The sequence below is a fragment of the Diospyros lotus genome, chromosome 1, assembly GCF_014633365.1.
Source record: "Diospyros lotus cultivar Yz01 chromosome 1, ASM1463336v1, whole genome shotgun sequence".
NCBI classification, from domain to species: Eukaryota; Viridiplantae; Streptophyta; class Magnoliopsida; order Ericales; family Ebenaceae; genus Diospyros; species Diospyros lotus.
The window spans coordinates 10,518,094-10,590,182 of NC_068338.1; the positions used below are offsets into that span (position 1 = coordinate 10,518,094).

The 72,089-nt window shown below is 35.4% G+C and overlaps 2 protein-coding genes across 2 annotated transcripts; both read right to left on the reverse strand.

Moving 5' to 3' along the window:
• Positions 1-14,443: 14,443 nt before the first annotated feature.
• On the reverse strand, positions 14,444-15,265 carry LOC127801065 (uncharacterized). The gene has a single exon (XM_052335926.1). The coding sequence runs from the start codon at positions 15,263-15,265 to the stop codon at positions 14,444-14,446; it is 822 nt and encodes a 273-aa protein (XP_052191886.1).
• A 7,152-nt stretch (positions 15,266-22,417) lies between these two features.
• LOC127792491 (uncharacterized) lies at positions 22,418-24,031 on the reverse strand. The gene is made up of 6 exons (XM_052322991.1): positions 23,842-24,031; positions 23,531-23,740; positions 23,313-23,405; positions 23,057-23,200; positions 22,620-22,959; positions 22,418-22,529 (listed from the first exon to the last, which is right to left on the reverse strand). Exons 1-6 carry the CDS (start codon positions 24,025-24,027, stop codon positions 22,525-22,527), a joined length of 978 nt encoding a protein of 325 aa, XP_052178951.1. The 5' UTR covers positions 24,028-24,031; the 3' UTR covers positions 22,418-22,524.
• Between the last annotated feature and the right edge of the window lie 48,058 nt (positions 24,032-72,089).

The window sequence follows — 72,089 nt, forward strand, 5'->3', positions numbered from 1 at the left end:
TATCAAGCTGATCCAAGTGAGAAACACTGGATTGTTGTGAAAAACATTCTCAAGTACTTGTGAAGCACTAAAAAGATATTTTTTCCATATGGAGAATGAGAGCATACCATGAAGGGGTTCATGGATACTAGTTTCCAATTCGACCATGATGATTTTAAATCACGTATAGTCGAAATTCATATTCTGCCTATATGGCTAGGCTATGAGTTAGAAGAGTTCCAACAACAGATAGTGGCAGATTCAACAACTGAAGTCGAATACATAACAACCTTCGAAGCAGCTTAGGAGGTTGTATGGATCTATAAATTCATTGATGAATTTAAAGTGATGTTCAGCATTATTGATCCAATAATAGTTATTGGGGCAACAATGGAGCCATCGCGTAAGCGAAGGAACCACGGTCTCATCAACGGACCAAACTTGTATTGCGGCATCACCATATGATAATAGAGATTATTAGTTGAGGTGACATGTAGAGAAAGTATCGACGGATGACAACGTCGTAAATCTCTTAACTAAAGCTTTGTCCCAGGAGAAACATGAAAGTCATGTTCGATCATCAGGTATAAGATACATGAATGATTGGCTCTAGTGTAAGTGAGAGATTGTTAGTGTAGGTGCTCTAGACCCAATCAGATTGGGCATGTTGTACACTGACAATTGTAATCATGTTTATTATTTGAATAAGGAGTTGTTCAAATTCACAAGAAGTCATTATATTAGTTTCTTGTTATTATTGTAATAACCGAATTAAACTAGATAGAAGTCCATATGATGTATACTGTGATTAATCTATAAAGATGTGAGATGATGCATCACAGTTTCTAAACATCATTAAACGTCCCAAGTTTTAGCAATTTCAAGAATGGACATTAACAATTGCAGTAAGACTTGTATGTGCTATGTTTTTGTTATATGATAGCAACGATGGTCTCACACCCATAGGCATGGGGATGTTTAGACAAGTACATAGGTGATCAATGTTGGAGAACGTGTCACTGGACATGACTCGCCATGAGAATCCATTTTAGTTATATGTTGATGGTATTCTCATACGAGGTGGGTGTAACTAATCCTTAGACCTGAGGTTGTCACGGTCATCTCATAAGAAGACCAGTATGCTTTGACATTGTTTCGATGGGCCTAGACAAAGGCTACACGTGAGCGATCATTGGGTATATCGTGAGGCTTATGGAGATGTGTGCATAGCCAAGATGGGACTCGTCTATCCCTTGATAGAGGATGATATATCTAAGGCGTCTTCGGTGGATATTCACTCTAAATCCATAGCCATGGTGAAAGAGATCAATAAGGAGTTATTAATTCACTTTCTATTAAGTGAAGATATCCGGAACTCCGAAGAAAACTCATGTGATCGTTATCAAGCAACACATCGCCATACTTGAGATCACATAAGATACATTGACGAGAGGATTGTATTACACGGTAACCATGCTCGTGAAAGGTTATTTGCGGATTTTTAATTCTTCTGAATAATTGGGTAGGCATGATGCCTTGCTATAGGCCAATCTTGTCTTATGTGTTTGTACCGACACATTGCCAATATATTCGGAAGCCTAATGAGTTATACGCAATAGGTACGGTCCCTAGTTTAAACCAGGAGAGTGAACGTATGGTTAAGTGGGACATTTTGGCAAGAAGTTGTGCCGTCGTAGGTTCTCACGGAAAGAGAATAAATAGACGTAATGACGTCGATAAGACGATGAGTCGTCATAATGGAAAGAGTTTCCTAAAATGGCAATTGATTAAATTAGGAAGGAGTTTCTAATTTAATAATTTTCTATTTGTTAGAGTGGCAAATAAGAAATAAAATATATTTGGGCTTAAGTTAATATTTGAACTAAATTAGATTGGGCCAAATATTAAATTAAATATTATATTTGGACTAAATTAGATTTGGGTCAAATATTAAATACTATATTTGGACCAAATTAGATTTGGGCCACAATATTTTATTAAACCTATAATTGGATTTGGGCCACTTAATTATATTTCTAGTTGGACTAGGATAAATCCACTTAAGATTCTAATTGAATTAGAATTAATGGGTTAGTCCAATTCATTAGGATTTGAGAAACTCTAGGATATTTCTATATAAATATCCCCTTATAGGTTGCCAAAAATTGAGAGAGAGTTTTTGGTATAGTTTTTCAAAAGTTGAAAAACATATTGCCGTTCACTCTACCCCGTTTCTTTTGGCATCAATTTGAAAAGTGGGGGTTCTTTTTACGTCCATACACAAGCCGCGAAAAGAAGAAGGAGCTAGCACTCCTATTCCGCTCTCCTTGCTAAGGGACGAGTGTCGCGTATCACAAGTTAGAAGCCGAACGCTTGGACGGCTCGAATCTGCGAATGACTCGAAAATCTAAAGGTTAGATTTATTTTATTTGTACGTGAATGATTTGATTTCGACGTTGATCTAATCAGTGGGATCGGGGTAAGGTTCAAAACTTTTGACCTACGCTGATTGCCCCGTAGCGATCTTGCTTTACTTTCAAAGATAAGGTTAGGTACGGGGAATTAAATCTAATGGGTGTGGTTTGATGATATCCAATAAATGATTGTGATGCATGTTCGCAAAACGGGGTGAGACTTTGGGATAAGATAAGGTTAGGTACGGGGAATTAAATCTAATGGGTCTGCTTTGATGATATCCAATAAATGGTTGTGATGCATGTTCGATAAACGGGGTGAGACTTGGGGATAAGATCAGGTTAGGTGCGGGAAATTAAATCCAATGGGTGAGATTTGATGATATCCAATAAATGGTTGTGATGCATGTTCGATAAATGGGGTGAGACTTGGGGATAAGATTAGGTTAGGTGCGGGAAATTAAATCCAATGGGTGAGATTTGATGATATCCAATAAATTGTTGTGATGCATGTTCGCAAAATGATGTGACACTTGGGGATAAGATCAGGTTAGGTACGGGAAATTAAATCCAATGGGTGAGATTTGATGATATCCAATAAATAGTTGTGATGCATGTTTGCAAAATGATGTGAGACTTGGGGATAAGATAAGGTTAGGTACAGGGAATTATATCCAATGGGTGAGATTTGATGATATCCAATCAATGGTTGTGATGTATGTTCGCAAAATGAGGTGAGACTTGGGGATAAGATAAGGTTAGGTACGGGGAATTAAATCCAATGGATGAAGTTTGATGATATCCAATAAATGGTTGTGATGCATGTTCGCAAAAGGAGGTGAGATTTGGGGATAAGATAATGTTAGGTACGGGGAATTAAATCCAATGGGTGAGGTTTGATGATATCCAACAAATGATTGTGATGCATATTCCGAAAACGATGTGAGACTTGGGGATAAGATAAGTTAGGTACGGGGAATTAAATCCAATGGCTAAGGTTTGATGATATCAACTCAATGGTTGTGATGCATGTTTGCAAAACGAGGTGAGACTTGGGGATAAGATAAGGTTAGGTGCGGGGAATTAAATTCAATGGGTGATGTTTGATGATATCTAATCAATGGTTGTGACACATGTTCGCAAAATAAGGTGAGACTTGGGGATAAGATAAGGTTAGGTACGGGGAATTATATCTAATGGGTGAGATTTGATGATATCCAATCAATGGTTGTGATGTATGTTCACAAAATGAGGTGAGACTTGGGGATAAGATAATGTTAGGTACGGGGAATTAAATCCAATGAGTGAGGTTTGATGATATACAATAAAAGGTTAAGATACATGTTCGCAAAATGAGGTGAGACTTGGGGATAAGATAAGGTTAGGTACCGGGAATTAAATCCAATGGGTGAGGTTTGATAATAACCAATAAATGGTTGTGATACATGTTCGCAAACTGAGGTGAGACTTGGGGATAAGATAAGTTTAGGTACCGGGAATTAAATCCAATGGGTGAGGTTTGATGATAACCAATAAATGGTTGTGATGCATGTTCGCAAAATGAGGTTAGACTTGGGGATAAGATACGATTAGGTGTGGGGAATTAAATCCAATGGGTGATGTTTGATGATATTCAATCAATGGTTGTGATACATGTTCGCAAAACAACGTGAGACTTGGGGATAAGATAAGGTTAGGTACGGGGAATTAAATCCAATGGTTGAGGTTTGATGATATCCAATAAATGGTTGTGATGCATATTCGCAAAACGAGGTGAGACTTGGGAATAAGATAAGGTTAGGTGTGGGGAATTAAATCCAATGGGTGAGGTTTGATGATAACCAATAAATGGTTGTGATGTATGTTCGCAGAATAAGGGGAGACTAGGGGATAAGATAAGGTTAGGTACGGGGAATTAAATCGAATGGGTGAGGTTTGATGATATCCAATTAATGGTTGTGATGCATGTTTGCAAAACGAGGTGAGACTTGGGGATAAGATACGGTTAGGTGTGGGGAATTAAATCCAATCGGTGATGTTTGATGATATTCAATCAATGGTTGTGATACATGTTCGCAAAACAACGTGAGACTTGGGGATAAGATAAGGTTAGGTACGGGGAATTAAATCCAATGGGTGAGGTTTGATGATATCCAATAAATGGCTGTGATGCATGTTCGCAAAACGAGGTGAGACTTGGGGATAAGATAAGGTTAGGTATGAGGAATTAAATCCAATGGGTGAGGTTTGATGATATCCAATCAATGGTTGTGATGTATGTTAACAAAATGAGGTGAGACTAGGGGTTAATATAAGGGTAGGTACGGGGAATTAAATGCAATGGGTGAGGTTTGATGTTATATAATATAAGGTTGTGATGCATGTTCGCAAAATGAGGTGAGACTTGGGGATAAAATAAGGTTAGGTACCGAGAATTAAATCCAATGGGTGAGGTTTGATGATAACCAATAAATGGTTGTGATGTATGTTCGCAAAATGAGGTGAGATTTGGAGATAAGATAAGGTTAGGTAGGGGGAATTAAATCGAATGGGTGAGATTTGATGGTATCCATTAAATGATTGTGATGCATTTTCGCAAAACGAGGTGAGCCTTGGGGATAAGATAAGTTAGGTAGGGGAAATTAAATCCAATAGATGAGGTTTGATGATATCCAACAAATGGTTGTGATTCTTGTTCGCAAAACGAGGTGAGATTTGGGGATAAGATAAGGTTAGGTACGGGAAATTAAATCTAATGGGTGAGGTTTGATGATATCCAATAAATGGTTGTGATACATGTTCGCAAAACCAGGTGAGAATTGGGGATAAGATAAGGTTAGGTACGGGGAATTAAATCCAATGGGTGAAGTTTGATGATATCCAATAAATGGTTGTGATGCATGTTCGCAAAAGGAGGTGAGATTTGGGGATAAGATAAGGTTAGGTACGGGGAATTAAATCCAATGGGTGAGGTTTGATGATATCCAACAAATGATTGTGATGCATATTTCGAAAATGAGGTGAGACTTGGGGATAAGATAAGTTAGGTACGGGGAATTAAATCTAATGGGTGAGGTTTGATGATATCCAATAAATGGTTGTGATACATGTTCGCAAAACCAGGTGAGAATTGGGGATAAGATAAGGTTAGGTATGGGGAATTAAATCTAATTGGTGAGGTTTGATGATATCAATTCAATGGTTGTGATGCATGTTTGCAAAACGAGGTGAGACTTGGGGATAAGATAAGTTAGGTAGGGGGAATTAAATCCAATAGGTGAGGTTTGATGATATCCAACAAATGGTTGTGATTCATGTTCGCAAAACGAGGTGAGATTTGGGGATAAGATAAGGTTAGGTACGAGAAATTAAATCTAATGGGTGAGGTTTGATGATATCCAATAAATGGTTGTGATACATGTTCGCAAAACCAGGTGAGAATTGGGGATAAGATAAGGTTAGGTACGGGGAATTAAATCTAATGGGTGAGGTTTGATGATATCCAATAAATGGTTATAATGCATGTTGGCAAAATGAGGTGAGACTTGGGGATAAGATAAGGTTAGGTACTTGGAATTAAATCTAATGGGTGAGGTTTGATGATATCCAATAAATGATTGTGATGCATGTTTGCAAAACGAGGTGAGACTTGGGGATAAGATAAGGTTAGGTGCAGGATATTAAATCGAATGGGTGATTTTTGATGACATCCAATCAATGGTTGTGATGCATGTTCGCAAAACGATGTGAGAGACTTGGGGATAAGATATGGTTAGGTGCGGGAAATTAAATCCAATGGGTGAGGTTTGATGATATCCAATAAATGGTTGTAATGCATGTTCGTAAAACGATGTGAGAGGCTTGGGGATAAGATAAGGTTAGGTGTGGGGAATTAAATCCAATGGGTGAGGTTTGATAATAACCAGTAAATGGTTGTGATGCATGTTCGCAAAACGAGGTGAGGCTTGAGGATAAGATAAGGTTAGGTATGGGGAATTAAATCCAATGGGTTAGTTTTGATGATATCCAATAAATGGTTGTAATGCATGTTTGCAAAACGAGGTGAGACTTGGCAATAAAATAAGGTTAGGTACCGGGAATTAAATCCAATGGGTGAGTTTTGATGATATCTAATAAATGGTTGTGATGCATGTTCGCAAAAGGAGGTGAGACTTAGGGATAAGATAAGGTTAGGTACGGGAAATTAAATTCAATTGATTAGATTTGATGATATTTAATCAATTGTTGTGATGCTATTCACAAAACGAGGTGAGACTTGGGGATAAGACATGGTTAGGTACAGGGAATTAATTTAAATGGGTGAGGTTTGATGATATCCAATCAATGGTTGTGATGCATATTCGCAAAACAAGGTGAGACTTGGGGATAAGATAAGGTTAGGTACGGGGACTTAAATCTAATGGGTGAGGTTTGATGATATCCAATCAATGGTTGTGATGCATGTTTGCAAAACGAGATGAGACTTTGGGATAAAATAAGGTTAGGTGCGGAGAGTTAAATCCAATGGGTGATGTTTGATGATATCCAATGGATTCCATAGGTTTGGAGCCATCATAAACAGACCATGGTTGCACACTGCATGCTCTAAACTAAAGCTTTTACCTGCTTCACTCTCTTCCACTTGCATCTCTATTCTTACAGTTGCCCTCATCCTCCTCCATTATATATCATAAAAGTTTTTCTCAGTCGTGAGGGAGTGAATTTTGTTGCTGCTTCCTCATCCTCCTCCTTCTTCTTCTTCTTCTTCTACATCTACAAGTAAATAGAAGTGACGTACGTATATATATGTGTTTATGTGTGTTGCTGCAAATTAAATTAAGCCCATAATTCTTCTTATTTAATAGAGAAAAGGAATAACGATGGTCCCATTTCTGTTGCGTCGACATCATCTTCCCCAAGTAATAATAAATAATAGTAATAATAATATAGATAGAGATGTAATAATTAAGGATAATGCTACTTGCAAAATGAATTAGACGATTGATTTGACAATTTACTTCAATTACAAAATTATCCTCTGTTTCAATTACAAATCTACCCCCTAATTGCTACCTACTTCCTCTTGCTTCTTCCTCGTACTCTCCCACTTTTCTTTCTCTCTCTCTCTCCCTCCTTCCCTCTCTTTCTCCTCATAATTTCAGGTTATGTATATTTTTTAACAAGCCAACTCTTGAAAGTTTTAATATGTTACGAGCTATAATTTTTAAAAATTATCAAATAAGTTTAATTTAATTTAGATACTTCTTATTTAATATGTTTGTAGTTTATAATTATATTTAAAAATATATTTTTGTGTATTTATGTATAAATCTTTTGTATAATTTATTCTGTCTAAATATATTTATAGTATATATATTACACAAACTAAAATTTACAGAATATACAATTTCAATAAACGGCGGCGTGAACGGAGAGAACTTGCTAGCGCCAGCGAGAATGAAAATATCCAGAGAGAAAAAAAAAGAAAAAAAGAAGAGAGACTGAGAGTATGAGAAAGAAGGAAGAGGAAGTAGATAGCAAATTGGGGGTAAATTTGTAATTGAAACAGAAGATGTAATTAAAGAAAATTGTCAAATCAATTGTCTAATTAATTGTCCAAGTAGCATTATTAATTCTGAACTTTTAATATAATAAGATATAAATTATTATTAGTTAAAAGAATATACATACATATATCTCTACATATAACATAAATAATAATAATAATTATACATGTACATATATTAATAAATTATTATATAAATAGAATATCTTAATATATATTAAAATAGTAGAGTTGCTGCAAAAAACTTTTCTGCCTAAAATCAGCCTTTATTTTTTTTATCTTTTTCAATAAATAATATTCCTTCTTGTTTCAACAATTAATATAAAAAAATTTCTAATATTATTAACTTCTATTATCATTTAAATATAGATAGATAATCAAAAAATTAATTTCTACTGTCATTTAAAGATAGACAGATAATTAGATAAACGAGGCACCTCTCACAATTTTTTATACTCATCTTTAATTTTTTATTAATTTAATTTTTAATGTGACCTTCATACCTCACACGTTTAGAAATAATCTAGAGACAACTTCTATGCACTTATATTAATTATTCACCACTATTAATTTTGTTTTTTTATTAATTTAATTTTTAATATAACCTTCACACTTTCTAGTATTGGAATAATCTGCTAGGACAACTTTCTATGCAATTACATTAATTAAAATAAGCAACTTCTATGCAATTAAATTAATTTTTTGCAAACATCTGGCCACCACTTTCAAAACACGAGAAGATGGGCAATTAACTGGTATAAAAACCCACACATTCTGAGATAAGCACCCTATTCGATCCTATTTCATATCACCTAATTTGATATTGTATCCGGTCTTGAAATGCCTCATTTGTTTCAAATGTTGAAGTCTGTGGATTCTACTCGAGCTAATTAGGCAATCAAAGTATGCATAGTGCGCAAGTAGGATCTGCCAAGGTTCGAAGATAAGTCTCATATTAACTATGTGGAAATGGTCTTAATAGACCATGAGGTAAGTTTTTTACTTACTGTTATGTGTGTAAAAATGCAGAAACAAGTAGGTTCTTTTAATTACTTACCTCATATGATTGAAGTAGATTGGAGATTTGCACACTTCTCCCCGTGAGTGCTATTTTTTTCAGCAGATGAAGATGTCCTCATTTTCAAATTAAGGCAACAGTTAGTATGGCACAATGAATATTCTATATATATGTATTAAAATAACCGTATAGACAAAAGGGCTTAAATATAGGCAGATTTAGAATGAATTTGTGAGATATCGATAACAGTGATCCATATCCCTATTGATGCTTACCTCTGTTATCCTTGAATGACGTCGTCCTCATTGTCTAATTTGTGAGAGACCGATAACAGTGAGACCCTGATAATACTACTTCTTACCCCTGTTGATCCTTATTTTCACACATAAATGAAGCATACAATATTTTTGTATACATTTTATTTACAACTTTAATCTGTTCATATAGAGAAAAAAAAAATCCCTTACAAACAATGAGTAAGGCAGGGTCGTATTGTCAGGGCCCGCTTCCGGATATACCTGCTAGCATAGGACATCCGAAAGAGAGTCCTTTTAAAATGGAATACAGAAGCATACATAACCAAAACTTCATATAATAAACAAGCTCACTTCTAACATAAGCGTTAACCATTCTTACAACATTTCTTTAGGCTTACAACCCATACAATTCTCAAAATGTACAAGGGTCCATAAACATGCAAAAGGAAATAATTTTCAACACCGGCCCTCCTCGCAAGCCCCAAAAATCTTTAGGTCGGGGGAGATTTCTGTACATGACTAAAATCCACTTCAAGCCCCACTAGACTCCCCTTCTGCTATAGATTTTCCATTATCTGGAATGAAAATAAGCAAACAAGTGAGCCATAAGGCTCAGCAAGCATAATATAGCAAAAGGAGATGATGATACAGTCACTGCCTGAAGGCATGCATAGGATAGGAATTAATGGAAGACCATTACCCAACATTTAGAACAAAACATTTAATCATGCCTTCTACATCATTAATACCTCAATAATTGGTATCTCCTTACTTAGGAACAAGGCACACATACAACTCATAGAGTGACATTAGCCCAATTTGAATAATGGCATAAAAACCCATTTCTTTCCATATGTGACTCATAGTATAAAAAGTCACCAATCATGCTCATGCAATTTGGTATAATAATAATAGAAAATACATGTGCCACATTGGCCCTCTAGGCCTCCTCACCCATGACAAGAATGCATACATATATATCAAATCCATTAGCCACCACAGTGGCAGGAGCATCACCTAATGGGTTTATGGCCACCTCACTCGCGCTAGGCGCTCATTGGGATATCCTGTCTCACACTTACGAAACTTAGCCGCCGTGCCAAAAAAATAATAAGAGGTGCTAAGATAATGATATCAATGCATCACACAAGATAAGGGAGTTCCACGGACATGCCAACCAAAAGCATAACGTAACAACTTCCCAAAACATGACCGTTATGGGTAATATAGATTTAGGAAAGCCCTAAACCACTCAAATAATAACCAAAATATATCATATTATATATAAATTAAATCCCTCGAAGTATAGTTTATGACGCTTTAAACGGATTGCAATTCGGAGTTCTACATCAAAAGTTATGGTCGAAAAAGCGAAATATGCGCAAAGCAGTCAAAGTTGCGGCCGAGTTAACTCGGCGGAAATCCGAGTCAACTTGGCTCGAGTCGACTCACCCAAAATTGTGTCGACTTGGCCCGAGTCGACTTGACCTCCTAAACGAGTCGACTTGGCCGAGAACGAATGAAAAGAGCCAAAAAACCACTAAAAACACTCAATGACCACTAAACACCCCAAAACAATCCCAAAACCACTCATGGCTAATCTCCTAACCCCCAAGTTGCCATTCCATGAAATAAAGATGGGGAAAACAAGCCCCAAAGAGACTAAGAACAAGACTCAATGAAGCCATTGAAAGAAACCCATATTTCTTTTGGAAAAAGTTGGAAACAACCCACACAACTCAAGCTTCAAAACACCACTTGAAGATATGAACATAGCCACTTGACTGAACATAAAGATATAATGTTTACATCAAAAGATAGGAGAAGTGTAGAGTAATGCTTGCCTTTAATATGAAGAAAACCAAAGAGAAGATGAAGACCCTCCACTTGCTTGCTTCCAAACCAACAATGGAAGAAGAAGGAATGAAGAAGATGAAAAAAAGGAAACAAGAGGCTGCCGAGAGAATGAGAGAAGAGAGAGAGAGAGAGAGAGAGAGAGAAATTGGAGAAAAAGCAATAAGGCATGGCTTGCCTTATCGCCAGCCACCAAACCCACCAAATCTTGCTTCATTTTTCACATTTTCCCCACATATATATCACACACATAACACTTTATTAAGCCCCATTTTGGACTTTTAGCTTTTATATCCATTTTCTTATTCATTTTCTTTAATCTCCCATTTACACACACAATACAATACAACACACACACATATATATATACAAGACCCACTTATATTAATGGCCCAAGCCCACACAAAAGCCCATCCATGCTAGGCCCATGAAACCACTTAACCCATCACTTCCTTTGGGCTACAAACCCTTGGTCCAAGCCCACTTCATATCCCATTTATACTCTAGTTTTTCACACTCAAATAATTTACTTTCAAGAAAATTTTTACCAAAATACTATTATTATTAATTTAATTACAACTAACAATTAAGGCCCACAAAACATGCTCTACACCACAATGCAAATATAATATCATCTAAGACTCATTAAATGGGTCGTTACAGTTTTTCCCTCCTTAAAAGAATTTGGTCCTCCAAATTCATACCTGGTTAAGCAAATAGCTGGGGAAAAAGACGCTGCATCTCATCCTTATGCTCCCAAGTGGCCTCGTCTATGGAATGACACTGCCACTGCACCTTCACAAAAGGAATCGATTGGTTCCTCAACACTTTCTCTTTTCACTCCAAAATGCTAACTGGCATCTCCTCATATGCAACATCCTCCCCAATCTCAATGGTCTGGTAGTCGATGATGTGCTGGGGATCCGGCACGTACTTCCTCAACATGGATACATGGAAGACGTTATGAACGCCGGCTAACTATGGTGGCAAGGCTAACCTGTATGCCAAAGAACCAACCCGCTCCAGAATCTCAAAAAGCCCAACATACTTGGGACTGAGTTTCCCTGAAATCCCAAATCCGCACACGCCTTTCATGGGCATCACTCTCAGCCATACATGGTCTCCTACAGAAAACTCCAAGTCACGCCTTCTCCTATCTGCATAACTCTTTTGTCGATCTTGGACCGCTTTCATTCGTGCTCTAATAGTCTTAATTTTCTTTGAAGTTTGCTCAATTATCTCCGAATAATGCTCTATCCCCAGACTCTTCCCAACAAATAAGCGACCTACACGGTCGACCATACAGTGCCTCATAGGGTGGCATACCAATACTGGAGTGATAGCTATTGTTGTAGGCAAACTCTACCAATGGCAAGTGGTCATCCCAACTGCCATGAAAATCCAATGCACACGCCCTCAGCATATCCTCCATCGTCTGGATCGTCCTTTCTGTCTGGCCATCAGTCTGCAGATGAAATGCAGTACTGAACTGCAATTTTGTTCCCAAAGCTTCATGCAATGCCTCCCAAAAATGAGATGTAAATCGAGGATCTCTATTTGACACGATACTTGCTGGAATCCCATGCAACCTTACAATTTCTTCAATGTACATCTTCGCCAATTTACCCAAGGGATGTGTCTTTTTAATTGGTAAAAAGTGGGTTGACTTCATCAATCTGTCCACTATTACCCAAATGGCATCATTTCCCTTTTTCGTTCTAGGCAAACCCGTCACGAAGTCCATAGAAATGTTGTCCCACTTCCACTCTGGAATGGGCAATGATTGCAATAGACCTGCTGGTTTCTGATGTTCAGCCTTAACTTGCTAACATACCAAGCAAGAAGATACAAATTTCGCCACATCTCTTTTCATTCCATCCCACCAAAACTGTCGACGCAAGTCTTGATACATTTTTGTCACACCGGGGTGAATGGTATAATGGGTTTTATGGGCTTCGAACAAAATCTCTCGCCTTATTCCTTCATCGTCGGGCACACAAACACGACCTCGAAATGTCAATAAACCATCACCTCTCAAATTGAATCCCATGGAAGAAAATCTCTCCACGTCGGATAGAATCCGAGTCAGCTTCTCATCATTAGGCTGTTGCGATCGAATATGCTCAATCAAATCTAGCTGCACCTTCATATATGCACAATATACCACATGGCTCTCCTCAGAGGAAGAGATAGACATCTCATCCATTTGTCTCAACAAAATCCACTCCTGAACCATCAAAGCTGCCATAGATGCTCCACGACGGCTTAGAGTATCGGCCACTACATTAGCCTTCCCTAGGTGGTATAAAATCTCGCAGTCAAAATCCTTAAATAACTCAATCCACTGTCTCTGCCTCATATTCAACTCTCTCTGGGAGAAGAGGTACTTTAAACTCTTATGATCTGTATAAATCTCCACCTTCTCCCCATATAGGTAATGCCTCCAAATCTTAAGTGCAAACACTACCGCTGCCAACTCCAAGTCGTGTGTGGGGTAATTCATTTCATGTTTCTTTAGCTATCTCGAGGCATAGGCATTAACTCGCCCATCCTGCATTAACACGTACCCCAACCCTGAATGCGAAGCATCACTATAAATAATAAACTTCTCCCCACTTCTTGGAATTGCTAACACTGGAGTCATTGTCAACCTCTTCTTCAACTCTTGGAAGCACTCCTCACAAGCTTCATTCCACTCAAACTTGACTCATTTCTGAGTCAATCTAGTCATGGGCGATGATAGGCGAGCAAAACCTTCAATGAATCTTCGGTAGTAGCCTGGCAATCCCAATAAACTCCTAATGCTAGTCACTGATGTTGGCCTCGGCCAATCCACTGCAATCCCTTTTTCGGACACCACATGTCCAAGAAAACCGACTTGCTTCCCCCAAAAATCACACTTGCTTAGCTTTGCATATAATTGCTTCTCTATAAGCTTTTGCAGTGCTATTCAAAGATGAGCTTCATGCTCCTCCAAACTTGGCAAGTATATCAGTATGTCATCGATAAACACAATGATGAAACTGTCTAAGTATTCCCTGAAAACACTGTTCATCAAATCCATAAAAACTGTAGCGGCATTCGTCAACCCGAATGGTATCACTACAAACTCGTAATGTCCATACCGGGTGTGAAAAGCTGTCTTCTGCACATCCTCTTCCCTGACCCTCAGTTGGTGATACTCTGACTTCAAATCTATCTTTGAAAATACTGAAGCTCCTCGAAGTTGATCTGATAAATCATCAACATGAGGTAGAGGGTACTTATTCTTCAATGTCGCCTAATTCAACTGCCTATAATAGATACATAATCTCATGGAGCCGTCCTTCTTTCTCATAAACAACACTAGAGCACCCTAAGGGGAGGCATTCGGGCGAATGAATCCCTTCTCAATTAACTCTTGCAATTGCACTTTCAGCTCATTCAGTTCATTCGGGGCCATCCTGTAAGGTGCCTTAGAAATAGGCTGCATCCTCGGTACTAACTCAATGGTGAAGTCAACCTCCCTTGGAGGTGGCAATCCCGACAACTCATCCGGAAACACATTGGGAAAATCCCGAACCATTGGAATTTTTGATAATTCCATCCTATTCTCCTTGCCTGTCGTCACAAAGGCCAAGTACGCCTCATAACTATGATGCACTAGCTTCTCCGCCTTCATTACCGAAATCATGGGAGTTGAGCTCATTGGTTTGATGCCCCTATACACAATGGTCGCCTGCTGAGGTAATTCAAAATGAATCACCTTCCCATAACAATCAACCTTAGCATGATGTCTGGATAACCAATCCATGCCCAATATAAGGTCAAAATCCTTTATATCTAACACCACTAGATCACCTGGCAGCTCCCTATCATGCACCTTAATCTTGCAATCTCTACAAATCTCACTACCCACCAACTCTGTATTCCTGGGCGTGGTCACAATCAAATAGTACGATAGTGATACTTTCAGGACTGGTATATGGCATGCAACTCGAGGTGTAATAAAAGAATTTGTAGACCCTGTATCGAATAAGGCATGCACATCAATCTCATACAGAGTGAGAATACCTTGGATATTGTCGTTTCCCTTCTTGGCCTCAACTTGAGTTAAAGTAAACACTCGCCCCTGAACATGAGGCTTATCAATAGCTGTTGGGTGTTGTGCTTGCGGTAACACCAAAAGTGGAGCCATCCCCTGAATCTAGGGCGCTGTTGGCCTCTGTCCTGTCTTCTGAGGTCGCTGACCTCCATACTGTTGCTATTGCTAGGAGGTACAAGTGTTGGCTATATGGCCCTTCCGACCGCATCGATAACACACCACATCTCTGGAAACTGTCGCACCTTGACTCTGGGGACAATTCCTTTGAATATGCCCTAGTTGTCCACAAAGGTAACATACAACTTTGGTAAAATGACACGGCTCTTTGTGCCTCTTCCCATAAGTTTTACAAGGTGAAGCTTCTGCTGCAGTCTTTGTTGAGTTTGCCCCCCATTTTCTCTTCTTATCATTCTTATGCCCCTGAGATGAACCTGTCCCTTGGGAAGCTGATCGCGCTGCTCTTAACTCGCTTCTTTCCCTTTCAAAGGTATAAGCTCTCTGAACCACCGTGGCATAATCTGAAAATATGGCACCACCTATCACATATCTGATTTCCACATTCAACACTCTGTGAAATTTTGCCGCTTTCTTCTCTTCAGTAGACATTAAGTCAGGAGCAAATCTGGCTAAGGAAAGGAACTCCGCCTCGTACTGCGCTATAGACTTGTTCCCTTGCATCATCTCCATGAACTCGTAGGTTTTCTGCTCACGGACCCACACTGGGAAAAAGTTCCCATTAAATAGCTCCTGAAATTCCACCCATGTTGGCTGTTTGGCAACAAATCTCTGACGAGATGTCGCCCACCATCTCGTAGCATCTCCCCTCAGGAGGAATGTAGCCAATCTGACTTTCTGGGTATCACTACACTCCATAGCCAATAAGTGCTTCTCAATAGACTCTATCCAATTTTCTGCCGCCAATGGATCAGGTCCTCCATGGAATTCTGGGGGTCTAAGAGCCATGAAATTCTTCAACAACTGAGTCCCCGCACCACCCTCAACCTCTTGAACATCCACTCCCTGAGTCACCGGGTTTGAAGTCTGCCCTGCATTGCCTTCATTGTGGGCTGGTTCACCTTCAGCCTCTGGTGGAGCCTGCCCTAGCCCTCTTTGGTTAGCCATAAAGGCCTCGAATTGCCTCATCATACTTGTTACTACACCTCTCAACTCAGTTATCTCCTGACGCCATTCAGGGGTGGGCTCCCCCGAAGTAACATGTGCTGGTGGCGGAGCAGGAGTAGGGTCAGGAATAGGCCTATTACCTCGGGCTCGGGTGGGTGGTCTACCTCGACGTCCACTCATTCCCGCATAAACAAATCATCTTATCTTAGAACACCATCTCGATATTTATCTCTCTTGGACTATTAACTAAGTCCTAACTCTACCTAACTTGCCTATGTGTACAGAGACTCCATTCTTATCCCAACCTCTGCTCTGATACCAAACTGTCAGGGCTCGCTTTTGATATACCTGCTAGCACAGGACATTTGAAAGAGAGTCCTTTCAAAATGGAATACAGAAGCATACATAACCAAAACTTCATATAATAAACAAGCTCACTTCTAACATGAGCGTTAACCATTCTTACAACATTTCTTTAGGCTTACAAGCCATACAATTCTCAAAATATATAAGGGTTCATAAACATGCAAAAGGAAATAATTTTCAACACCGATCCTCCTCGCAAGCCCCAAAAAGTTTTAGGTCGGGGGAGATCTCTGTACACGACTAAAATCCACTTCAAGCCCCACTAGACTCCCCTTCTGCTATAGATTTTCCCTTACCTAGAATGACAACAAGCAAACAAGTGAACCACAAGGCTCAGCAAGCATAATATAGCAAAAGGAGATGATGATACAATCACTGCCTGAAGGCATGCATAGGATAGGAATCAATGGAAGACCACTACCCAACATTTAGAACAAAACGTTTAATCATGCCTTCTACATCATTAATACCTCAATAATTGGTATCTCCTTACTTAGCAACAAGGCACACATGCAACTCATAGAGTGACATTAGCCCAATTTGAATAATGGCATAAAAACCCATTTCTTTCCATATGTGACTTATAGCATAAAAAGTCACCAACTCATGCTCATGCAATTTGTTATAATAATAATAGAAAATACATGCGCCACAATGGCCCTCTAGGCCTCCTCATCCATGACAAGAATGCATACATATATATCAAATCCATCAACCACCACAGTGGCAGGAGCATCACCTGTCGGGTTTATGGCCACCTCACCCGCGCTAGGCGCTCATTCGGATATCCCGTCTCACACTTGCGGAACTTAGCCGCCGCGCCAAAATAATAATAAGAGGCACTAAGATAATGATATCAATGCATCACACAAGATAAGGGAGTTCCACGGACATGCCAACCAAAAGCATAATGTAACAACTTCCCAAAACCTGACCGTTATGGGTAATATAGACTTAGGAAAGCCTTAAACCACTCAAACCATAACCAAAATATATCATATTATATATCAAATTAAATCCCTCGAAGTCTATTTTATGACTCTTTAAACGGATAGCAATTCCGAGTTCTACGTCAAAATTTATGGTCGAAAAAGCGAAGCATGTGTAGAGTAGTCAAAGTTGCGGTCGAGTCGACTCGGTAAAAATCCGAGTCGACTTGCCCAAAATTGAGTCAACTTCGTTCGAGTCGACTTGACCTCCTGGATGAGTCAACTTGGCCGAGAACGAACGAAAAGAGCCAAAAAACCACCAAAAACACTCAAAATGACCACTAAACACCCTAAAACAATCCCAAAACCACTAATACATGAACAAATGGTACTAAACATTAATTTGTTTATATAGAGAAAAAATAAAATAAAAATCTCTTACAAACGGTGAAGAAAGGCAGGGCCGTATGACAGTGAGTAAGCATACAATATTTTTGTAAGGCAGTGAGTAAGTAACAAACTAAGCTAGGGATTATTCACTGCCAGTGAGTAAAAACAAAAAAAATATCCCTTATAAACAGTGAGTAATGTAGTGAGGATGAGCAAAAAAATAAACAAATTAGAAGCAAAATGTAGAGGATGAGCAAAAATGTATAATCTGCCAATGATTGATAAAATATATAGGATGAGCAAAAATGTATAATCTGCAAGACATAATTTAAAAAAACAAATCAGAAGCAATAAATATAAAAAACTTACACTGTAGGCAATTTGGTAAAGTATTAGTGTCAAACCATATATATATATCAGACAACCCTGATATCTGCAATTTTCTTAGTGTCGTGCATACATGAAAACTATATACGAGTTGCAATTATTATTATTACAATGATATATATATATATATTTGCTCTTATTGGCAGAATGTGAGCCTATTATATCTTTGTTAGTTTAAGTAGTTCTTTTGAATCACTCCTTACGCAGTTTTTTATCTACTATTTAAATTGATATTATTATTCATTTTCCCCTACAATTTACACATCTGAATTAGACAAATGTCGTGTATATCAATTATGATTTTTAAGACTGTTGTTGTTCAAACATTTATCATAGAAATAACGATTATTTGTGTTCACAGGGCACAAGGATGCATGCGAGTATAAGAAATTATCTTATAAGTTCTTTCACAGATAAGATTCGTGAAAATGTAGTCTATGTCATGCGGAACTTTGTTGTTGTTCAAAACACCATGAAATTCAAGACTACGTTGCACTCATACAAGTTGAATTTTACAAAAACAACACAAGTAATTGAGGTGCACGATATAACCTTTCTTGCTACTATATTCACTTTCAGAGCATTTAATGATATATTGAGTGAGGAAAACGTGGATGAAACACGGCTCTTTGGTACGTTTTAATTTTAACGTTTTTTTTTTCTTTTTTACCTTTACATTGTTTAACCTTGTGGTTCATTGATTTATTATTGTTATTTTTTTGTAAAAAAATAGATTTGATAGGGGAAATTGTAGCTAAGGATAGTGCTCGACTCCACGCATCATCTGCGTATGTTACCAATTCAATTGATGTCATGATAGATGATTTGGAGTACGAAAATTCTTACATTTCATCTATATTTAGCGTTTATTTATGTATTTTTGTAAACAAATTTTCCTTAATTAGGAAAAATCGTCTTCCATATACCCTCTGGGGTGATCACACTGATTTGGTAAACTCTCACCTTAAATCTAATAAGGATGAACCTATTATTCTTTTACTTCAGATGTGTCGCACAAAGGTTTTTAAGGGTATATCTGCTAATTCCTTATTTCTAAATTTTGACTGTTTAGACTATTAAATGCATGGCACGGTAGAGTGATGACTTAATTTAAAATATTAGGAGAAGTTAGGATTACAAGTACATATTACATAACGAAGGTGTTTGCCAACGCTCCAGTTTTTGAGGTTGAGGATTTCCGTGACAAGTATGGGCTTTTCAAAGCTATTGTTATAATTCATTCATTTATCGTGCTTCATTATCATATATAACCAATGTTGTTATAAAACTTTAGGTTGTTGAACAGTGTAGAGTGTTTCTCACAGAGGATTAGTCAAATTTCTTCTTCGATTACATACTCTATAACTGATGATTTAGAGAGTGGAATGTGTGAAGTCAAAACAATTGAATAATTGCTTGAGTCTACTGAGGTAATTTCACTATGTTAGGCATGTATATTTAACACTACACAAATTATAACTATCTAACAACGCATCGAACCGCAGGCTGGTAGCTATTGGGTAGTTTGTACAATTATTGATGTTGAATTGGATTGAGGTTGGTGGTATCTAAGTTGTAAGAAATGTGTAAAAAAAGTTAAAGAAAATGGAAACCGCTTTTATTGCGAGAAGTGTGAAAGGTTCGACACGTTAGGCAATCTTAGGTTTAAGATACGGGTTAGGGTTGTTGATGGAATGAAAAGTGCAAGTTTTCTTTTGTGGGATCGTGAGTGCCTACAACTGATTGGGAAATCTACCAGCGAGCTAAGGGATTGTTTGGCATGGGTGAGAGATATATTTTATCTTCAAAATATTTTCCTTTATCGAATTATAATTAATGTTTACATTAATTTGCCTGAATTTGATTCTCATAGGATGGTGCTGAGGATTACTGTCCAGGGTAAGGTAGAGACTTTGGTGAATAGGAGGCTATTGTTCAAGTTTCAGATAAGAGATCAGAATTTATCCCGAACTGATGATTTGTACACCGTGATAAGACTTACTGATGACAATGACCTAATCACGAAATATCAGATAAATGATTATACTAAGAATCAGGTTACCTATAGTTCACATAATTTATTATGTTTCTTAAAATGCACATGATCACCCCTAAATGATTGTTTGATTGTGTGTAACGTTAACAGGAACCCGACTTGCCACCTACAAGAAATTAGGGTTCTTGTGATAAAATATTTTGTCACAATAACTATGAAATTTGTCATAACATACTTATTGTGATGAAAATGTTTGTCATCATGTTAATAACAACAAGCTTGTCTTAATAAGTATATCGTGACAAAATTGCATTTTGTCACAATATCAACAGTTCTATTATGACAAAAAATATTTTGTCACTTAAACCAACTTATTATGACAAATTATTTTGTTGTAAAAGAAATTTTTTTGTCACAATAGGTACTATTTAGTCACAATAAATCCAAATTTTAGATAAAAATCATATGTTTTATCGTAACAAAATGTATCTTGTGACAAAAAGTACTTTGTCACAATTTAAATAGTGACAAAATTTTTAATGTGATAAAATTAATTTTGTCAATTATTTAATATTGTGATAAATATTTTTTTGATAAAATGGAAATAGTGACAAAATAATTTTCTCAAAATTATTCAATAGTGATAAAATATTTTTGTTAATGTCCTAATAGTGACAAAAATATTTGTGTCAGTAATTAGTATAGGTGACAATTTTTTTTTTTTGTAAGAAAATATTAATATTGACGAAATTGTTTTCCATAAAATTAAAAATGTGACAATTTTTTTTCCCAAAATTATGAAAGGGTGATAAATATTTTTTTCATATTCTCAATGTCCCAATAGTGACAAAAATACTTTTGTCAATAATTCACACAAGTGACAAATTTCTTTAATAAGAAAATATTAATACTAATGAAATTATTTTGTCATAAAATTGAAAACTATTTTGTCACAATTTAAATAGTGACAAAACTTATTTGACATAATTTTTAATGTGATAAGATTAATTTTGTCAGTTATCTAGTATTGTGACAAATATTTTTTTGATATAATAGAAATAGTGAAAAAATATATTTCTCAAAATTATTCAATAGTGAAAAAATATTTTTTTTCAATGTCCCAATAGTGACAAAAATATATTTGTTAGTAATTACTTGAGGTGACAAATTGTTTTAGTAAGAAAATATTAATATTAGTGAAATTGTATTTCATAAAATCAAAAAATGTGACAAAAATATTTTTGTCAAAATTATAAAAGGGTGACAAATATTTTTGTCATATTCTCAATGTCCCAATAATGACAAAAATATTTGTGTCAATAATTCACATAAATGACGAATTTCTTTAGTAAGAAAACAATAATGCTAATGAAATTATTTTGTCACAAAATCAAAAATTGTGACAAAAATATTTTTGTCAGAATTATCAAAGGGTGAAAAATATTTTCATCATATTCTCAATGTCCAAATAGTGAGAAAAATATTTATGTCAATAATTCATAAAAGTGATAAATTATTTTTGTAAGAAAATATTAACATTGATGAAATTATTTTTTTCCAAAATCATAAATAGCAAGAAAAATATTTTCATCAACATTATTAAAGGGTGACAAATATTGTTTTGTCATATTCTCAATGGTGACAAAATTATTTATATCAATAATTATAAAAAGTGATTTTTTTGGGTCAAAAAATGGTAAAAGTTGCGAACTTTTTGAAAAATGTGATTTTTTGTCGAAATTTGAAAATATAAAATTATGTTTCAATAATCTAATTGTGACAAAAAAAATTCCATTTGTCGTAACTATAATAATAACAAGCAGTGACAATTTTTTTTTATTTAAATTATTTTTTGTAATAAAAGTCATATTGATGGAATTATTTTTAAGACAGATATTATTCATCTTTATATTAAATAAAAAATTTAAAAAAGCTTGAAATATAATAAAGTCAACAATGCTAAATATAATAAATAAAATCAACAATACAAATAAAAAAAACTTCATATATGGAAAGTTATTGTTTCTAAAATAAAAACAATACTTCAAAAAAATACTACTTTCACTCTTGAAATATAAAAATTAAATAAAGTTACTTGACACCGAGCATCATTGATCTTCATCTACTTGTTGCTCCATAATTCATCTTGTTGTTCCATAATTTCAATCTACCAAAAAGAAAATCATTAGAATAAATGAAAATTAAATGAATTTGAATTGAATAAAGTACTTAATTAATAATTAAATTATATATTTACCTTCATGAAAAGAAGCAGATGTATTCATTTCACCACTTCGTTCACGCCTTAACTCATCAATCAAAAATTTCAGTTGATCATAAGATTCTTGTAAGCTGCTTATTTTGATTTGTTGGCTTTGTATTTGCTCTTTTAATTCAGTATTTCGCTTTTCAGATTCAATCTTTTCAGTTTCTAAAAGAGCTTCTAGCTCCAATTCTCTAGATTTACTTGGTTTCACCCCATAACCAAGTCTACGAATATATCTAGATTTTGGCTTCAAAACCTTTTCGAGAATCTGGCGCCCAGTCATTTCAGTACCATCCTCCATTGCTTTGACCCAAAGAGCATTCATTTGCTCCTATAAAAATAAAAATAGAAGTTAATTCAAGCCTAAAAATTTATATAAATTAATAGTTAAAATAATATATCATTAAAAATCAATAAAATAAACTTACATAGTTTTCTTGAGCTTGTGGATGAGTCCAAGTACCATCACTTTTACGATGTGTCTCAAAATAAAGCTTTACTTCAATAGGTTGATCAACTTTGTCTTCTTGATTTTCTTCTAAAATCTCTTCTAAATTTTCCTCAATAGGTTCCTATATTTAAAATTGGTAAAAAAAAAATTATACATATCAAAATATTTTAAAAAATATGAAGTATAAAATAGTTTAAAGAACTATACTTCAACTTATAACTAATTAAACATACCATTTCATACATGCATTGGCAGTAAGACTTTGAGCCTGACGTGTGTGAAACTTGCATCTTCGCTCGATTATTTGTATTTGATGCACTTTGAGCCTACAAATTTATACAATATAAAATAATAAGAGGGAAAAAAAGTATTATGAACAATTAAATCACAAATGAAAAAAATTGAGAAAATTTATTTATTGTATCTAAATTTATTAGAAATAAAAGATTACCTTGAATTTTTCCTCTTCAAAATGAGTACATAAAGCTTTCCAATCATCCAATTCCATGTGATTGACATGATTTGAACGCGCTTCTTCCGGGGTAGCAAATTTCTTATAATGCATGTGGCATTGGTATCTGTAAATTGTAAAACGCCTAGCCATAATCTTATCCACTACGTTTTTTGTATGTGGATCACTCAAGTCAATATCAAACTCACTCTACAAATATTTAGCTCAAAATAAGTAATTTGTATATTATAAAATTTAATTAACACATAAAAGTTCTTCTAAGAAAATAAAAAATTATAAATATATCTCACCTCAATTTTTGAGAAGAGGGGCTTCTTAAGAGCGTCTGTCATTTTTTTCCAATAAAACACTCTTAATGGTGCCAACAATCGAGTGACAACTCCTATCTCCATTTTAAATATCTTTTCAGCAGGTCCAATTGGTAGATGCATTGATTTTTTAATAATAACTCCTCCAATCTTTTTACCCTCCTTCATCCGCTTTTTAACCTCAAATCCCCTAGTTATTCCCTAGCCTCTTTTCTTTGTATTACCAGCTGTAATTTAACCACATCATACAAATCAGCTAAGTTTATCAAACTAAACTAAAATTATAATTAATAAAATGGAAATACAATCAATAGATAAATAATTAATTGGAAAGCAAAAAAAAATATAAATAAATAACTAACCTCCATCAATTGTTGACTCAATTCTCGCCGTGTCATTTGGAGAAATTGATGAGCTCCCAATTTTATTCAAAGTGCATGGTGAAATATCATCATTTATTCTTGGTGGTGTTGAATCTTTTTCTCCAAGTTGTGCAGTATGAACCATGGTTGGCAAAGCGACGCTCTTCTTGGAATTAGGTGGCAAAATAGTGGATTGTATTTGTGTACTAGAAATCTTTGATGGTAAAGTATTGGATTTGGATTGCACACGTGTAACAGGAACATTTAACGATACAGTAGTGGACTTTGATTTCAAAATAACTGTTTTTTTCTGACCAGGTGCCATAACAATTAAATCTATTATATGATAAAACAAAAATATGTAAGTCATCCATAATAAAATTATTTATCGACTATCAAGGTGAAATTTCTAATGTATCGATCTATTAAATTAAACTATATTACAAGGTATAAATAAGAAAAAAAAATAAAAGAAAAACTATGAGGTATTTTATTTATCCACCCACCCTCCCTCCCTTTATTTATTAATTGAATCCATTGACATAAACAAAACTTTAATTTGACAGGGGCATATCATAATTTTGCTCTTTATTATTTTTCATTGTTGCTAACAATTATTAGTATCATTAGCATCAAAATTGCCAACTATTTTCTTGAGATAAAAAGAAATAAAGAATAATTTAATATTAAAAATACTAGTATTTATATCTTTTAAAAATTGATCTGTTGCTCAATAGATTAATTTTAAATAACTCAATTAGCTAAAAATAATAATTAGGAATTTGGCAGCTTGACATGTGCCAGGGATGCAGCTAGGAATGCAATTCATCAAAAATTGAGGAGGTGAAGAAAAAGTAAGAAGAGAGAAAGAAAAATATATGAATTATATATATAGAGATTACAAAGATAGAGAAAGTGGGCGAGGTGGGAGGGGCAGGGGAGGAAAACAGAGAGAGAGATATACATAAATTATATGGGGTGGAGGTAATATTAAAAATACTAGTATATGTCTTTTTTAAAAATTAATTTGTAGCTCAATGTATCAATTTTGAACAACTCAATTACTTAAGCAACTGCATGTATATAGATTACAAAGTTGGGTAATAGGCCCTTATCAGGAATTTAGACAGACGCCCACGTGGGGGGAGGGGATGAATGGAGTGGGGGAGGGGGACGGTGTCGACAAAGGAACTCCCCCACCAATTTGGCTTGTTGTCTCAGGATTCTCTCTCAATAACCCCTTTGTAAACAACCAATTTTTGCAAAATCCAACTATCCGATCGTCGATCCGACCACGTTCTCACCGTGAAAGTAGCCCCGATCTACAAGTAGGTAAGTCTTTCAGTTTCATCTGCATACTTTATTTCAGTATATATCCATGATATATATATACACGTATATGCGAGGGTTTAAACATAGATCTACAAATATCCGACCATTGGATTTTGCTGGTTTTCGGGTATGTTGGTCGATGGGGTAAGGGTGTCGTTTGGTTGCCTTTGATCATCGAAAAACGATCGGCAGTGGTGGCAGCGCCAATTGGCAGTGTTTACCTCATATTAACACCAATAATCTCCATCTTTATGTTGTGCAAGGTTTAGGATGCAAAACTGTTTGATTTAGCTACTGATCCCATGCTAACTACCCGTTTCATTTAATAACTCAATACTTCTTTCCAAGCTTCCTTTTCAATTTCCTGATCTATCATTTCCCGTTTTATTCATCAACGACAACAATATTGAAAGGACTAATACGAATAATGATAATATTAATATCCATACAAACATTAAAAGTTAAATTTATGTGGGCAAATTAAGGGATTGAGCTTCTTATGGGCAATGCTCTGACTCCTCACACATTCTTCAACAGCCAACACATCCTTAACTTCAAGTAAAGACACCAAATGACAATAAGAAAACAATCATTATAGTAACACATGCCAATACTTGTTGATTATGCAAAACATCTTGGAAAAGGAACAGCCCAAGAACTTTCTGATTATACCTATTACCTATGCAACATCAATCCGAATAATGCATAAACCTATAATTGAGGCTGTGATTACTGAATGAAAATGAAAATTAAAAAGAAATAGCAACATCAATCTGAATAATGCATAAACCTATAATTGAGGTTGCAATTACCCAATGAAAATGAAAATCAAATAGCAACTCTCATCTCAAGTCACAGGCAATTAAGAAGAACTTGGTTTATAAATTCCCTGCCCTTCTCAAATAAGTTGATCCCCACATATTCTTTAAAGCAAAAGCCTAAACTCATCACATAAGACACTTAAATGATCAACTGGAGATCATCCAACAAATAGGTGTAATACCGTTTGTCCCTCTACTCAATCATAGGCAAACTAGCAATCACCTTTAATATAAGAATTGACCTTGCCTCCTGCTTGCTCCCTCTCTAAATTAATATGAGCAAAGCAACAAAATAGAGAAAATTTGAAAAGTATTCTCAATATATGAAGCAGATGTATGGACATGCAATCTAGAAGATACTATGTATCATGTATGTATATATACAAATTTTACTGTAGGTTAAGAACTCCATTGCAAAATGACCTTTGTCGCTTCAAAACAAGGATGATAGACGTGGAAAAAGTAACCTTTTACAACCTATAAAACAACTAATGAAATAGCACAAGAGGAAAAAGTAAAAACTAAATATCCAGCAATTATATTAGAAGAAACTAAAAAGATAAGAAAGCATAAACATAAGCCACAAAACTATACTAACAGCAACTATATCAATAGAAACATAAATTATGACTTTTTTTTGCTACATAAACACTTTTTTTGGACCAAAAAACCAAATCTTTCTCAACTGTTATGGAACTGTTTAGATATCCAAAGTGCATTTATGATTGTTCCCAAATTCAGAGGAGTTAATCAGCTAATAAGAAAAGTCTAAGCCATAATCTAGATGGAGAAAAGCATTTAGTTTCAAACACAAGGATATGTTGTTCATAGGCTATAATATATTTGTCTTTATTTGTGGAGTTGGGCCTTTTAATTTATTCCTTTCTCCTTCTCAGTGACTATAAAGTATTAAATTTATTTATTGGAATTAATATTGTTATGTTTGCATTTTATTACAGAGGAATCTGAGGCAAACCAGTTTTGTCTTGGTAGTTGAGTGTACTATATATCTGTAATATTTTTATGAGTTATTGAATTTCTTAGTTTTCACTCTTTTTTTTTTCTTTAATATTAGGGTAACTTGATGGACAAAAGTTGGATAAAACTGAAGAATAAATTTTGCCCTGCATACATTCAAGGGGTTCGACATTTCTTAGATGTTGCAAAATATCATGTTGACTCCATTGGTAGGATCCGATGCCCATGCCAAAATTGTAACAATTGTATCCTGAAAAGTTTAACATAAGTCAAACAAGATATTTTTCTTTATGGGATGTTGGAAACTATACTCAATGGATACATCATGGTGAGCCTTTTCAATTAGATAATGTTAATCAATGTGGTGATTGATATGATGGAAGTCATTTTGATGATCAAGTTCATGATCAGGATAATGATGTTCAAAGAATGTTGAATGACATGCATAGAGGAAACCTTATGGAAGGTGATGTAGAGGAAATTTCTAATACCCATGGCACATGTATGTTTAAAAGAGAAGTTGAGAAATTTACTAGACTATTGAATGATGTTGAATGTGAACTTTATCCTGGTTGCAAGAAGTACTCGAAGTTATCTTTTCTTATCAAGATGTTGTATAATAAGGCAATAACTAATTGCAATAACAAGTCTTTTAGTCTAAATCTAGAGTTGTTCAAGGATGCTCTTCCAGAAGGTGAAACACTTCCAAACTCTTATTATGAGATCAAGAAATTAATGCGTGATCTTGGCCTTAGCTATATGAAAATAGATGCATGTGTGAATAATTGCATATTATATTGGAAGGAGTATGAACATCTTGATCAATGTCCTAATCCAGCTTGTAAAGCTTCTAGATGGAAGTTTGGTAAGGGTAAACGTAAGAAGATTGCTCAAAAGGTGGTTAGATATTTTCCTTTGAAACCTAGACTCCAAAGATTATTCATGTCCAAAGAAATTGCATAAGAAATGAGATGGCATAGAGAAAAATGTGTTGATGATGATACAATTAGGCACCCAGTTGATGCTAAGGAATGGAAAGATTTTGATAAGTTATATAGTTGGTTTGCTCAAGATCCTCGCAATGTGCGGCTAGGCCTTTCTAGTGATGGATTTAACCCATTTGGCAATATGAGCACTAATTACTCCATGTGGCCAGTTATTTTATTTCCCTATAATTTGCCACCTTGGAAATGTATGAAAGAGCCGTTTATATTTTTATCCATACTTATCCCTGGTAAGGATTCTCCTGGAAATGATATTGATGTATATTTGCAGCCATTAATAGAGGAGTTGAAAGAATTATGGGAAGAGGGAGTTGAAACATATGACGCATATTCCGGTGATAAGTTTCAATTGCATGCTGCATTGTTATGGACCATAAATGATTTTTCTGCATACTGAATGTTATCTGGGTGGAGTACAAAGGGAAAGTTAGCTTGTCCTATTTGCAATGAGTGGACATGCTCGCTTACTTTAAAGAATGGGAAAAAACAATGTTACATGGGTCATCGTAGATACTTGGATAAACAACATCCATGGAGAAAAAGTAAAAAAGATTTAATGGTAAGGCAGAGTATCAGTCAGAACCAGAAGAATTATCTGGAAATGATATATTAAGACAATTTGCTCATGTTCTAGATGTGAGATTTGGAAAGCAATCTAATACAGGAAAACGTAAATGTGCTAAACAAGAGCTAAATTGGACAAAAAAAAGTATATTTTTTGAATTGCCTTATTGGAAAACATTAAACTTACGACATAATTTGGATGTAATGCATATAGAAAAAAATATATATGAAAATATTTTGGGAACATTGATGAATACTAATGGGAAGACTAAGGACAATTTTAAGACTCGGTATGGATTTGGAAGCAATGGGTATAAGAAAAGAGTTGCATTTGCAACGAGATGGTGACAAGTTTCTTATGCCGTCTGCATGTTACACTTTGTCAGTGATAGAAAGGAAAAAGTTTTGTGAATGGTTACATTCAATTAAATTACCAGATAGATATGCATCAAATCTAGCTCGATGCATAAATGTTAATGATGGAAAAATTTCGGGTATGAAAAGTCATGATTATCATGTATTCTTATAGCGGTTACTTGCAGCTACAACACTTGGTTATTTAAAAAAGGATTTATATATTGTATTGTCAGAGTTGAGTTCTTTCTTTAAGGATCTGTGTTCAAAAACTTTGGATAGAGCTATGTTGAAAAAGTTACAAACCGACATCATTTTAATATTATGCAAGCTTGAGATGACAAATCCTCCATCATTTTTTGTGATTATGGTACATTTACCAATTCATCTACCACGTGAAGTTGAATTAGGTGGACCGGTTCATTATCGATGGATGTACTTTATTGAAAGGTATTGGAACATCATTTCAATTTATTATTGTTAGATGCACTTCATGAACAACAATAAACATGTATATGTGTATTGTTGTCTATGTTATATTATTCGTTATTTTTATTACATTATGGTTGTAAATAGGTATCTCTGTACTTTGAAAGAATTTGTACGAAACAAAGCTCATCCAGAAGGTTCCATTGCTGAAGCATATATTAACAAAGAATGTCTTCATTTTTGTTCAATGTACTTTCGTGGAGTTGAAACTAAGCACAATCGGCTGGAAAGGAATTATGATGGACCTCAACTGGAGATAGGTAACGGACTTTCAATTTTCACACAAAAGGCAAGAGCTTTAGGAGCCCCTGTGTATCATGTGTTATCCTCATCTGATTTCAAGAAAATTCAGTGGTATATACTTAATACTTGCAAAGAGATAGAATTTTATTTAAAGTAAGTCTATTTTTTTTGTTATAAGATTAATATTAATAGATCATTTATATAAATATTATTGTTTCATAATAGTATTTTATTTGTTGCTATACATACAGTTTACATAAGGAAGAAGTTCAAAGGCAAAGCTTGATTGATGTGCAAGAAAGACATGAAAATGAATTTCCATCTTGGTTTAAGCAACATGTACGTATGTTATGCTTTTTTTATTAAGCATATATTATTAATATTAAAAAAAACTTTACATTGGATAATTTGTTTGATTTGTTTTACAGGTGGCACACTTAAATATAAATGGCTCAGTTGGATCACAAGATCAATTATATGCATTAGGACTGGGTCCTGATATTCGTGTTGCAAAATATAGTGGTATAATAGTTAATGGAATTAGATTTCACACGATTGAGCGTGATAAGTATCGTCGTACACAAAATAGTGGTATTATGGTAAAAGGAGAACATAATTCAGAAGAAATTGATTTTTATAGTGTCTTGGTGGATATCATTGAGCTTGAGTATTGTTATGGGAATCGTGTTTTTTTGTTTAAATGTGATTGGTGGAATGTAGGAGATAAAAGAAACGGAATGAAGACATATGGTCAACTAGTGAGTGTTAATATGAGTCAAAAATGGTATGTCAATGATCCCTATGTGCTAGCCACACAAGCAGAACAAGTGTTTTATATTGGTGACACGAAAAATGAAAGCAGTTGGAAAATTGTGCAGAAAGTATGTCCTAGAAATGTATATGATGTTCCAGAAAATGTAGAACCAGGTGAAAGGTTAATTTTGAATGATGAACCATATCAACAATATGAGGTAAATGATGTTATTGAGGTTGAACAAATAGATGCAGAAAATATAGGATCATTGCTTCGAGAAGATGTGTTTCCAGATGAAATTGATGCTAGCATTGTTGTTCCAAATAAGAAATTGGTCCAAACAAGAAATGAAACTGATGATAGTTGTAGTGACGAAGAAGATTACAATGAAGAAGATGATACTATTATTGACTGTTGTGATGATGATGTTGATGATAAAGAAGATCAGGGTGGTAGTGAAGATGATGAAGATGAAGATGACGGTAAGTTTTAATACTGTGTTACATATAATTTGACAATTTTAATTCATACATTATTAAGATCACAATTATATATGATGTTTATTATTAATTATTATGTACAATCTCACTTATTTTTATTAATTAATTTTTTTATAGGATAATTTTTCAAGAAGAGATCACAAGATCAATTTATGTTTTGATCATATCTAGTACTGAAGAATAAAAGTTTGCAAAATTATCGAATGATCACAAGAGGTTGTTTAAGTTTTAAGCAGAGGTGGATGCTAGATTTTCAGTCTTCAGCAATAGCACGGGTTGCTATTGGTGGTTCGGTTGTGCAGTCGTCGATTATTCAGATGTGCTATGCGGACGGTAGTTGTTAGCTTATTTTCTTTGCAAATTGCATTTTGGTTTATAGTGGAGATTTTTTTACTGTTATGTTCAATTGGTAAACTATTCTGTTTGATTCGATTTTGAATTGGGTTGTTCTTGCCTAATTCATTTGGCATGTTGTTTTGTCCGTTTGGATTTTTGCTCATGGGTTGGATAGCTTTTTGATCTTCATAGATCATTTGGGTATGCTAGTTCATTCTTGATCATTTGGATATACAATTTGTGACAGTAGCAGACTCAATGGAGAAAAGAAAAAATTGAGTCCACTTGCAGTTAGACTGGTGCAATTGTGAAAGAATTTGCCTTGGACTATCTTGTTATCCTTTTCCCTATTGCATTGAGTTGACTTGGATTATTTTGAGAAATTGTCTCTCTATTTTGACATGTCTGCAAGTACTTAGTTTTCCTCATACACTACACAAATTTCTCTTATTCATTCATCTCTTGACCCTCTTAAAGCTTTGTTTGATGGCTGCTACTACAGATTAGGCTGCCTCTTTTTCCATGTCTCAATGTGCTTATCATGTGTTCTTGAGTTTTAGAGGCAAAGACATCCGCAAGACTTTTATTGATCACCTCCATACAGCCTTGGAGCAAGCAGGAATACACTCCTTTAGAGATGACGATGAAATTGAGAAAGGAGAAGATATTGAGTCAGAGCTTAAGAGAGCAATACGACAATCAAGCATTTCCGTAATTGTTTTCTTAAAAAACTATGCTTATTTAGGATGGTGCCTTGACGAACTTGTGAATATTCTGGTGTGAAAGAGGACATCTGGGCAGGTTGTTTTGGCTATTTTCTATGATGCGGATCCAGCCCATGTCATGAACCAGACTGGGACCTTTGGAGAAGCATTTGCTAGACATGAAAAGGAAGCTAACGCGAAAACTGATGAAAGAAAAAAGGAATGGATGGACAGAGTGAAGAGGTGGAAGGAAGTTCTCATAGAAGTTATAAATCTAGGCAAAAAGATCCTACAGAGTAATGCCTTTGAGTAAGTCCTTGATTAGAAAATAATTCGGATTCAGGATCTCATAAACTTGGTGAGTCTAGTGCTGTTATTCTTTAATGCTTATATATTTAAAATATGCAATACTTATCCGTTTGAATCTTTGAAACATCTTGGAGATGTATTTCATAATCACAAATTGATAATCGAAACTTTACAGGGATATACAATCATAATCATAATCACAATCACAATCTGATCATTGTAAGCTTAGCAAATCCTTGATAAAATATTATCGCCATATAGAAAATCATTCTGTGAGAGGGGTTGTTCTTTCTTATTATTATTTTTTTTTTGGCCATATCTATATGGGTTTGTATATGCATACAAACAGAAAAATTAACAATTTAAGAAAAGGTCAATGATTAAATGCCAGATATGAGAAACAAAACAGTGTATAGTTGTAAAAGAAAGAATGGATGTTTGGAAGTCAAGATATCATGTTGTAACATAATAAGATTTTATTCTCTATCATTTAATCATATATTGGGTTTACAAAAGATGGTGTTTTAGGAGACCACATTATTTTATAGCATAGATTTTTATTGTGATCATTTAACTTTGATGTGAAATAATAAATTTATGTTCAATATTCATAAATAAAATATTTACTTACTATCATTTCATTATCTAAGATCTTTTTCCCTAACTAGTTTTGTCGGGCAATCAATCAAATTGAATTAATTAATTTATCATGATATATATTGATTTGATTTGTCGTCGTCAAGTTTAATTCGTCTCATTTGGTTAGACTGGCAATTGATAAATGTTTATGTGATTGTGATTTTTTAATCAATGATCAAATAACAGAATAACATATGTCTAGTTAAAATTAATTTACACCAACAAAACATGACATGTAAAAATTTATAATAAAATATTTAAATTAACCCTTCTTCTATTTAGGGGGTTGATTAAAATTTTTAAACATTTTTAACTAATAAGGGTTGAGATGGATTGATATGTGTATATATATATATTATGATAAAATATAGTAACTAAAATTGTATTTGACAAAATATATTTGTCAAGATATTTAATTAATATTGGCCCCATTGTGACAAAATATATAACAAGATATTTTTGTTACTTCATGTCTTTTGTTTTTTTATTGTGATAATATTTTGAAATTTTTTATTTTGTCACTAAATTATTATTTTATTATCTCTAATAGGACGTATTTTTATGAAAAAATTGAATTCATCAAAATTAATATTGGGGCTAAATATTTTATGGCAAAATATTATAACAAAATATTTTTGTCACTACATGTCTTTTGTTTTTTTATTTTGACAAAATATTTTGAATTTGTTTTGTCACTAGATTATTATTTTTTATGCCTAATATGATGTATTTTTATGAAAAATTAAATTTAATAAAATTATTTTTGTCATTAAAATTATTTTTGTCACAAAAAATTGAATTTCTTGTGACGTACATATTTTTGTCATATTTATTTTTATAATACTATGTTGTGACAAACTATTTTTGTTATAAAAATTATTACTTATTGTGACTAAAAAATTTTGTAATTACAGATTATATAATTAAATATTGTGACAAAGTTATTTTGTCATATTATGTAAGTTGAATTGGCGCCAAATTTCCAACTTGATGTGATAAAATTTTGTGACAAAATTATTTTGCCATTATAAATTATCTACATCACTATATTATGACAAAATATTATGTCAAAATATTGTTTGTCACAACTTTACTTACTTTTTGAATTTTTCATGAGAAAATTCGATTTTGTCACAATTTTGTCACAAAAAAGATATTTTTCGTGACAAAATTTAATCCATCACAATATCCTAAATTTCTTATAGTGTGCTGTCAAAACTGGAAAACACTATTGATGCTGATTCCAAGGTACTATTTGTCTTGAAATGCTAGCAATGTGTAGGTTTTGTCAATTATATGGGTTCCATTCTCAAAGTTCTAATCAGTGTTATTTCTCGAATTATTTTACAAGGGTTTATTTCAGACAATGAGGTTAGCACGCCGATAAAGACTCCAGCGAAGCGTACTCATCCCTCTACGTGTGATGATGTGAGTATCAGTGTTCCAAACGAGAACAGGGGTTTGTCCACGTAGTTGTCAAGCAATAAGCTTCACAAGTTCGTGAAAGTTGAAAAGGACTAAATATAAACAAATTAAGAATGTTCTCAAGCAAATAGACCATTAATATTTAAGCACTTAAGGTTCTATTATAGTTGGTTATTCTAGGTATCTTCAAGTTGTCTGTCATCATTATTATCGTACTTTGTTGGGTGTTTTTTTTTATGCTTTTGCTGTTAAATGTGATGCAACTTTTATCTATTTTGACTAATTGATATGCCTCTATGCTATGGTATTTACAATTTCATTGTTTAATGATTGGAAGATATTGGATTGGTCATATGTTGAATTGGAAACTTTATTGTTTTAAGGCATTGGGTCTGAAAATGGAAAAGAAAGAAAACGGACAACTCTAAGTTATTCAATTTGGTGGGTATTAATTAAAATGTTTTCCACATGGACTAATTTAAAATTAATTTTAAGTATTTTTAGATTATTTAACATATTAATTATATTACTTCTAACAAAATAATATTGGAATTTTGAAATTTTTAAGATTATTATTTTAGATGATGAACTGAATTAAATAGGTTAATATTTAAAATATTTTAGAATTTTTTTAAATTGTTTAAGATTATTTAAGTAGTTGAACTGAATTAAGATGTTTACATAAATAACTCCAGTAACATTTGGCAGAAGTTGACTAAACTAACAACTGATATAATAGATACAAACCACAAAAAAAATAAGATAAAAAAATAGCAACACAGTCAAAAAAACATTAGGATAATCAGCTGGGGCAAATTCTATGCAATTACATTAATTATTCACTATCATTATTAATCAAACAATTAATATTTTAAATTTCTGCTGTTATTATTTATGTTGTGGAAAATCAACTACAAAACAAATGGATTAGTGCAAAACAAATCGAATCAGATATAAGCGAACATAAAGAACATGAACAGAAAGTAAAAACTCATTGTTAAATCGTTTAAGGCTCAGATCTGAAGAATTCGTTCACCACTTTGGTAATGCCAACGAATAGGAACCACAAGCCACAACGAAACCCTCAAACCATAAGCCTAGAAAGCCTCAACACCTTTCGGCCGAACTAAACAAAACCCTCTCTCACCCACGCGATCAAAACCACACACAGAAGGTAGATCGGTCACAAAGACGAAGGGTATAAAGCACAAAGCCAAGAGAGAAAGCTTACCCTGAATGGATGATCGAAAACCCCCGAAATAGGGCATGCGCATCGACAACAAATCGACTAAGATCAATAAGGAAAGATGTGGCGTCTCAACATTGAAAGAGGTATCGGACTGAGATGGGAACAGAGCCATGGAAGATCAGCCATAAAAGGAAACCATGAAGGAAGCAATCGGCCAAGCAAGGAGTGAGAAGGGGATAGACTAGGGTTCGGTCGAGAAAGGGAAAAACACCAAGAGAAAGGGCCGCACAAAGGGCCTTTTATATGTGGGCTTATAGGCTAAGGGACAAGACGGCTTTTGGGCTCAAAACAGTGGGCTTTTCCCACTTGAGCAAATGGGTCAAGGGCCATTTCTCATCCAAAGTGGGAGTAGGGCTTGTGACTCGACTTCTAAAATGGGCTGCCTAAAAGTGGTGACGGACTTGGGTTCTTCAATCGCAGGCCGAAGTCTATGAAGATAAAATTCACCCGAAAAATCGTCACAGCCTTAGGCCTCACCTGGGGCAACTTCTATAAAATTACATTAATTATTCAGTACCATTATTAATCAGATAATTAATAATTAATATTTTAAATTTCTATTGTTATTAAAATGAAAACATAACAAAAGTATACGTAATATGAAGCTAAAGCACTATAAAAGTAACAGAGTTGTTGCACAAAATTTTCTCGCCCAAAAATCAGCTTCTATTTTTCTTTTTTTTTTAAGAAATAAATTAATATTTAAATTTTCTACTGTTATTATTTAAAATAACACTTCATTTAAAAAGTATACGCAATTTTTTTGGGATAATCACTAATAGCTTTTATGCCATTACATTCATTGTTCACTACTATTATTAATCAGCTGGAATAATCGGACAATTAATATTTAAATTTATGTTTTTATTAAAATGAGACATCATTTAGTTTTTAATGTGACCTTCACATTTCCTAACAATCACACATTTTGGGATAATCAGCTGGGGCAGCTTCTATACAATTAAATTAATTATTTACTATCATTATTAATCAAATAATTAATATTTTAAATTCCTATTGTTATTAAAATGAAAAAATAACAAAAGTATGCTCCATATCAAGATAAAGCACTAGAAAAGCATACATAGCCATAACTCTAACTTCTAGTAGCTTCACGATTTTTTTTTTTTTGCTCTTTTGTTTTTTATTGGTTTAATTTTTTTTTATTTTTCAATAAATAAATTAATATTTAAATTTTCTACTGTTATTATTTAAGATAACACTTCATTTAAAAGGTATACGCAATCTTTTTGGGATAATCACTAATCAGTTGATGCAGCTTCTATGCCATTACATCAATTATTCACTACCATTATTAATCAGCTGGAATAATTAAACAATTAATATTTTAAATTTATACTGTTATTAAAATGAGACATCATTTAGTTTTCAATGTGACCTTCAGACTTCCTAACAGTTACACATTTTGGGATAATCAACTGGGGCAACTTCTATACAATTACATTAATTATTCACTATTATTATTAATCAGATAATTAATAATTAATATTTTAAATTCCTACAGTTATTAAAATGAAAACATAACAAAATTATGCTCCATATGAAGCTAAAGTAATATAACAGTAAACACAGCCATAACTCTGACGTTCAGTAGCTTCACGATTTTTTTTGGCTCTTCAATGTGACCTTCACACTTCCTAGCAGCCACACATTTTGGGTTAATTTGATGGGAGCAAGTTATATGCATTTACATTAATTATTCACTATCATTATTATTTACATAATTAATATTTTAAATTTCTGTTGTTATTATTTAAAATGAGACATCATTTAAAAATAGACACAGTTTTTTTTGCTCTACTTTTGTTTTTTTATTGGTTTAGTTTTCAGTGTGACCTTTACACTTCCTAGGAGCCACACGTTTTGGGATAATCAGCTGGGGGCAATTTAGTTGCATTAATTATTCACTATCAGCATATATATATATATATGGTTGGGCTTCTCCGTTAACATTATGGTTGCTTTTCTTTCATTGTTCTACCACAATTTCTATCGCCTATATCTCAGGAGAAACTACCAGTAGACAACGATCAAAGAATATGGATGGGGGAGTAGGCAAGGATGGGGGAGTAGGCAAGCGATAGAAGATAAAAGCAACCAGGCCAAGTAAATGATTTTTGATCGAATGTTTTCCTTACTGCTTCTTTTGTGTTTATACTAGTTTTTCAGTTCTTACCGTTCTATTCATTAAGCCTATCCATAACAATAGTGCCTTATTAGAGATGTTACTATTTAATGCAAAATTGTTACATTCTTTTATGAAGTCGTTTATCAAAATACGGTTCTATAGGGTTAGACAATGCTTATTCACTGATTTGAAAATGCTTCATTATATCTCCGTTAATTAAAATCTTTACATGCATACAATGTACTTTTTTTTAGTAGTACTTTTTTCCCTACTATTTATGTGGCAATTTACACACATTTAAGTTAAGATTATTAGCATTATTTTCTATTCGTCTCTCCCTAAATCTGACTGTGATTTCTCCTGTATATCTATGTTACTGTGTTTATAATTATGAATATTTGCATTAGTATTGTGCACTCCTTATACTGTTTTCATAGTTTTTTTCGATATGTATTCATTAATTTTTTAAATAATCGCTCCTTATGTAGTTTTTGATCTACTATTAAAATTGATATTATTATTTTTTCCCTACTGTTCACAAGGCAATATACATAAATGTCATGTATAGCAGTTAGGATTTTTTTAAGATTGCAATTAAATTCAATTTTTTTTTATACTGTTGTTGCAATTAGTAGATACCATATTGTGTTTTGTGTTGTCATCATTATTATACTGCTGCTATTCTAACATTTATCATAGAAGCAAAACAATGTGATTAATGTGGAAGAAAACATGAATGAAATATTGAAACAGTTCATTCTAGAAAGAGGGTCTTACCTGTTAATGTGATGAGTATTGTGATATCATCCCATTTTTGCGAGGACACAACCGAAAGAATTTACCCATTTAGTCTCTCAATTTTCCTATAGAAAATTGGTGCAGTAGCCATTCAAAAACAAACTCCATTGAATGTTTGGGAGAAATTAACAAAATGACAAGTTATTCTAGGAAAACATTGACGATTAACTCAAACAGACTGTCAAGGACACCTTTCAGGGTTATTACAAATGGTAATGACCTATTATTATTACTATAAAGCTTAATTTTTATTTAGAAAAAATAATGTTTATGGAAACTATAATTTAATGTTTTAACAGTTTCGCAAAGCCAACATATTGGTTTTTCCATTGGTGATGCACCAATTACATTATTGGATAATTTTCAATGCCAAGAAAGTAGTGGCACGTGTAGGACTTTGAGAACACTTTCTTCCGGTAAGCACAAGATAACCAAGGGAAAATGTGTTGCGTCTTTGTAACACCCGGTGTTATCGGTGTTAAGAGAATAAGAAAGGAAGTGTGAAATTTCCAAAAATACCCTTGAGAAGGTGATGGATCCTTAAGAATATTGGTGCCCTATGAGAGGGGCATTTTGGTAATTTGGATAGTGAAGTCCAATAAAAGGGTATTTTGGTAAATTGAAAATAATTCCTATGTGAAGTTAGGGATGTAAGTGAATTAAATCCCAATTTGGTATGTATGTGGAGATATATGGGATTAATAATTCACAAAGGGTATTTTGATAATTTGGAATGAAATTCCATAAAGGAATTAAATTGTGGAAAATAAGGAAAATGGAGAATATTCAAGTATATGAGAAATAATTGAATTTCCCTAAATTTGGTAGATAAATGTGGTAATGCCACATGGATGGATGAGATGAGAACTTGGGAGCCAAGTATGGGTTTAAAAGGTGACACTTAGCAAAGTCTTATTCAAGTATAAATGGGGTGATTTAATTAAATGCAAAAAATATCCAATGTCTTGCTATATCTTTTACCTATAGGATTAAACAGTTGTCTCGGTTTTGGAATGCAAGTTCCGATTTTCGAAGAAATTATAGATGAGGGTAACAATTCTATCACATGGTGCTAAAGTCCGTATAATGGCAACCCCATATTTTGTAGTAATTGTATTTTTTATTTTCTTTAGGTGATGATGTTGAATTTCCAGTGATTTCCAATACAGGTGAAATCTTTTACCTCCAACTTATATTTTTTCCTAAATTTCCCTTTAATTAGATATATCATTGACTAGGATAATGTTATATGTCATGAATGAGAATATATTATCACTTGTGTGCAATCATGTTTGGCATTAGATGATAGACTTGAATTAAATATACGAATATGAACTTATTTTATTGGTCCTATTATTTAAAAAATCTCAAAGTATTGTCACATAATCGATGATCGATTATAATTGAATAGCATCACTTCTGGATTTACGGTATTTTTCATTCCAAAATTCTGGCATCTGTAATGATTTTTGAATTATTGCTTAAAGATTGAATAACAAAAATAAATTCTATAAAATATTTAATTAAAAGTGATTATTGATGTTTAAAATTTTTTTACATAGTGTACATGTGGCCCCATATTGTAACACTAATTTTTTTTAGACACCAAAGTGTGACCAGAAAACCAAGTAGGTTGTCAATTTGGTCAAATTAAGTAGAAAAAGAGTAGTCCAAACAATAATTTATGATTTTCTTAAATTTTCACTTATGGACCCATTTGTATATATGAAAATGAGAATTATTTCGACAAAAATATGAACAAGTAGGTTCTTTGAATTACTTATCTCATGTGATTGAAGTAGATTAAAGATTTGCACACTTCTTCCAATGAGTGGTATCTTTTTCAGCAGATGACGTTGTCCTCATTTTCAAATTAAGACAACAATTAGTATCGAACAATGAAGATTCTATGTATATTAAAATAACCATCTAGACAAAAGGGCTTAAATATAGGCAGATTTAGAATGAATTTGTGAGACACCGATTATCCAATGAGTTTTTGTAAACATTTTATTTACAACATTAATTTGGCATATAATGTTTTTGTAAACATTTTATTTACAACATTAATCTGTTCATATGGAGAAAAAAACGAGTCTTTGATAGAGTTTTGATTCTAAATCAAGGGTTAATTCAAAAGAGTAATGAACCTTGTATACATGAGAGAAACTTAAAAAAAAAAAAATCATTTTTGTGCCCAATATAGTAGATAAATCATTTTTATAGAAGATATATGTTAAAATGCAGAAACACGTAGATTTGAGCAAAATAAATAAATAAACAAATAAAGGATGTGCAGATCTAATAGACAATGCTAAGGAAATGGCCGCTGTGTTTAGTTTTGTCCACAATCAGGTAAGTACAGTCCATTCAAACACATCAAACCAATGAATATGTTAAAATATAGACTATGAGCGAAATTGTATAATCTGCCAAACATAATTTTAAAAAAAAATCAGAAGCAATAAATATAATAAACTTACACTGTAGTGTTGAGGCAGATTTTTTGTTCCAAAATAAGGGTTTATTTAAAGGAGCAATGAGATCCGTGGATTTGAGAGTAACAAAAAAAAAAAAAAAAAAAATCAACCATCAATTAAAAATCAGATTAAACCAAAAATAATCAAGAACAAGAAGAACATAATATAGATCTCCCTGTTAATCGGTCAAGGCTTGGATCTGGTTAGGTCCGTTCACCACTTAGGATCTCATTGCCAATGAAACCACAAAGCCACACAGAAAGCCCTCAACCGAAAGCCCATAAATGTATAATCTACCAGACATAATTTAAAAAAAAATCAGAAGTAATAAATATAAAAAACTTAGATAGCTCTGAGAGTAACAAAAAACTGTACTGAAAATACATAGATCTGAGAGTAACTTACATAGATCTTATTTATTCCATAGATTTGAGAGTAGCAACAAAAAGTCAACCATCAAATCAAAACCAAATTAAACTAAAAATAATCAAGAACAAAATATAGATCTCCCTGTTAATCGGCCAAGGCTCGGATTTGGTTAGGTCCGTTGACTACTTAGGTAACGCCAACGAAACCACAAAGCCACACAGAAAGCCCTCAACCAAAAGCCCAGAACCCCAACTGAACAAAGCACCCACACATAGTAGGTCTTCCACACAAGAATCACAAAGCGCCGAATAGAAGCCCCCAACACCTCTTGGCCGAAACCAACAGAAGCTCTCTCACCCCCATTCGATTAAACCGACAAAGAGTAGGTCACCACCAACGTAAAATCGGATCACGAAGGGGAAGGGTTGAAAGTATGAAGCCGATAGCAACTTCTCGAACAAGAGACCACAGTCTCAGATATATAGAGAAGGATATTGCCCTAACTGATCGTCTATCGCATACAAGAAAAGGCGGCCGAGAGGATTGAACCAAGAAAGGCAAGAACCCCAAGAACCCACAAGCAATTAGTAGAAGGAGAAAGCATGAATCGGCCGAAGAAGGAAAGGAGGGGGGGGGGAGATAGGGTTTCAGTCATGAGAAGGAAACATCAAGAGAGGCCACACAAGGCTTATATATGAGGGCTTTAGGGCTAAGCAAGGTGGGCTTGGGCTTCAACCTTTTATTCTTAAATTTACATATAGTATAAAATATTTGTGTACTTAAATTTAAATATTTTTTTATAACCCACTAAATATGTGTTAGTTCTATATAATGGAAAATATGTCCCAAGAGGGGGGGTGAATTGGGACTCAGGTGTTTTCTTGAAACTTGAAGAACTTTAGCTAGCAGGATACTGGTTTCGAAACCTGAAGGAGTATGTTTTGAAACTGACCTCTCTGTTAAGTATGTTTCGAAACATAGGTGAGTATGTTTCGAAATCTTACTTACTGGAAGGTGTGTTTCGAAACCTACAATAGTATGTTTCGAAACCTTGTTCTCTGGATTGCTTCTTTCAAAACTTCTTTAACTTTTGAGAACAAATTCTTTTGAATGCACAGACAACACCAATAATCAAAGGAAATAATCAAGACATGTGCACACGAGATTTATAGTAGTTCGGCACCCGCCTACTCCACTACCTTCAATCTTACCCACTTGAAGGATTTTCAACCACAATCACTTTTCACTTAGTGATCAACACACTAAGGGTTTTACCACGGTTCACCCTAAAACCTTACACGGTGAGTTTTTATGGCTTAACTCAAACCTTTACCACAACGAGCTTTTTCGTGATAAACTCGAACCTTACAACTTGTGAGTTTTAGGCTCAACTCAAACCTTACAACTTTAAACGAGATAAGTAAAGTTTACCTCTTACAGCCCAATGGATTTACGTAATGAAAACGACTTACCAAAACACGGCTGTACAAACCTTTTTGTTTGAGAGTAGGAGAGCTTAGATGAAAGAATGCTTTAGCTTGCTTCTCCTTTTTCACTTCACACAGCACACTTGAACATGGATACACAGGATCTTCATTGGATGCTTGTCAACTATTTTCTTCACATATGCTTGTGAGTGTTACTTGTGTCTCTTGAGAGTATGAATGAATAAGTGCTTGCTCTCTCTATTTTCTCCTTGTCTTGTGAATATGTTTTCATCTTTAAAGACCTGCTATATACATTAGGAAACAAAGTTCTGACTGAAAATAACTGTTAGAGACAAGATCAGAAAAGGAGGTTTCGAAACATACATACTGTGTTTCGAAACATCATAGAACGAGACCAAGGTTTCAAAACATGAGCATCAAGTTTCAAAACATCACAGCTTCTAGCTGGACAAAGCACTTAAAGACACAGACAAGTGGGAGACAACATCCTTGAGGAATCTTATGGCCATTAGGATATAAAACAGTCTCCACTTAGTTATTTAACAAATGAGATTGCAGGGCATGGAGAAGTTACTTTAAAAGGATATTTAAATGCTTTTTGATTAAGCAAACATTTAACTCCCATGCTACTTGGTTTTGAAAATATTTTGCTGTCAGAGGTTTCGAAACATAAATATGATGTTTCGAAACATACTTCGAAAACTTCTTTCAAAACATATGCAACTCAAAAACAATTGAATGCTCTACAGATAGAGACAGGTTTCGAAACATGCTGGGTGGGTTTCAAAACATACTACTTAAGTTCAATATAGGTTGCGAAATATGATATGCAGATTTAGCAAACAATAAAACTTGGACCAAGACTATTTCGAAACATCTATAGAAACTTATAAGAACAATGTTTCGAAACATAGACACTTGGTTTCGAAACATCATTCATGCATTTGGATTCTTTCAAACATTTAAGCATTCGCGCTTGAAAACTACTCATGCATTGTTTTGAAATATGATTTTCTCAAAGATAGATTTCGCATCAAACACATTTTCTCATATACAAAAAAATATGATACAACAAATGTTCTTTCATTTTCTTTTTCTTTTCTAGAAACATTTCTACTTGCAATGTTCAACGATATGCATATAGTTTCCCATCTAAATTTACTTACCAATTTTATATATTTTGTAAAAAATTAGAAAAAAAATCTAACGAAATTTTGTTCAACATGCATTGTAATTTGCATTTGATACATAATAAATACACCCAACTTTGAGAATCTATATAATGGAATTTGAATACTATGTGTTGATACTTTACACAAGTTTGAAATGACTTTCCTAACCATTTATGATATATTCTCTTACTAATTTTTTTATGGTAGTGTATTACAATTTTTCAAAACTTAAAAATATATTTTATTTTTGATTTGACAGAATACGCTGACATCGATGATGCATCATACACATGTGAATTTTGTGGTGCTATATTTTGGTATGATGAGAGAGTAAGCAAAAAAATTATAACACAAAAAAACCAAAATTCTCATTGTGCTACATGCAAGGGAAAGTTGAGCTTCCACATATGCCATGCCCTCCTCAAATTCTAAATGATCTACTTTATGCAAGTGACAAGAAAAGCAGGCATTTTGTTGAGAACATTCGAATGTACAACATGATGTTTTCCTTCACATCAATGGGAGGAAAGATTGACTCCAGTGTAAACCGAGGGAACTCGCCACCTGTGTTCAGATTGCACGGTCAAAACTATCACATGATTGGGAGTTTGTTGCCGATTGAGGGATCTTCGCCTAAATTTGCATAGTTATACATTTACGATACAGATAACGAAGTCGCAAACAGATTACATGCTGTAGGGTATAAATCTTTTTCTTTCGAATTGCATTATTTGTTTTCTATTAGTTATTTTATGTTTACAAATTTAAATTATTTCATATTTTTCCATTATAGCCAAGATTCTGAGGGGAACAATCTACATGAGGAGATCGTATCTGATTTAAAAAAGATGCTTGATGAAAATAATGTTCTGGTAAAGTCATTTTGAATGGTTAGAGAAACCTTACGTCAACAAGATTGCTCGAGCATTAAACTTAGGCTTCTAGGAAAGAGAGGTCATAATGGTAGGAGATACAATATGCCATTAGTATTTGAAGTTGCGGCTTTAGTAGTTGGTGATTTTGAGAATTTGCCTAGAGATGGAGATATTATTGTTGAAACTCGAAGTGGGTTATTGCAACGGATCAATGAATTAAATGCTTTGTACCTTGGACTACAATATCCATTACTTTTTGTGTATGGTCAAGACGGTTACAGAGAAGATGTCGAACTAAAAATCTTAAATTCCAAAGCAAAGTTTGGACGGAAAAAAATAAGCATTAGAGAGTTTTTTGCATATCGTTTGCAGGAAAGGGCATGTGAATCACCAATCATTTTATTCTCTAGACGGTTGTTCCAACAATTTTTGGTCGATGCTTACACGATGGTCGAGTCTTCAAGATTGGCATATGTACGAACGCACCAGAAGGAATTGAGGTGTGAGATGTATAGAGGTTTAACTGAAGCAATATTAAGAGGTGAAACTAATCTTGCTTCTCAAGGCAAGTGAATTATTTTACCGTCTACATTTACTGGCGGGGTGTGATATATGATCCAAAACTATCAAGATGTGATGGCTAATGCAAGTGGGCTGGATATCCTGATCTGCTTATTACATTCACATGTAATCTGAAATTGCCAGAGGTTGTGCGTTTCCTAGAGAAAATAAGACTAAAAGTAGAGGACAAACCCGATATACTTTGTAGGGTATTCAAGATGAAGTTAGATAATTTGATGAAAGATCTTAGGCATAACAAAGTCTTTGGAACAGTTAAAGTAGGTATGTTTTTTTATTGTTTACATCTATATATGTGCTCTTTTTTTTTGTCATGTTACTTATTTGAATTTTTTATCATTATTTAAAGTTTTTTTGTAAACATTACATTTTGTTGCAGTAATGTATACCATTGAGTTCTAGAAACTTGGTTTGCCACATGCACACATATTGCTTTTTTTGGCTAAAGATGCAAAGTTTCCATCTAGTGATGATATTGACCGTATCATATCGGCTGAAATCCCTGATGAAGTAAATGAGAGGAATTATTATGTAGCCGTCAAAGATCTAATGATTCATGGTCCATGTGGCAGTTTGCGAAGCAACTCACCATGCATGGCTAATGGTTGATGCACTAAACATTTCCCAAAAAAGTTTGTTGATTCTACCAATGTTGATAAAGATGGATACCCCGTTTATCGACGACGAGACAATGGAAGGACTGTACAAAAGAATGGTATTGAACTTGATAATCAATATGTGGTTCCCCATAACCGGTACTTGCTACTGAATTACGGTGCTCACATTAACATGGAGTGGTGCAATCAGTCAAGGTTAATTAAATATCTTTTCAAGTATGTAAATAAGGGATACAATCAAGTTATTGCAAGTTTTTATCAAAGTGTCGACGATGGGAATGTTGAAAAGATTGATGAGATAAATATGTATTACGATTGCATATATATTTCCCCATGCGAAGCTACTTGGAGAATGTTTGGATTTGACATTCACTACAGAGATCCAACAGTTGAGAGGTTGTCATTCTTCCTGACGAACAGAATGTCATTTTTTCAGATTTGGATCCAATAGATGATGTATTAAGTCGTCTTTCTGTAAAGCATAGCATGTTCACTACGTGGATGGATGTAAGTAAGAAGTGCAGTGATGCGAAGGACCTCATGTACACAAAATTCCTGACAAGATTTGTTTGGAAGCAAGGCCAACGAGAATGGCAACCTAGACAATGTGGTTTCTCAATAGGTTGAGTATTTTATGTTCCTCTAGGTTGCAGGGAAATGTATTACTTGAGAACTCTATTGAATATTGTACGGGGCCCTACGAGTTATGAAGAAATTAGATGTGTGAACGATCTTCAATATTCATCATTTCGGGATGCTTGCTATGCACTCAGTTTACTTGACGATGATAAAGAGTACGTAGATGGCATGGTTGAAGCAAGTTATTGGGGTTTTGCACATTCGTTAAGGAATTTATTTGCAACTCTCTTGATGTCAAACTCTTTGGCAAGACCTGAATATGTATGGCAACAATGTTGGCAATTTCTTTAGGATGATATTCTGTATAGACAAAAAATCATTTTGAACCACCAAGGTAAAATGTTATCATATTTTTTTTAGGGTTTTTGGTTTGCATGTTTTTTTAATCATTTTTTAACCCATGATAATAATTTTTTTCATTTGTTTTTGGTAATAAATAGGTTTGGAGTTGAGCGAGGAAGAAACCAAAAACTACGCTCTCTTGGAGATTGAGAAGATATTGAGGAGCACTGGAAGAAGTTTTCGTGATTTTCCATCATTGCCCTTTCCTTGTACTGTCGATGCATCGCTCACTGAAAATAGGCTAATTCAGGATGAGCTTAGGTATGAAAGGAAAGCTTTGGTAGAAGATCATAAGGTTTTTGTGCAAAAATTGACAGATGAACAAAGAAATGTTTACGAAACTGTAATGCATTCTGTAGAAGTTGATAAGGGAGGTGTATTCTTTGTGTACGGTTATGGAGGGACTGGAAAAATATTTGTTTGGAAAACTCTATCAGCTGGATTGCGATTAAAGGGAGAAATAGTACTAAATGTGGCATCTAGCAGCATAGCATCACTTCTTTTGCCAGGCGGTAGGACAGCACACTCGAGGTTTTCAATTCCTCTTAATCCCAATGAAGATTCAACGTGAAATATCAAACAAGGGAGTCTACTCGTAGAGTTGATAGCAAAGTCAAAGATCATAATATGGGACGAGGCACCTATGATGAATTAATACTACTTCGAGGCACTAGACAAAAGTATGAGGGATATTTTAAGGTTCACCAATCCATTGAGCCAGGATTAACCTTTTGGAGGAAAATAGTGGTATTCGGTGGAGATTTTATACAGATTCTGCCAATTATCCCAAAAGGGAGTAGACAAGACATTGTTCTTGTAACTATCAATTCCTCATATCTATAGAGACACTGCAAGGTATTGAATTAGACAAAGAACATGGGGCTATAAGGTCTTGATTCTGATGATCAGTCAATGGAATTGAAATTTTTTTCCAAGTGGATTATGAAAATTAGTGATGGAACATTAGGTGGTAGAAATGATAGTCATGCATTTATTGAAATACCAGATGATATTCTAATAAATGGGTCTGATAATTTGCTCGAAGCAGTTGTGGAGAGCACATATCCTTGCTTCTAAGACCATGTTGATGATATATTATATTTGCAAGGAAGGACCATACTAGCGCCGAGGCTTGATGTCGTCAAATCCATCAACGAGTATATGGTTTCTCTAAACCAAAATGAAGGAAAGACCTATTTAAGTTCGGATACGACTTGCAGGTCAGATACAAACATTGATTTATTAGGAGATATTCATTCACCACAATTTTTGAACAGTATTAGGTGTTCTAGGGTGCCAAATCATGAGTTGAATTTGAAAGTTGGAATTCCAGTGATGTTATTGAGAAATATTGATCATTCCGTAGGGTTGTGCAACGGGACAAGGCTTATTGTCACAAGACTTGGAAACCATATTCTAAAGGGTAAAATTCTATCGGAAATAATGCAGGACACAAAGTCTTCATTCCAAGGATGTCATTGACTCCATCAGATTCAAAATTGTCGTTCAGGTTCCAAAGAAGATAATTTCCTTTGATTGTATCATACGCTATGACCATCAACAAAAGTCAGGGGAAATCATTGTCGCATGTAGGACTTTATTTGAAAAAATTAGTATTCAGTCATGGTCAGCTATACGTAGCTGTGTCAAGAGTTACAAGTTGGAATGGGTTAAAGATACTAATACGTGATAAGGAAGGAGAACAAACAAACTCAACCACAAACGTTGTATTCAAAGAAGTTTTCCATAATTTGTAATATTTAATCTTATTATAAATTTCATTTCTTGTGATATTTATAATATAATAAAATTAAATTGTGATATTTTCAATATTTATTAAAAGTTCATATATTTTTTATATCTTTGTTTGTGAATCTATTTTTCGTGCATCGCACGCGTGAAGAACTAGTTATTATTATAAGACAATAGAAGAGGAGAGAGTAATTTTTATTATTTGTTCTGGCTAGCTGTTTAATTTTGTGCTTTGTTCGAGTCAGTCTACAAAAAGTAATATTAATTAGGTGATGCATTATTAATTATCAAATATATATTAAATTTGGTGTTTTAGGCAACCCCAAGTACCACCCTTAATTATTTTCCAATTTTTAATAATATAAAGTACGTAGAACGTAGAACATTAATTAAATTGTGTTACGTTAGGTACGTACGAAGCTCTTCTAATTTATTTATTTTTCTTACTTTCTTTGTTCTTTTGATTTGATTTCCCAAAACTCCTTAATATATATATATATATATATAGTGAAGAACAAATAAGTATTTTAAGTAGAGACTAGACTAGGGGTGCTCATATTTCACTTTCAGTTGTATAATATTATATCGGTTCACTTCAAAATCTATTGAACCTCCATCCCCTTAGTTTTTGGTCTAATCTGGTCTGTCGACTAATCTAATTAAGATTAAAAACTAATTGAAGTTATTTATTTTTTAATAATTATATATATATTTTAAATTATGATAATAAACAATATTAATTATTTATTAATAATATACACTACAAGAAATTAAGTTTCTTGTGATAAAATATTTTGTCATAATATTTTATGAAAAAATCAAGATCTATTTTTTAACACAAGAAAAACGTATATATAGTTCTACATACAAACAGTAATAGATAACATAAAAATCAAACCTGATTCAAAAAAAGACACGTTAAAAATTAGTACTAACGTATTGGATCTGACAATGCAATAAACCTCTGATGGCGTAAAAAAAAGGGAAAATAAAATACAAGAGACAAAAGAGTTTTGAGGGTGTGCACATCATTGGATTTGATATTTTAGTAAAGTCTTTAACCGTGTAAAAGCAATTGGTGGGGGGCATAATAATATAAGGGTTTCGAGAGTGTGCACGGAGGGAATTGAAAATTATTAGGGGGAAGAGTTGTGAAATGGAGGGAAATTTTATTTTGGGGGGAGAGTAGCTTTTTAGACAGGGGTGTTTGGTTTTAGGATTTACGTGGGGATCACCTGGGAAGCGGTGGGAGGAAGGGAAAATTTGGGTGAATCGGTCTGTGGAGGGAATAAAAAATAATCAAGTAAGGAAATTTATTTTTAGTATGTAAATGAGAGAATAAAAAATTAATAAAAAGGGAAAGAATGTGGAGAGAAATTTTTAAAACAAATTTATTTAGTGTTTCTTTTGTAATTTATTAATAAATTTAAATTATATAATTGTTTGAAATTTAATATTTAACCATATAATTAAAAATAATTAAATTTAAATTTAATCAATTTAACACTTGCAATAATAAATAAAATTAATTTTTACTTATTAAAAATATATAATTAATTTTTATATATGAATCGATGAAAATAATGGAACTTCTTATGCTAGCTAAATATGATTTTCGAAACCTAGTATCAAAAATCAAATATTGTGACATAATTTTTTATGACAAAATTATTTTATCATATTATGTAAGTTGAATTGGCGCCAACTTGATGTGACAAATTATTTTGTCATTATAAATTATCTACATCACTATATTATGTCAAAATATTGTTTGTCACAACTTTACTTATTTTTTGAATTTTGCATGAGAAAATTTGATTTTGTCACAAAAGGGATATTTTTCGTGATAAAATTTAATCTATCACAATTATTTTTGTTACAATATCCTAAATTTCTTATAATGATACATTTATAATAAAAATTAAAATTCATATTCCATCCCTTTCTTGTTTCTCTATTTTGATGTACATATATTGTTTATAAAAATTTTGTTTGGATGATATATATATAGATGTATATTTTTTTAAAAAAATTATATTGAAAACAAAAAAATAAAATAGTTTGGACTAATTAAGATCAAATCGGATCAGTTTAAATTGAATGATCGAATACCCCTAAAGTAGACATCAAATTTTGCATTACGAAGTAATATTAGATTTTTAATTTTTTAAAATATTATCTACTTATTTATTTGCTTAAGAAAAGACAACAAATGAATAAACTAATTCCTAATTTGATTTTATAACCTCCAAGACACAATAAAACAAGAGCAATCTTAACATTATGTCAAGACTTGTCTTCCTTCAAGATTTTCGATCTTAGAAAATAGAAACTAAAAGTATAACTTCAAACAAAAGCTAACTTTCATTTGAAACCTTACTACTAGCATCACTCCTTAAAAGCCGAGCTTTCATTTAAAATCTCTTTGGCAGTACAAATTGCCCTTCTTTTTTTTTTTGGGGGGGGGGGGGGGTGTATCATCACGAGCGTCTTCAGTTGTTTGGTCCTACGATATCAGCATCAGATGTAAATTAGAGGACTCAGCGGCCAGTTTGATCTCTAGGCTCGCCGCAAATGTGAGGGCGGCAAGGGGTTTTCAACTTTCAGGATTGCTCAGACTACTAAGCTTCCCTCCTGGTCAAGGCTTGAACACTGAAAATGGGAGCCCAAAGAGCATCACCCCAGAGTGAACTTTCGTTGCCAACGGAGCTATGCCTTGGGGGCTACAAATCACCCTTTTATCTATTATATATATATATATTAATAAAGGAATATCAAGTTTTTGAGTCATGAAATGTCGAGCCAACTTACTCATATTAATTAAGTTTTGATGATTAACAAAAATATTTTTATTATATAAATATTTTCTCTTAGTCATACAAAAAGTAAATTTATTTTGAATTAAAAGAGAATTATTTTTAAACATATTTTCTTGTTTTAATCATTTATGTCTCAAAAACTTATATTTGAATTTTTAAATTTTGAATTAAAGGAGAATTATTTTTAGACATGTTTTCTTTTACTCATACAAAAAGTAAATTTATTTTAAATTAAAGGAGATTGCTTTTAGACATGTTTTCTTGTTTTAATCATTTATGTTTCAAAAACTTATATTTGAATTTTCAAATCTTGATTTCTCATGCAAAAAGTAAATTTATTTTGAATTAAAGGTGAAACATGTTTTCTTATTATTTGAGAAAGTCTAAACTTTTTTTGAATTTCAAACTTCATATTAACCATTTCTTTACTAGCTAAAATGCTTATAAATACGCCCCCCCCAAACTAATTTTTTGAGTATCCAAGTACTTCCATTGCATATTCAAAGCACCAAAAAGCTCTCAAACACTCTCAAACAAAACATCCAAGCAACCCGAGGCTCTCGAAGTATTATTGCACATCTACCGAAGAGCCATAAGGCAAGATGAGAAAAGTTTTTCAAGTCTTCTACGATAAATCTGAACTTCTCCATTTGAGGTTACAAATTTATATATATTTTTAAATATTATTGTCTTGTATAATTTGTTATTAATTACTTATTTGTGTCTAAGTATTGACAAATTATTTATAAACATTTAAATTATTATTGAGGATTGTATAGGTTTCTTAAATCCGTTAAAATCTAGGACAATCTAGTTTTCAAGATAAGCTAGAGAGAAAACCTTGGTGTAGTGGTTGCCTACAATCCATTATAATTTATGTGTGTATCTAGTTTCCAAGATAAGCTAGTGTGAAAACTTTGGTGATTTTGATTTAGTGGAACCCCAAGGGTGGTTAGACCTTGGGAGAGTGGATTAGGTGTGTGTGAAAATACCAAACCACTATAAATTGTGTTGTACCTCATATTATTTATTTTTCTTATATCTTGTAGTTTACATTTATTATTAATCTTAAACATAATTTATTATACTTATCAAATATATTTTCCAATAAAATCTTTAATAGATAATATTTATTAAAATTAAAAAAAAAATTAATCACTCAATTCAGCCCCCCTCTTGAGTGGCCATACCCTAAGGGACCAACATGAAACATTATTATTATTGTTGTTGTCGTCAAATTGGATCTAATACAAACTACAATCAAATCATTAATCATGAACATAGAATTTTAAATGAAAAACTCAAAACGAGAAAAACTAGGAAAAAAAAGAATAAAATATTACTAAGCAAATAATTATTAATACAAAAGTGATATTCTCACACACAATTTCATGGAATTGGGCACCTATTTATAAAACCTAAAATTATCTATAGATGTACACATAAAATCATATTCTGATCAGAAAATGATTCATAAGAATATTATTCCAGATTATATAAATCGTACATAAAATCGAATTTAACAACATCATAATCATTATCATAGTCAAATTAGTCAAATTCAAAGTTATAATTACAGTCAAATTAGAAAACTCAATTGTTGCGGGATACACTAAAATTTCCTAAGTCTTGAGAAGTCTCCCAATGATTCCTTTCCCAAAGAGTCTCTTAGACCCAAGCCATCCAGTGGCCCCGAAGCCTCTTTGGGCCACCTAAAAATAGCCATCAAGGTGCTTCACCCCAAAAACGTCTCCAGGCCCTCTGGCCTTCTTTATTCACTCCCTGAAAGAATCATCTGTGGGTCCCACTAAGCTCATCTATAAATATGCACCTCTTTGAAGGCAAATGGATCTTTTGGTCGAATGATTTCTCTCCTGACTCTCTAAAGTCATCCGGTTATAATGTTATCTCTTTACAACCCATCCAATAAACTACACACCCCTCCCTTTAAGGCACAAAATATCTACATGCCACATATATCTTACATTAGACATTCATACATACACTTTGGATATTTTTCTTGGACTATTGTTTGACTTAGGCATCGGAGGGCCCTTATGGGGGAGTCTCCCTCGTGCCTTTCTGATTGCTCCTTTGGTTGGAAGATAAGTCTAAGTGTTGCTCTCCTAAAGACCAAAATCCTTGCCTCTTGAAGACCTATCGGGGCCCCTTATCATCGTCTTATCGAAGGCCCTTCTGGACATCTTGTCCCAAAAGTTCTGGAAACCACCCATCCAGCTCCAATCCGGTTCAAGCATAGTTGGCCTTGATCGCCAGCAACATCTCAGACCCTCAGTTTCGGTGAAGGACTCTGCTTTGGCTAATCCCAAACAAATAAATTTAATTGTTGTAGTTTGGAAACAATACTAATCAAAGATGGATTAGGATTTTGAGTCATAATTATCACAAATCTCCTTAACTCAAAATCTACAAATGAAATTATTCAGAATTCTTTCTTCCAATGAAATCACGAAGAATTAATCTTCTTGACGAATACCAACCAATCCATGCAATACTCTCTAGCCACATAGGTTAGGAGGTTTTCCAGGACTTTCCATCTTGTCCAATTGTCCTTCTTGGATAGTGGATTCATTTGCTCGCCCCTAACTCCTTACATTACTACTACAGTGGTGATTACAGTGACATATCTCATTATCACTGTCATCTTCGTCTCTTCGGTTAAGGGAGTTAGAAGCCATGTTTCCTTGTTGCCTAGTGGTAACCATTTATAAGGGAAGAAAAATGAAATCACATTCTAAGAAAAAATTTTATTCGAAAGAAATTTTATTGCAACTTAACCTCTCTGCCAAGCATAACACATGATAACAAAACACCATTAGGAAAGACCCTCCCTTTTTTTTAAACAAGCATCAAACAACTAATAGGAGGGGATTTGTGCGCGGCCATCTCATGACTATTTCTTTTTCTATCGACTTCCAGACCCATGTGTCATTAATAGCCAGGTCATTCTCGGACTCTACTGTCAGTCCATCATGGTCATCGTAGGACTCAATCACATCGTCCTCCTTATCCGAGCTTATCTCAATGACCTCGATGTCATTTCCTTCTTCTATCTCCTCAGGGTCTCAATCCTCTTTTAGATTTCCTTGATCATTAGGATTCGCTTCTTCCTCCAAGACTTCCTCGTATACTTTCATAGCATGCTAACAAAGTTGTTCAAAAAAGGGAAAAATGACTAATAATTACCTAGTTAGTGAATCCACTCAGCAAGAGTCTTATAGTCTCCCTCGAGACGGTTTATTAAGAAGTCAACTTGTACATGTACCAGCTTTGGCCATGTTGTGTCATAGAATTTTCGAGCACCCACGTAGGGGCATTTCGGTCATTAGGAGCCTAGGGGCATTTCGATCATTAGGCACCTAGGGGTATTTTGGTCATTAGGCCTAGGTAGGCGAACCCCAAAAGTGGTCCCGAGTTAGGACATGTTTTTCAGGAAGAAACCGCGGTCAAAAAGCCAAAGAACCAATATAGGGGCCAAAGTGCAAATCACCAAACTTAGGGGAAGGGTGAAAATATAATAAGAGATAAGTATAAGGGGTATAAAGGAAGAAGAAGACAAAGAAGAAATGGGGGGCACTGTTCATCTCCTTCAAGCCATGCGCTTTCTCTCTCTCCCGCTCTCTCTCTCCCCCTCTCGGCAATCTCTCTTGGAGAGGTTTTTATGCCTCTCCGAGAGGTTTCTCACCCTCTCGGCGGTGAAGAAACAGAAGCACAAGTCTTATTGGATAGGAGTGATTCCTCTCCGCCATTGCACCTTCTCGGCGACCATGGCCGCTCTCAGCTATCTGGTCCATTCTCTCTCTCTCGGCAAAGGTCGAGCTCCCAAAAGCAGCCATGGCTGGTCTTTCCCTCTACAGCTCCTCCCCGTAGCAAGTCGTTGCTCGGGAAGGCTCATTCCCGAGCCCGAGGGCTCCAGCGAGCCCTCGGTCAAAGCCTCTCAGCGAGGTCTCTTCCTAGGAGGTCTCTCGGGAAAGTTTCCCTTTGAGGTCTTCTGGGAAGATCGACCTCTCTTAACAATCTCTCTTTCTCTCTCTCTCTCTCTCTCTCTATTTCTCTCCATGTGATATATGCATGTATATATATATATGTATATGTATGTACAACAGAAACGTTTGTGGGTGTTAGCAACCAATCAATATATATTTATGTATATCACATATGCTCACGTGATGGCCAGAGATATGGTTTTATGGAGTGGGATGGGCTTATATAATATGCTAAGGTTGATATATAATATGTAAAGTGAATGTATATGTGGGTATGTGGCTTTGGCTGGGGCATGGTCACGAGATAATGTATATAATGTTTATATGATTTCGTATGTGATATGCCTATAGAATGTAATGTAATATGCCGGCATCCATGTAACGCGATATATCCCTTAAGGGAGCAGTGGTCTAGTAGAGCCACCTCGAGACATCACTCACTGAGCCCAGAGCTGCGCCCGGTTAGGTCCCTTAGGAACAAAAGCTACCCGACGCATATCCCTACCAGCAGGCTCTTGCCAACTGTCCACCTCGCTCTGCCTCGGCTCTAACTTTCTTACTTTACAAATTTCTATTGTCGTAGTTTTCGGTGTACAACAGGTCATCCTATTGTTGTGTCATAGAATTTTCGAGCGCCCACCTAGGGGTATTTTGGTCATTAGGCGCCTAAGGGCATTTCGATCATTAGGTGCCTAGGGATACTTTGGTCATTAGGCCTAGGTAGACGAACCCCAAAAGTGGCCCCGAGTCAAGACATATTTTCCAAGAAGAAACCACAGTCAAAAAGCCAAAGAACCAATATAGGGGCCAAAGTGCAAATCACCAAACTTAGGGGAAGGGTGAAAATGTAAAAAGAGAGGGGGTATGTAATACCCCAGAACTTGATATAAAGGTTGGATGTTGTAATGGAAATTATAGTAGCAAAATGAGTGGTATTTTGATTCAGGGCATTATGTAATAAAGGAAATGATTGCAATGATGATTCCTTATCCTAGAAGACATGAGTTGGAAAGATGGGATTGGATTTGAGAATTTTTCCTAAAAGTCTAAGATGACATAACTTGAAAGACTTAACTTGGAAGACTTGCATTGGCTTGCAAAAGAAGAGGATAATAGAGCTTATCTTAAAGGCCACGTGAGGGTTTGGATTGGAAGAAATGGAGGCTTGCTTTGGAAGATAGAATCAAAGAAGGAAATTTCAAAGTTTGTAATGATTGATTTTTATCCTAAAAGTCTAAACTTGGAGGATTAGGATTGGATAGAATTTTCTTGCAAGGGAAGAAGAGCTTATCTTGAAAGTGTATTTGGAGGCCTAGGATTGGAAGAAGTAGAGGCTTGCATGAGAAGATTGGAAAAAATTTCAAAGTTGTGGTGATTACTAGGGTGGAAAATGAGTAAGTTGGAGGCCAAGTGAAATCTTGAGGATTTGGGAATTTAAAGGTTATATAAAGGGAATGAGGTAAGGCCACGTGAAGCTAAGGAGAAAGGAAACAAGCAAGTGCAAGAAAAACCAAAGAAAAAACAAAGAAGAAAGGATAGGGAGACCTGGTCGGAAAACCGCGAAAACAGAAAGGAAATCGAAAAGGTAAGCCAATTTTCTTTCCATTGAGTCGTAGAGCACGAAAAGAGGAGTCCGTAGGTTCAAACGGAGAGCGAATCGGAGCAAAAATGAGCAAGTTATAGCATTTTTAATTTTGGGTTGCAAAATTCGTAACAAGGAGGGAGGAGGCGTGTGGCCACCCTTCCGGGGGTGCGTGAGGGCGCGTCTGGCCTCCTTTTGGCCTGAAATTTTCACCGTTGTTCTTCTATTTTAATTACCTACAACCCTATGTAAAAATATTTAAGATTCAGTTCACTAAAATGCGGGATTTCTACAGAAACAGCCCCTAGTGCTTGAAATCGGGTTGTGAACAGTGCTATCGAAGGGAAAACGATCAAGGTGAGTGATTCTTGTGCATGCTTCTCTTGATCATTCTTGGTTTCATTTGTGAGTGGTTCTTATGCATGCTCCTTGATTCCTATTGATCACTCTTGGTTTCCACTTGTGGATGGTTGTTGCTTACATCTCATGTTTCCATACTTTCGAGCATTTCTTTCCTATTTTGCTTGCATAACAGAGTTTGTTGTCATGGTTCGTCGATGGGATTAAACATGACTACTCTTGCATGTAGCTTATGGTTTGCATATCACATTTTCCTTGGTTTGTGCACCGTGCCTACAGGTGAGGCCGTGCTTACTTAATATTCCTTAGTTTGTACATATTCCTTCTGCTTTGTCTTCCACATGTTATTTGGTGATAGTTGCTATTGGTGGATCGAGAACTTGTATATGATGGTTGGCCGCTTGTTGGAGAAGCGTCACGATGATCGGGGAGGGGGAAATCCCGTGCCTATAGGTGGGGTCGTGCCTAGAGGTGAGGCATGAGGGGTTAGACCACGATCACGTGCCTACAAGTGGGGCTTAGCCTACAAGCGGGGCTGAGACGTTTCACACAAGTGCCGACAAGGATGATGGTGACTCGGGGAGACTTCTTGTTATATTGCATTTTGCTCTTGCATGCGCTGTTTCTTTCTTTCTTACCACTCACTTAGATGTAATTATCTAACTCGGGTGTTTCATACCCCTAGGACATTCATCGTCCTAGCTTTGTCAGAAGTATCAAGTGTTTTAGGTTTCAGGTCAAAGCGTGGGCAAGGAGGTGGAGCTTTGCTAGCTTTGGGATCTTGGTTTCATTATGCACCCTTGTAACCTAAGTAATATATTGTGAATAGCAGCTAGGGTACTCAGGGTTGTAAGAGGTGTGTGTATGTGGGTGTCCTACATCTGTACCTATAATGATGTATTGAGTCATTTTTTTGGAATGTTGGAAGTCATGAGCATTAAATGAAATCTAGTGGAAACCCCATTTATTAAGCTTTGATTAAGCTTGCAGGTTCAATCCAATGCTTCCGTTGGTAAGGGTTTCCATAATGCCCGGGGTGATGTTGGCTTATATTTTATATCATTGTGTATTTGGAAAAGTGAGGCGTTACAGGGTATAAAGGAAGAAAAAGACAAAAAAGAAATGGGGGCACTGTTCATCTCCTTCAAGCCATGCACCTTCTCTATCTCCCCCTCTCTCTCTCATCCTCTTGGCGGAAGCACGAGTTCTCTCGGAGAGGAGTGATTCCTCGCCGCTGCAACCTCTCGGCAACTATGACCGTTCTTGGCTACCTGGTTTATTCTCTTTCTCTTGGCAAAGGCCAATGTAGGCGCCCCTAACCAGGGACCCACAACAAGATGGCATAAATGCCAAAACCCATTAAAACATTACACATCCTCCTTGATATTGACAACGGAAGCCACACTCATACATTCTTACTCATAGACAAACACAATAGTGTTCACAGGCTCGCATAAACAAGAGCAACTCAATATTATACACCACATCAGAGTCCATAAACCAACCATATCCCCTCAGGGTACAATCTAAAACAAAAACAAGCATAATTTAATATTACAAAACACAAAACACCCCCAAGGACCTTTGAATGAGACGGCTCTGTACACACTACTACCCCATGGATCTTAACTCACTTAGCTCGCCCTCTAGTTTAGCCTTACCCTTACCTGGAATGATGCAAGCAAACATGAGCCACAAGGCCCAGCAAGTATAACTGGAAGAAAGTGAGCATAAGAGTCATGGGTATCAAGAAGCAAAAGAGACATGAATGTCATTTAAGGTACTTTCACATGATAAAATGATGATACATGCATCCATGCTCATATGCAGTGCTTTTTGGAACTATAAACATGGGACTGAAGTCCGAAACCTTGGAACCGAAGTCCATAACATAAACTTAGGACCGAAGTCCAACTTTGAGCTCAACACTTTCTATGCGGATATATCCTGCGGACTTGTCTGCTGCGCGCATCATGAGGCCTTTACACATTTATTTAAAAACCATTTTCATGCACATGCTTCATGCATCCTCATAACATGCATATTTGTAATAACTTCTCATATATAATTAGCATACAATTAACGAAACAATATGCACAATGGGGCAACATTCATGCAAGACAACATCAAACTCTTGCATGTCACAATAAAGCATCATTCCCAAGGAAAGATAGGGTGATACAAACCCTGTTTGAGATTCAATAGGTATAAATGTAAATCATGGAATAACATGCATATTCATAATAACTTCTCATATATAACTAACATGCAATTAACGAAGCAAGATACAAAATGGGACAACATTCATGCAAGATAACATCAAACCCTTGCATGTCCATAATAAAGCATCATTCCCAAGGAAAGATAGGGTGATACAAACCCTATTTGAGATTCAATAGGTATAAATGTAAATCATGGAATAATTTACTAGCAAAGGGGAAATAACTTGTAAAATAGGAAAATATCATGAAATTTAGAAAATTAAGAGGTAGGATCTTGCAATGACAAGAGTTAGAAAATAGAGCTTGTAATTTAAAACATTACTTGAGAAAAGAGGAATCGAACTTGTAAAATAGGAGAAGAACTTGCAATTTAAAAGATTAGGAACTACGAGCTTACATATTAATAAGAAAACTGAGATCTTGCCTCTTAAATGGAACAAAGAGGAATAAAAACTTGTCTTAATAGGAATAAGAACTCGCAAATTAAAAACATGAACTTGAGAAGAGGGAAAAACTGAACTTGCATACTAATAAAAACTGAGACCTTGCTTCTTAATTGAACAAAGAAGAAAAACTTGCAAAAATTAGGAAGAGAACTTGCCTTAGATATTCTTCTTAATCCTTGCAGCATACCGGGGTTGCTTATGCCAATCCCAAACTCAACGGCATAATTTTTCCTAATTTCTCCAAAAATTTCCCTAATATTTTCCCAAAACCATCCCCCTAAAATCTCCCATTTCACTCCGCATCAATGGCCTATTTATAGGCTAAGGGGTGTAGGAGAAGGGGTAGGACATACGGGAGAAATTTTACTTTTTTTTTAATTACGCGTGGCTGCAGGAGGCAGCCACGTGGGCACGCTTGCTCGCGCCTGGCCGCGCGGCTACATGCATGCGGCTCGCATGGCTGCGCGCGCCTGGCCAAGTGACCGCCAGCATGCGGCCCGCGTGGCGCGCGCGCGCGCCTAGGCCTAGGCTACTCCGAAATTTCTTTTTTTTTCTTTAAAACACCATAAAATAATTATAACCTCAAATAATTATTTTTTTAATCCCCCAAAACATACCAAATTTAATATTTTCCATTAATCTCCATAAAACCTCACATAACTCAATAAATTACCCTAAAACCCATAAATTAATTATTTTACTTAAATCATCAAATCACTTCAAATGTAAAATTCAAAATTGCCAATTATCTTAAATTTCGAGATGTTACAGCCAAGCTCCCAAAAGTAGCCATGGCAAGTCTCTCCCTCCGCAGCTTGTCCCTGTAACAAGCCATTCCCGAGCCCGAGAGCTCCAGCAATCCCCCGACCGAAGCCTCTCCGCGAGGCCTCTTCCCGAGGTCTTTTGGGAAGACCGACCTCACTCAGTAATCTTTCTCTCTTTCTCCCAGAGGACCCCCTAGGCAGTCCAGTCCTTCGGGGGGGATTCTTCTTAAGCTCGTCCGATTGCTACTGACGTGCAGGTCCATCCCTGGTTCCTTGTAACCACACTGAGAATGACCCTCTCTCGTGGGGAAAGGTATAACTGTTCCCTATTCAATAATAACATGCTTCACTTGTCTATTCAACTACTTTTCTTTTGGTACTGACTTAAGCATCGGAGGGCATACGAGGGTGAGGAATCCCTGTGTTCCTTTTAACTGGTTCTAGTGAGTGTAGATATGCCCCAAGCACACTAGAGACCACTTCTGGGTGCTCCCAAGAATGCCCTTAGAAGTCCACCTACGACCCCGGTCAATACATCAAGAATCGAAGCTACCCGACGTCTATCCCCACCAACAGGCTCCTTCCAGCTGTTCACCTCGCTCTACCTCGACTCCAGCTTTCTTACTTTACAAATTTCTATTGTTGTAGTTTTCGGGCTACAATAGGCCATAGGCAAAATTGTCCTTGACTATTGGTTCTCTCATTTCCAACTGGCTTGTCTAGTGGGTCACCCAAAATCGTTCAAGGTAATTTCCTACCATTTTGTTATTCAAAAATGAATTTATCGGTTAGTAATAAAAAATATTCTAAGTCTTGAAACCAATAATCTCTAATAATTCTCGAGTCACCAAGTAGGGTTTGCTCTGATACCAACTATAACGATCTGCATCCCTAATTTCATGTCATTAATTCAGAATTTTTTTTTAGGAACCTCTATAATCCAAGATTAAAATCCCCATACATATATACGTACATTTACCAATCCAAACAATAAAATAAGGAAAGGTAAATTCTATACTCACGAAAGCAAGAATCGTAACATGATAGATAATAAAATTTTCGATAAACCCAAATCGCATCACATTGTCTTCCAGAAATCATAAATTACATAGTCTAACAGATACATTAACATGGAAATAATATAACAGGGTACAATATAGCTAGAGCTCCCACATCTTGGCCTAACATTTGTACAAAATCAAAAATTATGACGCAACAACTTAATTCCCTTTTCCGCTGCTCACCCTACCTAGAACGTTGAATATTCCAGGAACAATGTCTATATTATAAAATGAATCTTCTAAGTAAGGGTTTTAAAAATATTATTTTCTTCATGAATAAATGATACAAAGACATGTACGAAATCAATTTTCGTTAGCATTTTGGACTCAGCACGGGATACCTTTATGGTCATTCCGACAACCACATTTGGGGAAATGCAGGTCAAACTATTAGGGCAATAGCCTACCCCATCATAGACGACACAATTATCGATGTGCCAATAATTTCATACCCAATGCATAAACACGTGTATCGAGAGAATATAGTATGCACATGTATGACAATATGCTCATAAATCACACATAATTTGGCAAATCCTCATAAATTCCATGCTTAATTAGACAAATTATTTCAGGTATAATTTTCCAAGAAACCACTTACCTTGATTCTAACTTCTAAAGCCTTCTCGATATGTGTGTCATTTCCTTGAGACACGTGCTCGGGTATTTTCCTAACCAATATTTCAGAGAAAATTGATAAAAATTAATTTCCTAATTTTCTAGAATTTTTCTAATTTTTTCCCTATTTTCCTCTATTTTTTTTTCCCTTTTTCACTATTTTTTTTCTATTTTTCCTTACCTCACAAGCCTCCACGCGCTCGCGCCCACTTGCCTTGCACGTGCGCTTCATACTCCTAATCTGCCAGTCATCTTCTTGGACCTTCTCCTCACCGTCGACGACTTGTTCTTCTCTTTTTTCTTCGTTTTTCCTTTTCTTACTTGCCCTACTCTTCCTTCCAATCATGATAGACCAACCCTTAGGTCGAAAATTTGGCCAAAACATCTTTAAATTGGCCGATTACTCCTCAGCTATAATGGCCCACTTTTCCAAATACACAATAACTTGAAATATAATTAACACATCACCTACGGGCGTTATGGAAACTCTTACCAACGGAAGCATTGGATCGAACCTGCAAGCTTAACCAAAGCTAAATAAAGGGGTTTCCACTAGATTTTCTTTGCAAGTACGAGAAATGCATACAACCTTCAATACTCCATAAATCACAACAAAACACATCATAGCAGGTACAATTGTAGAACACCCACACACACCCTTTACAACCTTGAGTATCCTAGCTGCTATTTACAATACATCACTTGGTTACAAGGGTAATAATGAAATAAAATCAAAAGCTATTTGCAAAACCCAAAGCTAGACAAGCATCACCTCTTTACCTTTGTTAGAACTGGAACCTGGAACACCTGGTACTTCCAATTTACCTGGGACGTTGAATGTCCCAAGGGTATAAAACACCCGAGTTAGATAATTACATCTAAGTGAGTGGTAAAAGGAAAAACTATGCATGCAAGAGCAATATGTAGCTTTTCCAAGAGACATGCAGAAATAAGAACCAAATCTCCCAAGATCACGGCTCACCGCAAGAGCACGAGATCCCCTGTGATATCTCAACAAATAGCCACAAATACAAATACAAATACCAAGATGCGTATAAAATAGGCAAGATTTGCTCAAAAGCAATATAACATGAGATGTAACCTCTCAGCCCCCTTACACAGGCACAAGATATCCTTCTTACTTGCCATGTATGAACCTCTCGGCCCCCTTACACAAGCTTGAGGTAGCTCCCTTACACAGGCTCACGTGGTCAGTCCCTTTACACAGGCCCCCGTGGTAGTTCACACATGACAAGCCACCAACTAGCCACAGCCACCAAATGAAAAGATGTATGACAAAGCAGAAGGAATATGATCACAAGCCACGCACCCAAGCTGTCATGGTCAAACTCGATGCAACAAAATAGAAAGGATATACTCGAAACAAAGGGAACATAAGATGTAAGCAACAAATGATCCACAAGTGAAAACCAAGAGTGATCAATAGGAATCAAGGAGCATGCATAAGAGCCACTCACCTTGATCGTTTTCCCTTCGATAGCACTGTTCACAACCTGGTTTCGAGCACTAGGGGCTGTTTCTGCAGAAATCACGCATTTCAGTGAACTAAACCTTAAATATTTTTACATGGGGTTGTGGATAATTAAAATAGGAGAATGACGGTGAAAATTTCAGGTCAAACGGAGGTCGAACGCGCCCTCATGCGCCTCCTGAAGGTTGGCCACATGCCACCTCCTTCCCTGTTACGGATTTTGCAACCTAAAATTAAAAATGCTATAACTTGCTCATTTTTGCTCCGATTCGCTCTCCGTTCGAACCTACAGACTCCCCTTTTCGTGCTCTATGACCCTATGGAAAGAGAATCGACTTACCTCTTCAATTTTCCACTATTTTGGCTGATTTTCGATGAGATGTCTCCACCCTTCCTCTTCCTTGCCTTCTTTGATTCTTTCTCCTCTTGTTTTGCTTAGTGTACTCACCACACTTGTTATACTCCACTCCCACGTAGGTTTGCCCCCCTTTATATAAGCTTTCAAAGCATCCATATCTCTAGATATTACTTTCCTCTTAAGTCAAACATTTTTCTCAAGCCATCATTACATTATCCCTTAGTTTTTAAGTTACCAATTTTTCTCCTCTAGCCATCATTACCACATTATCCCTTAGCTTTTAAGTTACCCCATTTTTCTTCCCAAGTCATCATTACAACCCTTGAATTATCCCTTTGGTTTATCTTTCAATTCAAATTTCCATTTCCTTCAAATCCCAAGTCTCTAAATCTCACCTTCACGTGACTTCTAGGATAAGAACCCATTATGACTATTATCTCTTCTTTTCCAAGCCAATCTTATTCTTCCAAATCATGCCACCTTAAGACTTTTGGGGTAAAGTTCATCATTACAACCATTTCTTCATAAGACTTTTAGGGTAAAGTTCATCATTCCTTCATAAGACTTTAGAGTAAAGTTCCCAAATCCAATCATATTTCTCCAAGTCATGTCTTCTAGGATAAGGACTTATCATTTAAATCATTCCCTTATTACTTTAATGCCCTGAATCAAAATACCATTCATTTTGCTACTATAATTTTCATTACAACATCCAAGTTTTATATCAAGTTCCGGGGTATTATATCAGCTCCAGTGACCCAAGATTTTTCGACAGGGCTTCAAAACCTCTTTAAAACACCACCAAACTATCAAAAATTCTCTAAAAATTCACCTTCACTTTGGAGATCAAAAGCACCCTAACAAAACCCTCCAATTTTTCCCCAGCACTTGGATTCCTCAACTGAAGTTTTTGCTAAAACCCTTGGCCAAAAACGCCCTATTTATAGCATTTTCGACTGACTTTCCAGCCAATCTGGTTGCTCCTTGCCCTAGGTCTCACCCCCTTGCCATGATGGCCTCAGCCTTTGCCTAAAACGACGATTTGACGTCGATGACCAGCAACCACAGTGGGACTGTCGACTTTGTTGTAGTGTTCACACTACATTTTGCGTTTCAATCCTCATTCTTTTATTCTCTAGCACTTTAGCCTTTCGCCTTCAAGTCCTCAAGTTTCCAAAATATACACATATCCTCACAGGGCGGAAGGAAAGCGTGCGGGCGCGGCTCGCGGGGGAGCGAGTGTGAAAGCGGTCGCGTGCGGCTCGCGCGACAAGCTCACTGCGGGGCCCCGGGCGCGCTAGTAGGCCTCCTCCGGCAAATTTTTTCTTAAAAAATTTTGGAAATTTGGGATTTTGGAGCATTTCTTAATTGATTTTGGACCCCGGAGGAATTTTTAAAATAAAGAAAATTTTTGGGCATTTTTTTGAGATAAATGCCGAATTTTTGAATTTTTTTTTTTGAGTTTTTCTTTGAATTTTGGAAAAATCAATGGTTGATTGAAATGGTGAAATTTATGAAGCCCGGTGAAATTCTTAGATGGAAGAAGAATTAAAATAAATAAGAAAATGGCGATTGGGGTAATAATGGGAGTTAAATAGCCAAGTGTAGTAAGGTTAAAGTCCAAATCTGCTAGTGGATCCTGGGGGTGAGGGAAGGAAATGACGAAACCTAGTTCCCACCTAGGGCGTTTCGTGTTGAAACATAGTCTACCCTTCACGTAAGGCCGGGCATGCGAGCAATTTGGTTGATTGTTCTCGAGTGGCACCCATAAGTGGGAACGGGGCGTCATAGTTTGGTATTAGAGTGGTGGTTAGAACACCAAGTGGAGGATGCTTGGAGTAATGTGGTTAAAGGTTGATATGAAGACCTTGGTAGCAGGACCACATGTAACCCGAGTACCCTAAGAGTTGGGTCGGGGCATTGAGGCTTGTAGCAATGTGAATGGTGTGCTCAGATATTCCTGTTACAGGAATAGGAAAATATCATGGGTTGAGATGATATTACGCAAGTGGTATTCAAGTCAAGCAAAGATGAATCAAAAGCCCAAGTATGGGTATTGGTGTTGAGAACCCGAATGTGAAAATTTGGGGGTATATGAAATGTTCTAAGGATGAGAGTTCTTGCCGATTCAAGTGTTAAGGCTCGTGTGGGGACACAAAGTCGAGTCATGAAGGGGCAAGGAGAGCCTGAGGTGTATCTAACCCGAAAGGGATCAGTGGAGTATCCTTATGTTGGGGATATGGTTAAGCATATATAAGGGAATGGAGTTGTTCCCGTAGAGGTGGTGTGCTAAGGGTTGTGTGCTTGAACTAGGGTGAGCTAAGGCTGAAATTAGCTCGAAGCCCAAGGAAGGGAGTCGTCAACGGGTTGTGTGACGAGCTCTGAGAAGGGAGTAAGCTAAAGTTGCTTGTAGAAAGGCTCTAGGTGAAGCGAGCATGTGAAGCATATACCTGTCATGGCCAGGGTAGGCATGACATCGGTAGCTTGCAGAAGGACTCCGAGGGGAGTCAGGCATGAGTGATGCATGAGGGATGCATATGGTGCCATGTAATTGTATCGTTACGGCGATCCCGGAGGGGATGTACCTAAGGTATGAGAGGACCTTAGTTGGGTTCATGATGAATCAAGATCTATCCTAAGGAAGGATAAGCGGGTGGCAAATGGACCCTAACGGGCATTTGTATGAGATGGGAAATCCCTAGTAGGTCAAGCTGGAACCCAAGGAATCGAGATTGGGGATGAAAGATTGGGCATGCGTTGATATGCGTGTGGGAGCCATTGGATTAGAAGTCCTGGTTGTGAAAGGCCATGTGACCTTTCATGTGATTAATGGATGGGGGGCCAATTAAACTCTCGTTATGGCGCTTGGGGTCGGGTGTGAAGCATAAGGTTCGGAGATGAGAGGTGAATAGACCCTCATTGTGATGCTTGGGGTCGGGGAGTGACGCCTAAGGTTACGAGACCCTTGATGGGAGACGAGAAGGTCACCCAATGAAGGGTATGAACGAGTGTGTGGGTTGAGAGAGATGAGTGTGTGGCAACAGGACATCCATGGGCCATGCGCCCATAGGAAATGCTAACTTTGGATGCTGAGCTGGCAAGGGCTTGATGAGTGATGTGGAGGCCCTAGAAGAGTATGGTAAAGTGAATTTCAAGGGCGAAATTCTTTTAAGGGGGTGGAACGTAACACCCGGTGTTTTCGGTGTTACGAGAAGGAGAAAGGAAGTGAGAAATTTTCAAAAATGCCCTTGATAAGGTGAGGGATCTTGAGAATATTGGTGCCCTATGAGAGGGGCATTTTGATAATTTGGATAGTGAAGTCCAATAAATGGTATTTTGATAAATTGGAAATAATTCCTAGGTGGAATTAAGCAAGGAAGTGAATTAATTTTTTATTTTTGTATTTATGTGGAGATAAATGGGATTAATAATTCACAAGGGGCATTTTAGTAATTTGGAGAAAAATTCCATAAAGGAATTAAATTATGAAAAATAGGAAAAATGGTGAATATTCAATTATGTGAGAAATAATTGATTTTCCCTAAATTTGGTGAATTAATGTGGTGATGCCACATGGATGGATGAGATGGAAACTTGGGAGTCAAGGTTGGTGTCTTGGAATGACACATGGCAAGATGTGGTCCAAGTTAAAAGAGAGAATTAAATAAATACAAAAAGAAATGATAAGTAGTCTTTCAAGCATTTAGTGATGAGCATGATTATGGTGAATTAAATAAATCCAAAAGAAATGAAAAATTAGTCACCCATTAATGTTTAAAAAATATAAAGATTTATATAAATGGAAAATGAGGGATTTATGTCTCTCAAAGGGGTCTCTCATGTGATGGGGTGAAAATAGTCAAATTAAATAAAAGAGAAAAATGGCTAATTTTGGGAAATTCTAAGACTTGATCTAAGGGTGGATATTTGGTCTTGAAATTGGGAATGGATCTAATGACCAATAATAAGTCTTGGAAGTGGGCCAGGATTGCCAAATGGGATTCAAGAATCCAAATGAAGAATGAATGAATGGTAGAGATTGTTTGATTTAAGGAAATCAAATGCTAGGATTAAATCCTAGCAAAGCACTTGGATTGTGCTTGTTTCAAGGGTTGAGATCTTCTCTTGAAAAGTAAATAAAATCTAATGGATGAGATTAAGCAAGGCAAAAGCATATGAATTGTGCTTTCTTGTGTGGTTGGGATTTTCTCTCAAAAAGCAAAGAGAAATCAAGGGCTAAGATGAAGTCTTGAAATTGAGATTTCAAGACAAGAGAAGTATAAAATGGGAAAGAGAGCCTTTGTCTCAAATTTTTGCCATTTGAAAAGCCTTGAAGAAGAAAGGAAAGGGAGAAGCTTTCCAATGAGAAGAAAAATAGAAGAAGAAAGGGTCTCTTGGGAAGAAGGGATGGAAGGAAGCTATGAAGGGTTTAAAGCTTCAAAGAATGCTAAGGTAAGGGATAACCCCAAGAGTGGTGGCTTTGCAAGTTGTAAGTATGCATTTAAGCTTTAAATGTGTGCATTGGCATGTTTATGTTCAAAAACCTATGGCCATGAGGTTGTGTGAGGTAGGGTAGTTTAAAGCCTCAAACCAAGGTGGTTGTGAGGATATGGAAGCCCTAACCATGTTGCATACATGCATTTGGCATCACATGATATGTTTTTGTTTATACTTATTGTCATTGCACCCTTATTCAGCTTAATAGGTCATGAGGTTTTTATCCTCACATATAGGTTGTAAAGGTATGGGAAAAGTCAAGGCAATGGTGGAATGGCATGTGGAGGCATAGAAATGAAGATTCAAGTGTATTGTATGGTTTATTGGAAGCCTATTGTTGTGGTAATTGATTTATGTGTTGTATTTCTATTGGGATGTTTGTCATGTAAGCTTCAAGAGGGTTGTGTAAACCTTATTATTAAGTGAAAGAGGAACTTTGGAAGTATGTTTGAGATTTACTTTGGTGTTATTGTTTTTTGTGAAATGAGGCTTTTTGGATATAAAAAGTGGGTATTTAATTTTTGAAAATTTTGGGTTAGAAAGGCCCAAGAAAAAAAAAAAAAAAAGAAGAAGAAAAAGGAGTGAAGGCAGCAGCGGCAGCAGCGGGCGACAGGCAGGCATGCGGGCACGCACTGGGGCACGGATACGCGCCCGCAAGCATGTTGTCGCGCACGTGCGCGCAGGCCTCGCAACCTGCGCACCGCGGGGCCCCGGCAAGCCCCAGGCACGCTAGCAGGTCCCTCCGGCCAATTTTTTAAAAAAGTTTTTGGAAATTTGGGATTTTGGGGCATTTCTTAATTGATTTTGGGTCCCGGAGGAATTTTCAAAATAAAGGAATTTTTCGGGCATTTTTTTGAGATAAATGCCAAATTTTTGAAAAATAGAAATTTTGAGTTTTTTCTCAAATTTTGGGAAAATCAATAGTTGATTGAAATGGTGAAATTTATGGAGCCCGGTGAAATTCTTGGATGAAAGAAGAATTAAAATAAATAAGAAAATGGCGATTAGGGTAATCTTAATGGGAATTAAATAGTCAAGTGTAGTAAGCTTAAAGCCCAAATCTACCAGTGGATCCTAGGGTTAGGGAATGGAATGACGAAGCATAGTTCCCAGCTAGGGGGTTTCATGTTGAAACATAGTCTACCCTTCACGTAAGGCCAGTCATGTGAGCAATTCGGTTGATTATTCTCGAGTGGCACTCGTAAGTGGGAATGGGGCGTCACACGTATGCCGTGGAAGTGGCCCACGACGAAAGTGGGGTACGAACCACAGTGTGAGTGATTATGGGAAGTGGGATACGACCCACAATGGGATAATGATAAAGTAGCCTATATTGGGCCGCTAACAGGTTTGTATGTTGGACTTGGGTGCTAGTGTGTGTGTTATGCGGGCCCCAAGGACCATTTATGTGAAATTTACTATATGTTTATGCATCTAGAAATAAGAAAAGTATTGGACATGGCATGGTATGATGTTACATTGGCATGAATTGCATGGGGTGTTATGGGAAGAGTCTCTCGTTAACCTAATGCCTTTCCTTCTAAAGCTTGCTGAGTCTTGTGACTCACGTTTTCTTTCCATCATTCCAGGTAAGAGAATCCTGAGATTGCAGGTATGTTCGTCTGAGTTCGGTCCAAACCGTCGAGCCATGGTAACAAGTGCAGAGTTCTCTCAAAACTAGATCCTGGGTGATATGTGTTTGGTCAGAGTAATACTTTTATGTTCTCGAGTTAAGTGTAAGTTATGTAAGCCCAGGTGGGCTCACGTGGTGAATGATTATGTAAGGATGATTATTAGATGTTATGTAATAAAAATAAGGTTATGGTTTAAAGGTTGTGCGTGAGTTTTAGTTTGCGTTATTATTCGATATTATTCAAATAATGACCTTCTCATGGATCCACTTGGTGCACGGGGGCTCCGGGAGGCGGGCCATTACACTTAAGCTTGCATACCTTCACTGCTTGATCCTTGGGTGTGAAACCTTTAGGTTGTTCCATATAGATACCCTTATCTATATAACCATTCAAGAAAGTTGTCTTCACATCCAACTGTCAAATCTCATAATTATAATGAGCGACAATGGTTAGTAAAATCCTAATGGATTTAAGCATGATGACTGGTGAAAAGATTTTCTCATAGTCAATGCTTTGCCTTTGACAATAACCTTTTTCCCCAAGTCTAGCTTTATAGGTCTCTACCTTTCCATCTGAACCTATTTTCTTCTTGAAGACCTATTTACATCCAATAGGTATTGTACCTTCTGATAGATCCACAAGAGTCTAGACCTGGTTCATATACATGGAATCTATTTCGAATTTCATTGTTTCTAGCCATCTATTTGAGTCGATATCTGATGTTACCTCTTAGTAAGTGATAGGATCTTACCTTTAGAATCGTCTTGAGTCTTGGCTAGAGGAGACTTAGATCTTTCGTGATGCTTTGGAGAGATGATGAGATCCTTTTAGTAGGTCGAAGTGTTTGACTAGCGTCAAGAGTTAACGTGTCTTGATTACTACATAGCTGTGAACCTAGAAGGTCACACCCCAAGCAGGTAATGTGCTCGATTAATGAATCTAAGCCGGTTGATTATTCTTCCTATAATGTCACACCCAAAGTAGGTAATGTGCTCGATTAGTGAATCTAAGTTGGTTGATTATTCTTCTGTCATTAAAGGTTAATAATATTTTAGTGGGATATTAATTATGAGAATTGTTCTCATTG

Bases quoted from the DNA above. Each gene is read 5' to 3' on its own strand.
- LOC127801065 (XM_052335926.1), bottom strand. From the start codon at position 15,265: ATGGCTCCACTTTTGGTGTTACCGCAAGCACAACACCCAACAGCTATT.
- LOC127792491 (XM_052322991.1), bottom strand. From the start codon at position 24,027: ATGAAGGAGGGTAAAAAGATTGGAGGAGTTATTATTAAAAAATCAATG. The intron at 23,406-23,530 runs GTAATCTTTTAT...ATAAATTTGTAG, and splicing joins TTGAAGAGGAAAAATTCAAG to GCTCAAAGTGCATCAAATAC. The intron at 23,201-23,312 runs GTATGTTTAATT...TTTTAAATATAG, and splicing joins GCCAATGCATGTATGAAATG to GAACCTATTGAGGAAAATTT.